This window comes from Dermochelys coriacea, chromosome 6 (assembly GCF_009764565.3).
Source record: "Dermochelys coriacea isolate rDerCor1 chromosome 6, rDerCor1.pri.v4, whole genome shotgun sequence".
Classification (NCBI taxonomy): domain Eukaryota; kingdom Metazoa; phylum Chordata; order Testudines; family Dermochelyidae; genus Dermochelys; species Dermochelys coriacea.
The window spans coordinates 64,935,816-65,004,612 of NC_050073.1; the positions used below are offsets into that span (position 1 = coordinate 64,935,816).

Below are 68,797 nucleotides of genomic sequence, written 5' to 3' on the forward strand. Positions count from 1 at the left end.
CGTCTGATTTGTGTCCATTTATTCTTTTATGTAGAGACTGTCCAGTTTGACCAATGTACATAGCAGAGGGACATTGCTGGCACATGATGGCATATATCACATTGGTAGATGCGCAGATGAACGAGCCTCTGATAGTGTGGCTGATGTGATTTGGCCCTATGATGGTGTCCCCTGAATAGATATGTGGACAGAGTTGGCAATGGGCTTTGTTGCAAGGATAGGTTCCTGGGTTGGTAGTTCTGTTGTGTGGTGTGTGGTTGCTGGTGAGTATTTGCTTCAGGTTGGGGGGCTGTCTGTATGCAAGGACTGGTCTGTCTCCCAAGATCTGTGAGAGTGATGGGTCGTCCTTCAGAATAGGTTGTAGATCCGTGATGATGCGTTGGAGAGGTTTTAGTTGGGGGCTGAAGGTGATGGCTAGTGGCGTTCTGTTATTTTCTTTGTTGGGCCTGTCCTGTAGTAGTAACTTCTGGGTACTCTTCTGGCTCTGTCAATCTGTTTCTTCACTTCAGCAGATGGGTATTGTAGTTGTAGGAATGCATGATAGAGATCTTGTAGGTGTTTGTCTCTGTCTGAAGAGTTGGAGCAAATGCGGTTATATTGTAGAGCTTGGCTGTAGACAATGGATCGTGTGGTATGATCTGGATGAAAGCTAGAGGCATGTAGGTAGAAAAAGTGGTCAGTAGGTTTCCGATATAGGGTGGTGTTTATGTGACCATCGCTTATTAGCACCGTAGTGTCCAGGAAGTGGATCTCTTGTGTGGACTGGTCCAGGCTGAGGTTGATGGTGGGATGGAAATTGTTGAAATCATGGTGGAATTCCTCAAGGGCTTCTTTTCCATGGCTCCAGATGATGAAGATGTCATCAATGTAGTGCAAGTAGAGTAGGGGCATTAGGAGATGAGAGCTGAGGAAGCGTTGTTCTAAGTCAGCCATAAAAATGTTGGCATACTGTGGGGCCATGCGGGTACCCATCGCAGTGCCGCTGACTTGAAGGTATACATTGCCCTCCACCCCCATGAAAATGATACAGTTCTGTGGTGACCTAGAATCCTATTTTCGACGTCTCAGACTCAAGGAATATTTCCAACACACCTCTGACCAACATATTAACCCACAGAGACCTTCCTACCAACACTACAAAAAGAAGGATTCTGGGTGGACTCCTCCTGAAGGTCGAAACAGCAGCCTGGACTTCTACATAGAGTGCTTCCGCCGACGTGCACGAGCTGAAATTGTGGAAAAGCAGCATCGCTTGCCCCATAACCTCAGCCATGCAGAACACAATGCCATCCACAGCCTCAGAAACAACTCTGACATCATAATCAAAAAGGCTGACAAAGGAGTTGTTGTCGTCATCATGAATAGGTTGGAGTATGAACAAAAGGCTACTAGGCAGCTCTCCAACACCACTTTCTACAAGCCATTACCCTCTGATCCCACTGAGAGTTACCAAAAGAAACTACAGCATTTGCTCAAGAAACTCCCTGAAAAAGCACAAGAACAAATCTGCACAGACACACCCCTAGAGAAACTTATGTGCAGGAGACAAATTTCTCATCCATTGGCCCATGAACGACCAAAGAGTATCAAATAGAAATATTTGCTTCCAAGGGAGTTTAGATCATCAGTATTGGAGGTGATAGCTGAGTGCATGCTAGTAGCTAGGCAAAGGTCATGGAAGGGTAGATCTAATGTATAGATTTAAAAAGAAAATTGACACTAGGACCATTCCAATTGCTTTCTGTAGATTGTCGAAGGAAATGGGCACTGAGGGATTGTGATCTGCAAGATGTGAGCCCATCTGACCTTCCTCTAGGGGTTAAAGAAATGAGTGTGGGTGGGAAGCCCAATGAGGCAGAAAAAAAGAGCCCTAGATAGAACTGAGGAAGACACTGGAGAATACGTGGAAAGTCAGAGTTGCCCAACATTTTTAAGCAGAGTAGAAGAGGTCAGTGAGTGGGGAGAAAAGAGGTGTCAGAGGTCTTGTTAATTCAGTCAGTGCCCTCCGTATTTAAAAGTGCAGAGTTAAGGAATAGTTAGTAAAGGGAAAAGGAGATATTGTTCCTCTTTGGTAATCTGGATTCATCAAATACTTAGCAACAACTTGAACTAACTCTGGTGTCAGAGGCAGGGCTGCACGCAAGGGTTATACCAAAATAAAAAATAAATATTACAACGTTTCAAGTTCATCTACTAATTTCCAGTCTGTGATGTACAAGATATTGCAGGATCTTGATCACATCATGGTTTTGTTGTGACATTTCAGTCAGGGATTTCTATGAAGAAACACCAACAGACTCCGGAGGAAATGCTTACTTGCATAGAACAGTATGAAGTCCAATTGAGGCAATTTTTATAACCAAATGTTGAATACCTAGGACATACACTGAATGCTGAAAGGTCACACAAATGTTAGAAATGTTGCATCCAAAACCGAGGAGGCACCTTAATAAAAAATTTTCTGAACTCTGATCGTGTTCAGGTTTGTTGAATTCTTGTAGACATTTTTTAGAATATCCTTCAGTTATGCTAAAGCCTTTATGTAATGTAAGTTACTTTACATAGTGTTTGAAGGAGAGTGATAGGAGAGTTTTAACGAGCAGCTATTAGACAACAATGCACTGATGCACCATGAGACTCCTAAACCACTCTATCTAGCCTCTGGTGCATCACTATATGGATTGGGTGTTGTGATATCTGAGAGGATGCATTATAACAAGAAGAGACTGATTACCTTTTACCAATAGTGAAAAGAATCAATCAATCTCTCTCTCTCTCTCTCTCTAAGATGCGCAACTTCAGCTACGCTATTCGCGTAGCTGAAGTCGAATTATCTTAGTTCAACTTACCTGGCCATCCTTATGGCGGCGAGTCAACCACGGCAGCTTCCCTGTCGACTCCACTTACTCCTCCTGCCGAGGTGGAGTACAGGCATCGATTCGGGATTGATTTATCACGTCTAGACGAGACGTGATAAATCGATCCCCAACAGATCGATCACTACCCGCCGATCCAGTGGGTAGTGAAGACGTACCCGATGTATTAGCTAGGACAATTCCTTACAGGTGTTTGTCTAACCTGCTCCTAAAAATCTCCAGTGATGGAGATTCCGGAACCTCCCTAGGCACTTTATTCCAGTGCTTAACCACCCTGACAGTTAGGAGTTTTTTCCTAATGTCCAACCTAAACCTCCCTTGCTGCAATTTAAGCCCATTGCTTCTTGTCCTATCCTCAGAGATTAAGAATAACAATTTTTCTCCCTCCTCCTTGTAACAACCTTTTATGTACTTGAAAACTGTTATCATGTCCCCACTCAGTTTTCTCTTTTCCAGACTAAACAAACCCAGTTTTTAAAATCTCCCTTCAGAGGTCATGTTTTCTAGACCTTTAATCATTTTTGTTGTTCTTCTCTGGACTTTCTACAATTTGTCCACATCTTTCCTGAAATGTGATGCCCAGAACTGAACACAATACTCCAGTTGAAGCCTAATCAGCGCGAAGTAGAGTGGAAGAATTACTTCTTGTGTCTAGCTTACAACACTCCTGCTAATACATCCCAGAATGATGTTCACTTTTTTGCAACAGAGTTACACTGTTGACTCATATTTAGCTTATTATCCCCTATGACCCCCAGATCCCTTTCTGCAGTACTCCTTCCTAGACAGTCATTTCCCATTTTGTATGTGTTGTGATGCAGCATGGCCAGAGGGCAGCAGGAGAGTGTTAGAAGGGAGCCTTATTCCCTGTAGAGGGAAGAAAGTTGGCTATAGATTAAATAAAGCACCTGAAGCCAATTAGAGCACCTGAAGCTAGTCACCCAATAAAACACCCCTGCTTCAATCAAGGGGAGGAGTTGAAGCAGAATGGTTTGGTGTTGGAGCAGAGAGCAGTTTGGAGGGAAGCAGAGGAGAGTTTGGAGAAGTGCTGTGCTGGGCTAAGAAGACCAAGATCCTAGATAAAGGACACCTGGTTTGTGCAGAGGGAGGGCAGGAAGACCCACAAGCTGAAGGGCAGGAGAGGGAAGTAGCCCAAGGGAAGGAACCGCTAGTTCAAGTGGTTTACCGCTATCTTTAGGGCCCCTGGGCTGGGACCTGAAGTAAGTAGCGGGCGTGCTCTGGTCCCTCCCTCTCCACTCCCCTCCTCTAGGACACTAGTGGGGCACTTAATACCCCCATTTAGGGGCAAGAAACAGTGCCCTGAACCCCCTCCCCCAAGAAGAGAAAGCGTGAGACCCATCATAGTAGTGCCGGCAATTTGCCACAGTGTGCAACTGATTGTTCCTTCCAAAATGGAGTACTTTGCATTCGTCCTTACTAAATTTTATCCTATTTACGTCAGAACGTTTCTCCAGTTTGCCCAGGCCATTTTGAATTTTAATCCTATCCTCCAAAGCATTTGCAACCCCTCCCAGCTTGGTATCACCCACAAACTTTATAAGTGTATGCTCTATATCATTATCTAAATCACTGATGAAGAGACTGAACAGAACTGGACCCAGATCTGATCCCTGTGTGACCCCGTTCACTATGCCCTTCCAGCATGACTATGAACCACTGATAACTACTGTCTGGGAATGGTTTTCCAACCAGTTTTGCCCCCACCTTATAGTAGCTCCATCTAGGTTGCATTTCCCTAGTTTATTTATAAGAAGGTCATGTGAGACAGTATCAAAAGTTTTACTAAAGTCAAGATATACCACGTCTACCGCTTCCCCCCATCCACAAGGCTTGTTACCCTGTGAAAGAAAGCTATAAGGTTGGTTTGACACAATTTGTTCTTGACGAATTCATGCTGACTGTTACTTATCTTATTAACTTCTAGATGTTTGCAAATTGATTGCTTAATTATTTGCTCCATTATCTTTCCAGGTATAGAAGTTAAGCTGACTGGTCTGTAATTCTCCGGGTTGTCCTTATTTCCCGTTTTATAGCTTGGCACTATATTTACCCTTTTCTAGTCTTCTGGAATCTCTCCCATCTTCCATGACTTTTCAAAGATAATCACTAATTACTCAGATATCTCCTTAGTCAGCTCCTTGAGTATTCTAGGATGCATTTCATCAGGCCCTGGTGACTTGAAGACATCTAACTTGTCTAAGTAATTTTTAACTTGTTCTTTTCCTATTTTAGCTTCTGATCCTCTCTAATTTTCACTGACATTCACTATGTTAGACGTCTAATCGCCACCAAGCTTCTTGGTGAAAACCAATACAAAGACATCATTAAGCACCTCTGCCATTTCCACATTTTCTGTTGCTATTCCCCCGCCCCATTGAGTAAAGGGCCTGCCCTGTTGTTGGTCTTCCTCTTGTGTCTAATGTATTTGTAGAATGTTTTCTTGTTACCCTCTATGTTTCTAGCTAGTCTGATCTCATTTTGTGCCTTGGCCTTTCTAATTTTCTCCCTACATACTTGTGTTGTTTATATTAATCCTTTGTAATTTAACTTATTTTCCGCTTTTTGTAGGATACTTTTTTTTTCATTTTTAGATCATTGAAGATCTCCTGGTTAAGTTAAATGTCTCTAGTGTCAAAAGCTCTCCATAGTTACTAATCACAAGCTTTTGGTGGCAGTCTGAGGTCTCAAGTCAGCCATATCTACATTGATTGCATTAGGGATGCAGTGGTAGGCATAGCTCTTTCTTGCTTGCAGTTACAATATTGAATACCAGAAATCAACAGACATTGATAATGCCAGTGGTTTATCAAGGTAACCACATGAAGTTCAGGAGAGTTCTGCTGAGGAAGGGAAACTTCCGTTTGTTCTGATACTAATGAACAATCTCTGGCCTCTAAAGATAGTGTTGGGCAGATTTAAGAGGGTGGGAGTACAGAGTAAATTTCAGGAGGGTCCATGGGGCAGCAGCTCTCTGTATGCACTGATCATGTGGCTCTGTTGGAGATGCACTGCCATGGAATAGGGTTGCAGGGTGGGTGCAAGGACTTCTGTGCAGACATCCCTGGCTCCCTGTTAATCTCCTGAGATCCGTGGGTTTTGTAGGCATGAACTGAAGCTTGTTCCCAGCCCCCTTCTCCTCCAAAGGAATAATTCAGAAGCAATTTTACCCCCCTTTAGCTCTATCTTGTATGCATCTCTGTGGGATGGGGTGATCAGGCTTGGTAGCACTTTTGATTGTATATATATCTCTCTGTATAGATTGCCATTGTATATAATACATTTGATTTCTTGGCTGTCTTTCCCACTTGACTTTGACTGGAAAGGCATAAACTGCATGTTAGGTTTGGAGATCAGATCATACCCTCTTGATATCATGCTGTAAGTACCTTGATCACTTCATATTATATTTATTATTTCTGGTAGTATCATCATTCTAAGTTTGGAACCGAAGTGGGGTTTTATAGCACTTGTATATATTTGGATATTTGACTACCTTCTGGTTATGTTTAAGCACAGAGGTGCTGCACTTGTTCCCTGCCCTAATACCATTGTTGGGAATCCCCATTAGTCATACATTTATGTAGCCCTGGATGATCACAAAGTGGCGTTGCCAAAACCTTGTAGTATCTAAAGTGGTATGTGCTGTAAAGGATGACTTTAACATGTGAGGCATTATTGCAATCAGTTTGGACTTATATATACTGCTGAGGTCATATGCTTTTAAACTCAACTGAAATATACTGATGAAAAGCACTATATAAGAGAGGCATTATTGTTATTACAAGTACCACATTAATTTATTGCCTCAAATGCAGCTGCATGTAGATAAATATAGACACATACAAATGCAACAACCCACATATGAAAACAAAAATATATAAATGCTCATCAGAGAAATATGAAATTTTCCTTACTGCCGTTCAGGACATAGAGGTAAATTAGGGCTGTCGAGCAATTAAAAAAATTAATACCCACCATTTTTTCCCCATGAGTGCTCCAGCCCCAGAGGATCCACAGAGTCGGCGCCTATGAAAAATCTCACATGTGTACACTATACCATAGTTTGGTTTTATCTTGTATACTTGAAAAATTTGAATATAAGCAGATCATAGTCCTGATTTATGGATCCTCAAATGTTAGGGAAATCAGCTCATGGATTTACTAAGTGTACCCCTGAGAATTGGTTTGGAAAGTCCTGGTGAACTGAGGAGGTCTTGTACAAGAAGACTTGAGAAAAACAAATGGAACATTTTCACTTTAAAAACAAGGGCATCCTATAAGTTATATCCCTAGAGACATAATGGAACAAACATAACAAAGTCACAAACCATTTGCAACTAGATGGTACAACCATTACTGACATCAGTGAGCACCTGCTCACAGAGTAAGTGTTCATCGTCAATATAAGAAAGGATTGCACAATCTAGCCCTTAGAAACAGTACGTAGCATGGGACCATGAGCTAAAAGTAGCATATGCCTTAATAAAGAAAAATGTTACCAGACAAACATGAGTGCTTATATATAGAATTATATTAGCAGATGAAGGGAAAGCTGCTTGTGTCATATTTTTGGATTTTCACAATTTGATACAGTATCTCTTGAAATCTTCCTCTCGGTTAATTTTAATTGACCTGGATAGGAACACTGTCATGTGTATTGAACATGGGCTTGAAAGACCATTCAAAGTTTAACAGCTTTGGGTTAGGTGTCTAGTAGGGTACTACATGTTTGTGTTAGATCTGGTTTTAATTACCATTTTCAATAGTGATTTGGAAATAAACAGTGTATTAGTGGAAGTTACAGGTGATGCCTGATTGGAAGAAGTTGTGAACACCATTTAGGACAGAAAGAACATGAAAAGATCTAGAGAAATTAAATACATGGGAAGAAAATTTCAAAATGAAAACAGAGTTTAGGAAAAACCCAAGTCTGGGAAATGTAATTTGGAAACACAGATATTCAATATATGGGAGAAACCTGGGAGCAGTAATACTGGAAGACACCTAGAAGCTATAAGAGGACACCAAAGCAGACACTAGTTTGCAATGCAATATGGCACCAAAATACGGCTAGACTAAATCTGGAGTGCATTGACTTGGACATCGCATCATGGGGTTGGTGATAATAGTCTTATTTCTCTTTCTCTCCATGGATCTAATATGACTTGTGCCTGAGCATTGCTTTTGGTTGTGGCCCACCTCTTCCAGACATTATTGATAAATTAGAGGGTATTGAGAGAAGAACTAATGAGAACAGGAGTTTAGAGGACTTGATTTTGTGATGGAAAAAGCTATATATATGTATAGCGTGGGTAAGCAATGATTAATGGGGGTACATAGGTCTACACTTAAAATACTGTAGCATTTCAGTGAAGATGTGAGTAGGCTGATGGGAGGGCTTTTCCCATTGGCATAGGTACTCCATCTCCGCGAGAAGCCCTCCCGTCAACATAGCGCTGTATACGCTGGGGGTTAGGTTGGTTTACCTGCGTTGCTCAGGGTGTGGATTTTTTTACATCCCTGAGTGACATAGTTATCCTGATGTAATTTCCTAGCACGGACCTGGCCAGAGTTGACAAATATTTGAAAAGAGTTATCACAAAGGGGTGACATTATTAGTTAGGAATGAGTAAAGGTTACATGAGTAATGGGCTTGAATTCAGAAAGTTTTCTTGACATTCAGCCTAAATTTTCCCTTTCTGAGAGTAAAATGGATGAGGTTGCTGAATAACCTCCCAGGAAAATGGTCAATGTACCATCTCATGGATCTTTAGAACTAGACTGAACAAAGTGCAGGAAAATGTAATGGAGGAAACTTTCCTGCATTGGCAGGGAAATAGGTGAGATGACATAAATGTTCATTGAATATCAGGGTTGGAAGGGATCTCAGAAGGCCATCTAGTCCAACCCCCTGCTCAAAGCAGGACCAATCCCTAATTTTTGCCCCAGATCCCTAAATGATCCCCTCAAGGATTGAACTCAGAACACTGGGTTTAGCAGGCCAATGCTCAAACCACTGAGCTATCCCTCCCCCTATTCTGTACCATCTCTGTTCTGAGTGTCAGAATGAAATAAATATGTTCTGTCTGTGCCATGGGCAGAAGGCTCATATCCCCTTTGGTCCAGGATAAATGGTTTGTCCAATGAGTCTGTTGGCATTTTTACTACCAACAAACTACCAGTGAAAGATCTGATGGTGACTTGAACTTCCTTTTGAGAAATATTCCTCATCCAAAGGCTAGAAAAACCAGTTTTACAAGATGCACAAGGAAAATGCACCTCAATTGTGGGTGCTCCACCCAAATTTATTCATAATCATTTAACATAGATTTGTTTCAGGGAGGTGTTGTGAAACAGGGATAAGGGGAGATTTTGATTCTCTTTGGGATGCAGATGCTCAGTTTCCTTTTAAAATACATTTCTAAGGAGTCCTTCAGAGGCTGAACATTCAGATTTTCATCCAGAATTTTTATACTTCAAATTGGGTCTGCACCAGATTATAGCTGTCTGTGTAGTGTATGACTGTGGAGTCAGGGACATTACTCTATTAGTAAGTACCGTGTGTGTGTGGGATGAGGTCTTATGAATAAGGCTAAGGTTCTGTGATAGTTATTTTTAGTAAAAGTCACAGACAGGTCATGGGCAATAAACAAAAATTCATGGAAGCCGTGACCTGTCTGTGACGTTTGCTGCTGCAGCTCCATGGTTTCCCCTGCCAACTTGGTGGCTGGGAGCTGTGGGATTTCTCCTCTGCCTGCGGCAGCTGGAAGCTGCTGGGTGACCATATTTCCCAAAGAGAAAATAGGACAGCCCCAGCTGCTTGCCCGAGGTGTCCTCCTCCCCCAGGTGTTAGGCTGTCACCGTCACTGGAACCCTGAGGAAGGCCCCCTCAGGAGTCTGTCACCTGTTTCTGGAACCTCACAGGGGCCCCCTGTTGCTGCTGTCACCGGAACCCTGCCAAGGCCCTGCTGGCTGCCAGCTCCAGAGTCCCGCAGCCGCTGGAGAAGAAGCAGAGAATGTCATGGAGGTCTCTGGAAGTCATGGATTCTGTGACTTCCATGACCTCCATGACATAAACGTAGCCTTATTTATGAACTGGGATTATGTGTGCACTACACAGATGCTAAAAATACACCAATGACTTTGGTAAGAATAGGGGTGGTCCTCGGACAAAATTGCCATTCCTAATCCCTTTCCAAGTGCTGTGGTGTTGGTTGCTAGCCTCCACCCTGCAGATGACTGCATTTTAGTGGTGGTGTATATAGTTTATGAAGTGATTTTCTTTGGTGCCCTCAAGAAGTGAGTTAACAATAACAGTCAGCATGATCTAGATTGTGACTTGGACTAACTACATGCCCCTGCAGGGAACTATAACTTACTTATATGGGCTTCCTAAGTCCTGGAGCAGGTGGGGAAGGAAGGGTGAACTAGGCAGAGTAGGGACATGAACCTGCATCTCCTACGTTGTAGGCAAGCATCCTAATGACTAGGCTGTTGCGGGTGGGGAGTGGGAGCTCCATTTGTCTTTGGTTTTGACCAGCAAATTCACCCTGGACCTGAGAAACCTTCCCTGACAAAAACTCTGTTGAAACTGGCACATTCCCATGGAAAATTTAGGTTTAGACAAATTGGCATTTTCCAACTGAAAAGCCATTTTGTTGAAAAATTCCTGAGTAGCTTTAGTTATTACACTCTGGTGCATGGAGGACGTAGGGAAGCCATTGTCCCCCAGAAGGGGTGTCTCAGGTATAGTGCTGGCAGGGACTATTCCTGGGCTGGATTATATTTATATATATATTAATTCCTTTGAACGGAACCAACGAGATGAGCAAATTCCTACTGTGAAACGATAGGTTCTTATTGCTGTAACCCTTTTCCTTCCTCACCCTGTCCCCTCCTTACTGTTTATCATCTCCACTGGTCATATCTAAAAATAGATTGTAAGTTTCAGGGCAGGGAATTTATAGTTGTACTGTAAAGTGTACAATATGCTTTTCAGTGCTGTAAAATTAATTGGCCATGTGTGTTAAAGGTGTTATCCTTTGGGGACTACAGGTGCTGTATAACTGTACTGCATTATTTATTATTGTTGTTTATTATTATTTGCTAGAAAGCTGTACTTGAGAGGATGAGGCCCCACTGATCTCAGTGTCCTCAGTAAGGTAAATCAAGGCAGCTGCAAAATCAATATTCCCATCTTCCATTAACTCAGTAGATTTGTCTTAATAGGCTGAGGAAAAGAAGAAGAGATTGCTTAATTTTTGGAAATGACAGAGGGGTGGGGCTCTGAGTCAGTTAATAAAATACCTACTTGTTCACTTCTGCCAGTGTAAAGACTGTACATCTTCACCAGGAATCACTGCTGGCTGTGCGGGACATAGTACTCAAGTGCCCTCGTTATCAGCGGACTTGTATGCAACAGGGACCGTGATGGGATCAAATTCAAGTTCCAATCAGGTAAGGAAAACTCCACCAAAGCTCAACAAAATTGTTTGAGGTTCCAAATCAGATGTTTCACATGAGAAGAAGTGGCTAGAGTTCTGCTTGAACTGTGGGGAGGATCTGGGAAGAGCAAGTCTGCTGTTCCTCAGGTATCCTCAGTTGCAAGGGTTGTCCTCCTACTGCATGTTGTTGTTGTAACTAAACTGTACGCCCAACAACATTACTAAAACAAGTGTATGCAGAATAACCTGCTGTTCAGTGCAGTGGGGAACTATCATCTCCGAGGGCTTATTGAGTATCTTTAAATTTGGTTTTAATGTGGGATTGTAAATGTGAAATTATAATAAATGCAGAAATGGAAGATTTTTTTAAAATGTAACCATTTCTGCTCTATTGATTTTTCAGGGCCTAAGCAGCATCCCAGGACAAAAAACGAGAGAGGTGGGTACTAAACAGGTGGAACATCACTAAATGCTGTCCAGTGCTGATTATAAGAAAATGTTAGGAACAAAATCTGGAGGTTTGGGGTGGGGGGGGGGAAGAGTAGTGACATATTTGCTAAGCACCATTCAATTTAACTTTAGGGGTGAGATACCTGTATGTATAACAGTTGGATCTAACCATTCTAATCTATCTATCTATGATATTTCTAATGTGTGCCTATCATTGTCATATTGCATCTTGGCACTAGTTCATCTATTCTGAGTTCATTTTAAAATGTCTTGCTCTCTCTGTGTTTTGATTTTGGTGCAGGAACATGCATTCTTTGCATCTCCAATCCTTCAGAGACAGGATTTGTTTAAGGGGAGCCTCTGTCATTTATTAATTTCAATTTATTTGATTTGCTTTTTGGAGTTGTTGTGCTATGCCATAGCACTTTAAGTGCACTACACAATACAACTTTTTAAAGCATACCCTACAAGGAACGTGTCAGAAATGTGTTTATTGGTGTAAGGTGTACCCATTTGTTCCCCTCTTGGAGAATTTTAGAGGCTAATGATAGGACAGAGAACACAGAGAAGAAATGCTTCAAATGAAAGAAGGCTCATAGAGGGATGGGGGCAGTGATGAGCTGCCAAAATCTTAACAACTGGTTCCCTCCTCATCCCACAAGGGGGTCATGGCCCGCCCCTGCCCCCCAGGACTTCTGCCCCATTCAATCACCCGTGTTCCTTGATGCCCCCCCGGAACCTCTGCCCCTCCACCCCCCTGTTCCCTGACTGCCCCTGGAACCGGGCAGGAGGGTCTCGTGGGCCACCATAGTGGGTGCCTGCCCTGCCCCGCCCCGGCCCTAAGAGCCAGAGGGACCTACCGGGGAGCGAGGTGGGGAATCTTGGTGGTGCTTACCTGGGGCGGCTCCTGGGAAGCATCCGGAAGGTCCCTCTGGCTCCTGGGTGGGGGTGGGTAGAGTAGCTGGGGGGGAGCGGGGGAGCAGCCATTCCCCCCCCACTGATCACATCAAAAGTGGGGCCTTAGGCGCTGACTCCGTGGGTGCTCTGGAGCTGGAGCACCCACAGGGAAAATTTGGTGGGTGCAGAGCACCCACTGGCAGCTCCATGCCCAGCCCCAGCTCACCTCCACTCTGCCTCCACCTCCGCTCCTGAACATGCCATCCCGCTCTGCTTCTCCAACCCCCGGTTTCCCGCGAATCAGCTGTTTGTGCAGGAAGCCTGGGAGGGCTGAGAAGCAGGCAGCGGCTTCGTGCTCAGGCCCAGGGAGGTGGAGGTGAGTTCCCCTGCGCCCCCAGGTTACCTGCTGCAGTGTGGGTGGCCCTCCTTGTGCCCCCCCCCCCGCCCCAGCTCGCCTCCGCCTCCCTGGGCCTGAGTGCGAAGCTGCCGCCTGCTTCTCAGCCCTCCCTGGCTTCCTGCATGAACAGCTGATTTGCGGGAAGCTGGGGGGACGGAGAGGCGGAGCGGAGGTGAGCTGGGGCCGGGAGCAGGGAGGGGAGCTGCTGGTGGGTGCTCTGCACCCACCAAATTTTCCCCGTGAGTCCTCCAACCCCCAGAGCACCCACGGAGTCAGGGCCTAAGGTGCCACTTTTGGCCGGTTGTTAAATTTAGACAACCGCGGGACAACTGGTTCTAAAAGGGCTTCTAAATTTAACAACCGGTTCCAGCTCACCAGTGGATGGGGGTGTAGTGATTGTAGCTGGAATGTTTCTCTAAATAAATGGGCTTTCCTGAACTTCTTAAGGGACAGATTGTGGACCCCTTACTCACACAGATAAGCCCTTACTCATGCAAGTAATTCCTTTGAAATGAATGATGCTAGTTGAGTAAGTGCCCACCACTGTGAATAAGGACTCCACAGTTCAGTCATAAAGTGTGCTGCTTCTCACAAAAGTGCCTGCGGGCTAGATTCTGGTGCTCTTAGTCACGCTAGGTAGCACCTTGCTCCACCAGTAGTTGCACTGACTTCAGTGGGACAACTCAGGAGGTAAGGTACTAGTCAGCAAAATCTGGCCCTCTGTAAAAACAACCACTTCCTGCTCCACCTGTATGTGGATTTCTTATATAGTTTTGAGGTATTTGGGGTATTGTTTCTAGAGAAGGTTTCTTCAGGTATAAATTGTAAATTTAAAGGTAAGAGATATATATTTGGGGATTTTATCTTGGTCTTCCTCTACACACAGCATGGGGCAGTATGGTTCACCAGCTGCTCTTTTCAGCATCTTTCACCTAATCAGTTCCCTGCCATTGACAAGGCCTCTGCCATCTTGGTCTCTCCTGTTCTCTGCCTGTGGCACACAGTTTAGTCTCCTGAGAATTGAAAAGTTCTGGTCTAACTAATGTCTTTTGGCTTAATATTTGGGTATCTAAGTAAAATTTAATTGCCTGTGATAGGAGGTCAGATGAGGTGATCTGATGGTCCCTTCTGGCCTTAAACTCTATGAAACTATTCCTGTGCTCATGTAGAGCCTCATTGATGTCAGGGGGGCTCCACATGGGTACCAGGGTCTGCCTGTGCAGTTCTCAGTGCAGACTCAGGGCCTAAAGAGTTATATATATATATATATATATATATATATATATATATATGAAACTTAATTTGATGGAGCCATTGTTAATGCAGACATTTTTAGGAGGCAATTCCATGCCAAAGTGGAGCACAGCAGGAACTTATCCAGCACCTAAAAGGGAGCTATAGCATGAACCAGTAGCATGTACCAAAAGTGCCATATCTCAGGGCAGAGGCCGTCTGCCTACTGAGAGAAACGGTGACCATCCAGCTCAAGTCAGGAATGCAATGCCAGATTATTATTACTACTACTTATTTATTATTACTTACTTTAAGTGCCACAAATGTACTTGGTACTGTTTGCAGCCAGTAACAGAAAAGCCTGCACTGGGCACCAAAAGAACGCTGACTGTAAATTTTGTTTTCTATCTCTGTCAGAGAATTTGTGAGGTGGTGGGAAAGTGAGATCATTTTTTGAATGAGTAGGGTTATTCTGATAGAAGGAGGAAAAACATGTTTATTTTAACTACCAGCCTGGACTCTCGGTGTCAAGCTGGGTTCCATGCACTTCATCACCTTGTTAATGGATCTGTAGTCCAAATATTTCCTCTCATGACACCCCTACAATCCCATATCTTTAAATTATGACTTCTGTCGTCAAGGGACTTGCACAGGTATAACTGATTTGAACTTAGTAAACGTTTCTGTTGATGTTGCACAAGATGGACTAGGATCCAGCTCCTTTTCTTTCAGATGTGTTGGCTGTTCAGTGCTGATAGGAATTAAAAGCAGTTCAAACCTTATTTTCGTCACTGAAGTTGGCAGATGTGACTGTGGATACACAAGGTAGATCTGTTACATAAGAAGGTGCCATTTTTACACAGTTTCCTTTTCAGAGAAGTGCCATACTTTAAAACTTGACTCTGAGGGCAATCTGCAGTTTTGCTTTAGTAAATGATACTTAAATCAGATCAGATGGCTGACATAAAACATATTTATTTGGTGGAAAGTTGTTGGTTGTGACCCAAAATAACATGGCACTCATGCTGAAAGGCAAAATAATTAATAATTATCTAGCTACTTAAAGCACTGCACCCTGTCAAAAGAATGTGAAGCATGCAGATTAGCACTGTATTGTCACATAGTCATCTGCATCATGGCAATGATTAGGTCAGTTTCTCTTTGCATTTTGAACCCTTCAGAATGAGAAACTCGGAGCATGGACCTAAGCAGATCAGAGCTGAAGAAAAGTTTCACAAGAACTCTTACAATCTGAAACCAGTGCAGTCTGCATAGCCTTACAAAAGAGACAGGTCCTGATTCATCACTGTGTTACTCCAATTTCATACTGGTGTAACTCCATTGAATTCTGTTGAATGCAGTTGAATGCAGTAGCGAATCAAACCCCATTAGGGGATACTTTGAAGGGAGAGAAATAAGTATGTTACAGCAGCAAATACAAGGGGAGGTGCTTTAAGTGCAGTTGAACCTACCTGACAGAGCTAAGAACTGAGCCTGTGGTCTGCACTTGAAGGGCTCCAGATTTCACAGAATCAACATTTTATGTATTTTACTCTACTATTTTAATAACATTTTAAATAAGAAGCACACATCCTAGCTCTCTTTCTCTCTCTCTTTTTTAAAAGATCTTGAAATACAGAAGAGAAGAAAAATAATTTTCTGTCATAAGTATTGTGTTTGGCAGGCTATTTTACTTTGGTATTTATCCTTTTCTCTTGATATAACAAATGTTTCCCACATTTCATTTTATTTTTCACATAAGACTTCGTATTTTCATAAGTGGTGACTTATTGGGATCGGAGATTGATTTCTCCTCTTTTTTTTGCATGTTATATTAGTCCATTGTCTAAGGATTCTTTTGCCACTGTTAAACTGAGTGTATGAAACCTATTTGGCCATTGTGTATGGTATATCTGACAGTACCGAACAGTCAGGGTACGTTGACTAAATGTCATTGGGATAAAGACAATCATAATGGTAGTTGTCAGTAGGATAATATCCCAGAATTTCTGGGTTCGTGGGGGACTCCAAAATACATGGGCCTGAGCCTGAAGTCATCAGTTAGCAAAACACTCCTAGGACCTACTTGTGCAACTCTTACATGAGTACTTATGCATGTGAGTAGTCCCATTGACTTTGGTGAAAATAAATGTGTAAGTAAGCATTGCACAATTATTGGAATAGCCTTCCAAGGGAAGCAGTGGGGGCAAAAGACCTATCTGGCTTTAAGATTAAACTCGATAAGTTTATGGAGGAGATGGTATGACGGGATAACATGATTTTGGTAATTAATTGATCTTTAAATATTCATGGTAAATAGGCCCAATGGCCTGTGATGGGATGTTAGATGGGGTGGGATCTGAGTTACTACAGAAAATTCTTTCCTGGGTATCTGGTGGGTGAATCTTGCCCACATGCTCAGGGTTTAGCTGATCGCCATATTTGGGGTCAGGAAAGAATTTTCCTCCAGGGCAGATTGGAAGAGGCCCTGGAGGTTTTTCGCCTTCCTCTGTAGCATGGGGCACGGGTCACTTGTTGGAGGATTCTCTGCTCCTTGAAGTCTTTAAACCACGATTTGAGGACTTCAATAGCTCAGACATAGGTGAAAGGTTTTTCACAGGAGTGGGTGGGTGAGATTCTGTGGCCTGCGTTGTGCAGGAGGTTGGACAAGATGATCATAATCGTCCCTTCTGACCTTACTATCTATGAATCTATGAATCAGGTTCATAGATGTTAATGGGACTTTTGCATGAGGTATGACTACATGATCAGGCCCTGTGTTTGTAACCTCCATTTTTTTTAGCAGTTTTGGCAGTAGTAATTATAGTGATTACACCATGCTTCCTGTTTATGAGGTAGTAAGCCATGTCCAAAATAAATACAGAGACTGAAAGCTGAGGTGTTTGTAACCCATGAACTCAGAGGCCTTTGGCCTCCAAACTTATTAGCCTATGATAGGGTTATTGTTGAGTTAACAGGGAAGACCGAAAAGTTGTTGATTATTGATAAAGAGAAGAAGGATTGTCTGTGGTTAGAGGATTAGTCTTGGACTTTGGAGACCTGCATTCAATAAACTGCTCCACCATAGACTTCCTATGTGTCCACGGGCAAGTCACTTAGCAACTCTATGCCTCAGTTCCCTATCTGTAAAAAGTACTAGTCAGTAAATACTTCCTTAGTAACTAGTACTTCCTTACCTCAAGTAATTTAGTTGAAAAATGTGGTAAAATTATTAACCCTGTACATTTTTTGCCCAATATTATTTGACCAGCTCACCTCAACTTTCTTATCCATCAACCAATCAGTGCCAATAATGAACAATGATGATGACAGAACACAGCCTTGCCAAACTCCTGTGGCGATAGAAAACCATGTCGTGTGTCTGCCATTGACTCAAACGCAGCTTTCCATTCTATCAACGATACTACCTTCCCAGGGATGCTGAGTCACCTCATCAGATCCCATGAACTTGCATGATGCTCTGAATCAAAGGCCTGATGGAAATCTGAAAAGTGCTGCACGGTGTTTATTAAACTCATCCATCTTCTCAGAAGCTGTCTCAAGGTACAGCTCTGGTTAACAGTGGAACAACCTGGTCTAAAACTGCACTGAGTATCCCAGCCTTTGCTACCAAGTCCAATATCGGCATTGAATGGCTGATGGATAAGCTTGAGGAAGGAGCTAACAGTGGCATCGTGGGCTGAATGTTGTTCTGCTTTGAGATCTCAAATATGCCAATGATGTTGTCTTGTTGGCTCAGTTTGGTGAATTGCTGCAGATGATGGCTGAATTAGTTAGGCAAACAGCAGCGCGCATTCGTCTGGTTAATAAGTTGGATAAAAAGAAGTCACTGGTCATTACCATCAAGCAGCCTCCAGTTCTAGATCACAACCAGTTCAGTATTAACTTGTCCAGGCATGACACTGAACAGGTGGCAACTGTCAAGTATTTGAGCAATGTCACAATCAGTGCTTGGAGGATGCTCGAAAATGTGGCTACTTGAATAGCAGCAGCTGCTGCCATGTTTCAGCCCCTTTAGAGGTCTCTGTGGAGATGTCATGTCATTAAACTTGCCAGTGAGCTGTGGATTTATAGAACCACAGTTATACTAACTGCAGTGTATGACAGTGAAACATGGGCTCTGAAGAAGGCTGGATAACAATGGATTCATGTTTTCAATTCTTATCTTCTTCAATGGCTCCATATCAAGAGGAAGGACAAGACTGGAAAATAGGATATTTGAAGCCTAACCCAGCAATTGTCTCCAACAGCAATGAATCAGTTTTGTTGGCTTTCTTGGTATAGATATATTATTTGAATGGAAGACCAAAAAATACAGAAGCATATGTACCAAGGAATGCTGCTACATGGCAAATGATCACATAGATGTCAAAACTTCAATGGCACCACAAGATTGTCAGTGAAGGACATAAATAGAATATGTAGCCAGACATCACCTGCAGCACTTTGCCAGAGTTGGATCTGGGAGGTGCTCAATTTGCACAGAGGCCATTTGATATTTGTTGAGCTCTGCAAGCAGAAAGTGATCTTGCCTTACCCCTTTTCATTTGCAGTTGTGAAAAATGTGGTGTTTTGTCAAACAAGTCTTTTTAAATTGTTTTCTGGCTCCAATTATCCCTAACTATGAGTAGCTTGTTTCCCTTTACTATCTCACAGATGTATATGCTTATGTGAGTATTTCCTTGTATGCATTTTTTCAGAGTATTTTCCTCCATGTTTTCCAAGTATGCATTAGAATAGAATAAGTATCATGTAAATAATAACTTGAGGAAATAAATAGTGTCCTGAATGTTTGGTATTAGTAATACATTGTTCAGTGTTTCCCAAGGGCATTCATGTTTGTTGATGTACTAAATACTTTAATTTTTGGGATATATGATAAGCTATTTGATGTATTTTTAAATTTGGCAGCTTGAACCCTGCATTGCATAGACCACTATGTCATTTGAATCATTTTAATTTGAGTTTGTAATTTGCTACAAAAAGACTGAAAGCATTCTTTCTGTGGCCATGAAGGACTTTGGAGATGTATATTTTCTCAATTCAATTTTGCTGCACTGGGGTATGGATGGTAGGATTTCTGGACCTCATGTAGGGTGTCTGTCTCCAGGCTGCCACAGAATCTTGCTCTCTATGGATAAAAGTGCAGTGGAGTGGAGTTTGGGCAGGCTGAGGAAATGTAGAGCTGATTTACCTGCTGGGGCAAAGGGACTGCTCTAAATTATGTACGTTTCCTAGCAACTGCTCTGCTGCCAGAGAATTGCTAGGGTGCATTGTGCTTCAACTCTGCCTCTTCATGCCTTCTTCCACATTCTGAGCACAGGAAAGGGGTGGGTGGACTATGCTGGCTTTACATACCTATGCTATGGGTAGTCCAAGCTGTGTTCATATGACAACTGTCTTTCTTCTTTGAAACAGAGTGGCTCAAAAAGGAGAAACTGGGGCCAGGGTCTGTTTCATTACTTATATTGTGTTGATGTCCAAAGCTAATGAGGTTGCGTCCCCATTATGCTAGGCCCTGTACAAACAGATAAGATTTGTTTCAAAGATATAGAGAGGGTATACAATTTAACATTTTTAGCTCTAGTAGATTTTAAAAAAATCTGTTAAATATACTGAGAAAATGATGGTAAAATACACAGGTTTTATTAGCACTTATTTCGGATGACCTAAGTATCAGTAACTCGCTTATGCCTTTTCCGCTCCTGAGTAATGTGGTTATTGCAAACTTGGGCCAATAAAGCCTTTGTACCATCTCCATACCATCATGTCTCCTTTCTCTATATTAGATGCGTGTCTATTGATGAATACACATCTTAATATATCTGTGTGTCTTGTTAATCATTCTTGTGCAGAGAGAAGTAACTTCTATCAACTTTCTCCATGTAAAAATAATAAGAATGAGAAATCTCCGGAAGGCTGACTTGTGTGAGTATTTCTATGTTCCTAGCTGTTTCTCATAGCTCTTGAAAGCAACGAGAATATATAATAAAAGTATTATTGTCATTGGGATGTACTCAGGCACCAAGAGCTCCTATAGCACACTGTTTGCAATCAGAGTACAAGTACCCCTATGGGTGTCCAAGTATAACTAGGATTTTAAAAAGCATAAGGTACCTGACACACTACAGTCTACATGGACTACCATACTTATCAACTGTAATGTCAGATTTCAATCCTAGATCCAGTTACCATAGTCTGTATTTATGATAGTGCTAGAAAACAGTACCTTGTACTACAGGATACCCACAGAAACGTCAGACTCCAGCATCTGAGAGCTAACTGGAGGAAAAAAGAGACAATCTTAGGGTAAATAATTCTAACATACAATAATTTTCTAGGGTGAAAGAAAAAGGAATAATCTTTATTTTATGTCTGTGCTAGCATTGTATTTTGTTGCTGCAAACTTGCAAGAATTATTTTTTTTGTGGTGTTAAAATAATATATTTTATTCTTGTTAGTCTTGTGGATTTATATTTGTAACAAGGAGGACAATAGATTACCCAAAATGGGTTAAAAGGGTGAAATGATTCAGTGGTTTTTAGGATTAAAAAAAATCTCACTATGCCAGATTTTCTTTCAAAAAATATCAGGCCTCATTCCCAATCAAAAAGACGTGTATGAAAGAGTGAAGAACTGATGGACATACTTTTCATTTAGAAACCTGAGTAAACTCTAAACAATCTCAAAGGGGGGAACCAGATAATACAAATTTTAATTCAATTTCCTTTAACATCAAAGCTCAAAAATAAACACAAAGAAAACCACACCCGAGTTCTTCATATAGAACATTTTGGAGACAAGTAACAAAAAAGAGAGAGCTACTTGCAGAAGATGTGGTAAAATCCAATATGCATGGAAAATGTTCACCACCCACAAAGCTGAATATTGTAAGAGTCAGGAAAAAGAACACTATATGCCACTGTGTGGACCTTAAAAATAGGTGGAAGTGATGCACAGTGAAGAAGAATCAGGGAAAGGGAGATGTCCACAGCAGAGGTAATTAAAGAACTGTCACTGTTTGATCACAGCACTAGCGATAATAGCATAGAGGAGACCTTCACAATAGAAATGGTAACAGAGCTCTACCTGTGTCTGATCATGGCAGTGCTGGGATTGGGAATGCAGTTCCATCTTCTCCTCTAATTCATTTTAGTGAGAAGTAGCTTACTGAAGATTGTGATAATAGATCAGTGATGGATTTAGATGCAAATTAAAGACTGTTAGCCTTAGAAAGCAGGGAACTTGTAGTAAGTGGAAAGTAAAATTAGCTCACTGAGTGGATACTAATTTGACTCTCCCAGCAAAGAATTTGGTCCCCCTCTGGGTTTAAAAATAACCTGCTCATGGGAGAGCTTGCAGATGGCTGATGCTCAAGTCAGGAGGAGTGAGCTTCTTTTCCACAGAGCAGGTCTTGTATGGCCCAAGTCCCAGGCTGCAATGAAACCTATTGAAATGCCATTGGTAAATGTGATGATGCAAAAGATAATGATCTGTGTGGTCACTTTGTTCCTGAATTTCTGAGTGGTGCATCAGGTTCTTCAGAGAATCCTGAGCTACAGAATGTGGAAAGGTAGAGAAAGAAAGAGGTAAAATAAAGAAAAGAAGAAAAAGGAAAATGTCAGATATAAAGAGAGATCCCAAAATCAAAGAGAGAGGAAAAAAAAATTGTTAGAGAGCCTGCTGAATATGACTTAGAATAATCTTGTTGGTAGGCTGGGAGGTTCAGATAGTTACCATGTTCTCATGTTAAAATTTATATTCAGCCTTATTGATATTAATATGTGTTATAAATTAAGATTATAAACAAGTATAAATAATCATGGTTTGGGAAGAATGTTTTTGGATTTGGCATGTGCTAGAAGGCACTCAGTTAATTTGAGAGTAATTAATACACCCAGAAGTAGGGCTGACTAGCTTGGTCACTTCCTGATTATTGCTAGCCTTTGCTGCAATCACATGTGACTGTGCTTCCTGCTCCTACCTGACACACAGTATGACATTGGTAAAGTAGTATGCAGGGTGTTGTAGCTGTGTTGGGCCCAGCATGTTAGAGACACAAGGTCGATGAGGTCATATCTTTTATTGCAAGGGTTCTGAACCTTTTTCTTTCTGAGGCCCGCCAACATGCTATAAAAACTCCATGGCCCAGCTGTGCCACAAGTGATTTTCTGCATATAAAAACCAGGGCTGGCATTAGTGGGCAGCAAGCAGGGCAATTGCCCAGGGCCCCACGTCACAGGGGCCCCCGTGAAGCTAAGTTCCTCAGGCTTTGGCTTCATCCCCGAGTGGCAGGGCTCAGGGACCTGGGCTTCAGCCCCATGTGGCAAGGCTTCAGATTTCTGCCCTGGTTCCCAGTGAGTCTAACGCTGGCCCTATTTGGCAGCCCCCCTGAAACCTGCTCCTGGTTCCCAGGTGGTCTTAGAGCCCTGGTTGAGAACCACTGTTTTATTGGACCAATTTTTGTTGGTAAAAGAGACAAGTTTTCAAAATTACACAGAGCTCTTTTTCAGGTCTGGAAAATATACTGAGAATGTTGCAGCTAAATACAAGGTGGAACAGATTGTTTAGCATAAGTAGTTAAAACAACCACTAGACATTAAAAAGTCATGGACTTAAGCCATAAATCCAGTGTCTCTGTTGCAATGATCTATAACGCACTATGACTGCAGAGGTGTTAATTAGCCACTTCACATTGAATGGTCCCTTGAAATATGTATTAACTAATTATGCTAAACAATCTGTTTCATCTTTTATTTAGCTGTGTACATTTCCCAGACCTGAAGAAGAGCTCAGTATAAGCTTAAAAGCTTGTCTCTTTCACCCACAGTTGGTCCAATAAAAGATATCGCCTTATCCACTTTGCCTCATTTAGGGTGCCCAGCTGTCCCGATTTTATAGGGACAGTCCCAATTGTGGATTTTTTTTCTTATAGAGCAGGGGTGGGCAAACTTTTTGGCCCAAGGGCCACATCTGGGTGGGGAAATTGCATGCAGGGCCATGAATGTAGGGCTGGGGCAGGGGGTTGGGGTGCAGGAGGGAGTGTGGCATGTGGAGGGGGTGCGGTGTGCAGGAAGGGGGCTCAGGTCAAGGAGTTGGGTCAGAGGAGGGGTGTGGGGTGTACAAGGGGGTTCAGGGAAGGGGGTTGGGGTGCAGGAGGGGGTGCACAGTGTGTGAGGGGGCTCAGGGCAGAGGTGCAGGGAGGGGTGTGGAGTGTGGGAGGGAGCTCAGGGCAGGGGGTTGGGGTGCAGGAGGGAGTGCGGGGTGTGGCAGGGGGTTGGGGTGCAGGCAGGGGGCTGAGGGCAGGGAGTTGGGGAGCAGGGTGCAGGAGGTGTTTGGGCTCTGGCCCGGCGCCACTTACCTGGAGCGTCTCTGGGGTGGCAGTGGTGCACACTAGGGTCAGGGCAGGCTCCCTGCCTGCCGGCCCTGGTGCCGCTCCGGGAAGCGGCCGGCACCACATCCCTGCAGCCCCTAGGGGTGGGGGCAGAGGGCTCTGCGCGCTGCACTTGCCTGTGGGTACCTCCCCCGAAGCTCCCATTGGCTGCAGATCCCCATTCCTGGCGCGCGGAGCCCTCTGCATCCCCTTCCCAGGGGCCTTAAGGACGTCGTGCTGGCCGCTTCCTTCAGCGGGGCCCACTGCGCCATGGGGGTGGCAATCCTGTGGCCGGTTCCAAAGCCCTGAGGGGCCGGATCCGGCCCACGGGCTGTAGTTTGCCCACCCCTGTTTCTAGGCATCTATTACCCCCTACCCCGTCCCGATTTTTCACACTTGCCCTCGGGTCACCCTAGCCTCATTGGTAATGTAACTGTCAAACTACTGTCAGGCACCTCTTATTCTCAGGTTTTAAAGGTGGAATAATCTAAAGTTTTAGCATCTTGTAAAGGACAAAGAAGGGAAATACCCCGAGCTTGGGCACAAAAAGAATTGTGTGTAATACCAGCAACAAAGTGTTACAAGATGAGAGCATGATACAGGGGTTAACCCTGTGTTCACTAGCTTGGCCTCTTCTGACTTATGTGGTCTTGTGCAGAGATCAAGATGACTGATTATTAAGTGTTGTTAAGGTGAGAGAGTGATAACAGTGGCGCTGGAACACTTTTAATAGTGGGGGGTGAGCCCCCTTACCCCTGTCTGCCTCCCCCCTGACCCCGAGCTGGGGCCAGGAGCAGGCCGTGTCTCCCAGAGGGGGCGACCCAGACAGGGTAAGGGGGCTGAGGTGGGGCCAAAAACAGAGTTCCAGGTGCAGGACTAGCAGCTGGGACCCCGTGTGTGTGTGTGTGTGTGTGTGGCGCAGCGGGGGCCCTACATAAAACCTGGGGGTGCTGCAGCACTCCCTGCACCCTTAGTTCCCACACCTGAGTGATAATTATGTTATATGTTACTCTAGAGGATTCATAGATTATAGGGCCAAAAGGGACCACTGTGATGATATCTTTACAGATGGGTTAATTATTGACCTTTAGTTTCTATTCGCTGAAGATATCTTGCAGGATTCTCCCACATCCCTCCTAGAGTTTACACGAGTTTCCATTGCAGGTGATTCTGTTCAGATCTGTGCAGAAGTGATGGTAGGAGGGAAGTGTGGTTTGCATATCGTGGTTTTGGTGGTGAGTACAGCTGGTCAGGAAATGCATTTTATTTCCCAGAAAACTTTTTGAAGAAAACAATATATTTCCATTTTTGTGAAAATTTATCACTCAATTTTGTTTTTGCTGAAAAATTGACAATTTTCTTGGTTTTTAACAAATGAAAACCAAGCATTTTTTATTTTTGTTTGTTGAAAATTTCCATTTTTTATCTAAAACAATTTTTGGTGAAAAATTTTCAGTCAGGTGTGGTGCTGAGTTGGGGAAGGGAGTGCTGGAAGGCTAGCATCCCCACTGGTGCAGAGTTAGCCATGTGATATGTGTTGCCAGTGGTATATGATGGTAGTTCCAGTGGTGGAGTCTCTCTCTCTCTCTGGGACGAGGAGGAGGAGGAGTAGAAAATATATACTGTTAGATCCCTTCACTTTTCATTTCCTTGCTTTTATAGTTTTGGGTTAGATATGTTATGCACAAAGCAACTTTTAACACATACACAGTTTAGTGGTTTGCGTAAATATGAATGCATGTGTATGTAGGTGTGTTTGCACAAATTATTTTTCTGATAAAAATGTTTTTTAAAAAAAAGTAGTTAGATGTATAGAAGCAGGAAAAGGGCCTTGAGGTGTCTTTTGTGGATTGTAAAATGGTTAGGCGACTTATCTTATAGCACCTGCCTCTTACCAGACCAGGCTTTGCTCTTGAGTCAGCTCACTCCCTGGGTTAACTCTGTCTGAGCTCTCTGAAGGAATCTAGGGAAGCAGTTTCCAGCAGGGTTAGCTGTTTTATTTAAGCCTACTTAACAAAGAAATCAAAACCTTGCAGACTCTTCCCTCAAAAGTCTGTGCAGGCTGAGTAGTCCCTCCCTCAGTTCTCCCCCTCATGCCAGCAACTTCAGTAACCAATATTTCCTGGCTCGTACCTCAGAGCCTCAGCAATGAAGGACTCCACACCCTCCCTTCTGTCCTTTTGATTTCTGGAGCAATACCTCCGTGTAGTGCATATCTCGAGTAGCAGTCCATTGAGAGATGGCCCCTGGTCTCTCAGCTTTCTGGAAGGTGTTGCAGTCCACCCTCTATTTCTTGCTGTCCTTTTTTTTATAAGGTTCAGCTAATTAAGTTCCAGATCTTTTTCAGGTGCAGCAGGTGGGCCTAATCAGCCAGCCAGCTACAGGCTGCTGACTCCGGAGGAATGGTATCCCTTATGCCTTCACAAGGATGTTTCTCCTTTTTGGGGATATACTGCTTTATTGTACTATCTGTTCCTCTTTCTGGGCTGCATGTCTCAAAGACTTGGGAAGAAATCAGCTACTACACTCTCTCTCTTTACATGTCAACAAAGTTTTAAATGAGTCTGATGCACTAATTCCTTCAGTGATACTGCACATGGGGTAGACTCTTCACTTATAATTTACTTCCTTTTATACAGTAAGCCAGTCCGATTGCTATGTGGAACTGTGGCTGCCGACTGCCTCAACTCAAAGGGTCCGGACCAAAACAATCAAAAACTGTAAAAATCCAATCTGGAATGAAACCTTCTGCTACAGGATTGACAATCGTGTTAAGGTATGATACACGAGAGCTCCCCACTCCTGTCAGGGAAGCTTTCCAAATAGGTCCTGCAGATCTAAACTGAGCCAGAATTTCTTTAGACTTAACCCTGCAATTAATACCCACTCATTTACTGGAACTCTTTGAAGGACCCTTAACAGGATATGTGCATATCTCACCTGTCCTCTGCCCAATAATTCATCTCCCCAAGGACATATTCTAACATTCCCAACTCCTGGACACTTTCAAGGAGCAGTCATCTTATTTTTCAGTCAGCCTATCTGAAAAATGCTTCCTCCTTCTTCCCCCAGAAAATTACCTGCCTCTGAGGTCTAGGACAGGCAAAATTCAATCCTGGGCCAGTGACTGCTTTCCTAGCCATAACATTGTTATGAATATGTAAAGTCCTATATCTTTGAATTCTGCAGGATTAAATATGAACATCCTACGCCATTGGAAGGGAAAGTTTCTAAGTCTTCTACTGGGGCCCATAACTTACTTCTAGTCCTACAAGGTACCATGATAATAGACTTAAAAACAGAGACATTTTAAAGCATGGAAATACTATTTTAGGTCATTTTTAGACATTTTATTCTCATTCAGAGCCCTATAGGTACATAGGCCCAGAATCAGCCTCTAGAGAGATATACATATGGCATGAGGGGACAATCCTCCCCCCTTATTACTCAGTTTATTTCTTTAAAACAGAATAAGCGTAACATGTCCTGACCCATTCTGTCTTACTCTCTCATTTCTCCCAGTCCTTCTTTTACTACTTGCGCTATGTGCACAGACTAAACATGCATAGCCTCAATGATTTCCTACTAACAGGGTTCTTTGAAATTATATAATTTATAAAATCCTTTACTTCTGTTCCCAGAACATGCTGGAGCTGAAAGTCTGTGATGAAGACAGATTCAGCAAAGATGATGAACTCTGCACAGTTCTTTTTGACATAGCTAAACTTCAAGTTGGCTATAAAGTTCGTGTGAAGTTTGTGTTGAATCCCCAGGTGAGCAATGAAATCATAGAGAGAACTGAAGGAAGAGACACTTGTGTGGGTTTTCCTTCTAAATATTTTCTTGTATTGTGTTTTATTGGTCCTTCCTGTGGATTGGATTGCCCCCCTCTGTCTATCAATCTTTCTTAGATTGTTACAGGAAAAATCTGCTTGAAAATTTATTCTGCCATGATTATAATGAAGAGTTTGGCCAGGATTTCAACATTCTTGACCAGTGGAAGTTGAGGGTGGTTTGATACAGTTGGTCAGGTTTGTTTTTTTTCTAGGAACAAATCTCTCCACTGACTTGCAGAGATTGAATTTTGCAGAGATTATGAGCACCTGAAAGCACTATTCAGAATTACTCTGTTGTAACTTGTTTGCCATGAGTTAGTTTGCTCTGACTTTCCAATCAATTTGGATTAAACTGATATAAAAACAGCTGATAATTTTTACCTGGGTAGTTCAATGTTCAAACATGAGCAGCCTAAGTAGAATAGCCAAATACCACCTCTGGATATTCACATTGGCACCAAGGCACCTACATGTTGATTCAAGCAATCCAGGGCATGATTTCGGCATACAGATTAGGTGCTTTGTTTTGGAAATTGGGCCCAGTATTTCAAAGAATTTTCCTAACTGATAATTTACAAAGTATATATAGCTGGGAAAGACTATTCTGAAGAGCTGTACAACATGCTGAACACAGGTGATGAAATGGTGCTGGGGAAGCTTCCCGGCACGAATAAGGAAGAGCAGATGCCAGAATTCTGAAAAGATTTTGATAGAAAGCTGAAAACAAAAGGGTGCCAGGAAGTGACAATATAATTGCAGAGCTGCTGCAAGTAGGTGAGGAACACATAGTAAAGATGATGCACCAACTATTCAACAAGATTCACAGACAAGACTGTGCTGGGAAAAGCATTCACCAAGATTTGCAGAAGAGAATGAAGAGCTATGTGGAATTGATGCTTGCAGGTGAACAGGTTGTGGATTTAGATTGGGACAGAGTACAGTAATAATAAATAAGTATTGGAGAAATAGAATATTCTATGGGAACCAAACCTGTTACAACAACTTTATAAACTTCGAACTTGCATTTGTCAGAAAGGGTTATGGGAATGTCTGGCATCTCTGAAAAGTTGATCAAGGTGATAGAAAACGTCTGCAGCAGGGGTAGTCAATTATTTTTTGGCAAGGTCCAAATTTCTTGGTCAAGGTATAATCAAGATCCAGACTCCAAAGAAAATAATAATGAAAAAAGATAAGTAAATACAAAGATTTCGGGGCCCATTCAAAAGAGTCTAGCAGTCCGGATTTGGCCTGTGGTCCTCCTATTGATTACCCTGGACTACAGTATGGAGATGAGTGCAGTGAGAGTAGATAAGAAGCTGATAGAATGATTCAAGATGGCCATAGGAGTGAGACTTGCTATCACCAGATTTGTTCAACTTGATATGGAAGCAACAATGGCTGTAGAACTGAGAGATGAAATGGGATAAGTCATGTTATATTGGAGGACAGTGAATAATCTTAGAATCCCAGGTGATATTGACCTCATAGCATTGATCAAGGAGAATTTACAGAGAAAAACTGACAAGGTAGATCAGGAAAGCAGAAAATTTGGACTGAAGAGCAGCACAGAGAAGATAAATGTTATGGCAACTGGAAGACAAGAGGAAAAGATCAAAGTCTGAGACAAAGAACTAGAACAAGTGAAAAAAGGTGTGTACATTGGAAGACTAGTATCAAAGGATGGGAATTGTGAAGATGACTGAAGAAGCAGCATCAGTCTAACTACTACTGCATTTGGAAAACTCTAAGATCTGGAAAGCTAAACACATTTCCATAAAAATGAAAATCAGCATATATGAGAGAATATGTCATTACTGCTGCATGGGTCAGAATGCTGGCGTATGAGGAAAGCTGATGAACAAAAGTCATTGACTGAAGATATGAACTGGTGGAAGCTGAGTGGCAGACCAAGAATTTCAAGACCACAGAAAATAAAAAGTGGAGTGATAAGAAAATGGCAAGGGCAAAAAATAATGCTATTACAGAAAATTCAAGAAAGATGACTGCGATGGTTTGAACACATATCAAGAATGGACTTGGAAAGGATACCATACATGGTGATACGTACCAAAGTGCAAGGAATGAAACTAGAATATGTGTTGGATAGACATGGAACAAAAAGGTTTAAAGATGAAGAAAGCCATTAAGTTGGTACAAGACAGAAAGTGGTGGAAAGTCTTCATTTGGCTTAATCATTGTGGTTTAGCTGATGGATGGGAATCATAGAAGAAGAAGAAGAATATAGTGGGGGTGGTGTATGTTGGCAGGAAACAGATCTGCCCAATGTCTTATGTCCAATTAACAATGATGGCATTTGTGGTAAGGTGCTAGATATGTTAGCTAGGAGAGTTAAGAATGTCTCTTCCTCATTCAGTGATGTTCCTCTCCACTGGAGCGCAAGGAGCTTTTTCAAAGTAACCTTTGCTAATTTTTTCCTGCAGTACAGTCTCCTTGTACACCTGTGGATCCAAGCTCATACAATCCACAAAGTTACCCTTATGGGGAAGGGTTATTGCATATTGACTTCATTCACTTCTTTTTGATTTTCAGGAACAGGAGGAGCTGGAGGTGGAGTTCATATTGCAGAACATGTGAGTAAAACCTTGAATGTTATAGACTCTCTAACTGGTAGAAAAAAAACAATTTGTAAAGTAATAAATTGGCAATGGGGAATGTGTTCCATGTGCCTGCTGCCTCCTAACGAATACTCAGACCCAACAGAATTTTGTCTTTTTCCAAATTCTCATGGATTCTTGAGTGGAATGATGTACACAACTTATTTCCATAGCTGAGTATGGTAGCTTGTCATGTAATGTAATCATCATCAAGATTAAGTTTTTGTCCCGGATATTTTTAGTAAAAGTCAGGGACAGGTCACGGGCAATAAATAAAAATTCACGGAAGCCCATGACCTGTCCCTGACTTTCACTAAAAATATCCCTGACAAAAGGGGTAGGTGGGTTCAGCACCCACTGCTGCTAGGGCTCCCCGTTGCTCCACTTCTGCGGTGCTAGGCAGCTGTGGGGTCCCCAAGCTGCTGGCCATGGCTGGGCAGCTGCAGGGGGTCCCCCACCCCAGCTGCTGCTGCTGGACAGTTACAGGGTGTGCTGGCTGGCCGCCGGAGCTCAGTAGCTGCGGTGAGTCCCCCTGCCATCTGTTGCAGGACCACCAGCCCCCCGCCGCGGCTGGACAGCTCCAGGGTCTGCCACCCCCCTGCTGCCTGCCGTGTCTGGGCAGCTGCGAGGTCCCCCCACCAGGGTGGGAGCTGGGAGCTCCAGCCCCTGGGCAGAAAACGTCATGGAGGTCAGTGGAAGTCATGGATTCTGTGACCTCCGGGACATAATCGTAGCCTTCATGTAAAGAAATTTTGCCTGATGTGGTTATTGCCTGTTGTCTCCCCAGCTTAAATCAAGGTCTTGTTGATTTCTATTAAGAAAAGCTTATTTGTATGGGTCTGTTACTTTCTTACAAGATCTTCAAATAATAATTTTATTTAGAAAGTATAATCACAGGCCCAGAAAGGTGGTTGCAGCACATTACAGTGATCCTTTAACATTTTCCTTTCTTGATTTCACAAGTCTGGCCTGCTGTCTGACATCAGTGGGAAAGATATGCCTTTTCACTTTTAAAAAAATGTTTATATTGAATTTTCCATACTATTTCATCACCAGACAGCAGCATGAAGTTCATTTTATGCATTCATTCCAATTAATTTTGATTTAAAGGGAAGAAAGCATTTTGGTTGTTTGGTTTCTGTGACTGTGATGAAAACCCTCACTAGCCTTCTGCCTCCACTCCTTACACCACTGCCTGCAGAGTGACAGGTACACCTGTCACAAGAGAGCCCCACTTTTTAGTAACAATAACAATAGTACGGTCCAAGAACCAGATACTTTGGTTCTGACCAGCCCAAGTAGCTGTGCATGTGCCTACCTGCAGACTGTCTTTGCACCAACAGCTGAGCCAAGCCATGGCAGACACATTGCCCAACTGCCTGTGGGCCCATAGCCCAGGCCTGTGTGTGGGTGACAACTGCTTGCCCCTGGGTAGCAGTGACTGAGGAGGTAAGTCATTTTTATTTAGGTGGTTCTTTTGTGTTGATTTTTGTTGTGTATTAAACTTTGTGTTTAATCAATACTCATGTTTCCTTTCTCTTTCATGTTTCCACTGGCAGGATCCAGAAACAGGGCAACCCTGTGCGAGGTGCTGAAGGGATAGGATCCAGGCTGGCTGGGTGGCTTGGCTTGGGCAATATTCCCTTTCTCCGTGATCTAATATAACCTAGGCCCTGATACCAGGGGGCAGGCAAGGACTTGTGGCAGATCCTGTCAAACCAAAAGGTACTGTCAGCGTATAAAGAGGTTGCAGGGACCTTGAGGGCCCAATGGGTTGTTGACTCTTGACATTTTTCTTTCTTTTGTCTGTCTTTCAGATATCCCAACTTGAAGAGATGCTTCTGCTGCAGTTCCTAGAAGACTGAAGGCCCTTCAGCCCCCCTCCAAAGGCTTTCATGTCATACACACACACCCTCCCTTGTTTGGAAATGTGAAGGAAAATATTTTTTAAAAACATGTAAAATAGAAGAAATAAATGTAAATAGATGTACAAAAAGTTGTTTAAAATGTGAATGTTAAAAGATAATTATCACAAAAGATGAAAGCATGTTTTTTGCAGTTTTTAGTGAATAAACAGTCCTTAGTTGCTTTAACTCTGGTATATTATTTCTAGAAGTTTCCCCTATGGTGCTAAGAATAGCTGATTATATTAGTTAGCTGTTTTGGGTCCTGCAGAAGGAAATCAGAGCAACAGGCACAGAGGATGGTGGCTTCTGAAGCTTTATGTATATTGTTTCTTTAAATCTGAAGCAGGAAGTCAGGCATGATGTGGGTCTGAGGAAGGTTCTGGGTAGAAGCTTGAAAGTGAAGGAGAGGGACAGACAAAGTAGTTTTGGGGCTCATAATTATTTCTTTATTCCAATAAAGTGTTAGAAACGATGCTTTCTGTGATTCTTTACCATGTTCACAGGACGGTGGAATTTTCAGGAGATGAGAGGCAGGTGACATGAAAACCCAGACTTATAGCCTGATCCTGAGCTCACCCAGGTTTTATACCATTGTAACTTCATGGTCTTCACTACATGTACTCCAGATTTATAGTAGCATATCTGAGAACAGAATCAGGTCCAGAGCGGCCTCATGAATCAAGAGGCCACTGAGCTGTGTGTGACAGCTATTGAAAAATGGGGAGGCCAGGTCTTCCTATGAAACAGTTCAAAAAGTACATATTTATCTAGCTAGGAATCCATCTTATCTTGTATTTATTAAACACAACATAATTGCACACCCCTGCCTGAAACAAGAACTGTAATGACAGTATCCGTCTAACTACAACTTTAACTACTAACACAGGAACTAAATATCAGGAGCTTTGGTGTCCATTTCCTGGAATAGGCTTTGTGTAACTGTGAATGTATAGGGCGCAGGTTGTGGCATTTCCACACACCTTTCAGAATAACATACCATCCATCTCTGATTTTATTTGCTCATATTCCCTATATAACTCCATATAACAGTTAGCCTGTTAAAGGAAAGAATATTGGGTAGCATATTTACATATTTAATACTTAAGGGCCAGATTCTCAACTGGTGGAAGTCATTTAAATCAATGGAGCAACAGTGTACATGAACTTGAGGATCTGACTCTAAATTATTATGACTATGTTCCACACCTCACTAATAACATGAGTTACATGGCTGCAATGTGAGTTTGCAACTGTAATATCAAAGAATGATGCATTATATGATATCTTGAATAGACCGATTTAATGATCTCAAACTCTTCAGAGGTTTAGTATGGAGTATGTAAGAAACCATTGCATGCTCTGACACAGCGCACGGCATCTGCTTGGCACAGTTCCAGGGCTGGAATATCAGGGGCTTTAAAGGTCAACTTCTCTTTTCCACTGTTAAAGAAGTACGTGGAAACTTGCACAATACCCATATGCTAGAACTGGCTTCGCGTGCTAGTCCCTCTTCTGGGACATCTATAAGTTAAAATAAATAAATAAATAAATTTAAATGAGCAATATAAATGTTGAGGGGGAAAGTCTGTGTCTGATATACTTAGTCATTTAGATAATACTAATCATGACATTTGTATTTTTAATTTTGTTTTTTAGTCTGGACTGTCCTGAAAACATCATTACTAATGGAGTACTAGTGGTAATCCTTTTATTTCCTGTGGTCTTTCCTGTCCCACACAAGTACTGGTATTACTGATAGCACTGGGAAAACGGGCTGTCCAGTGCTCGAAGCACACGCTCCTATGGAGAGACAGCCTGGAACTGGCATAGCTGGGATCTCTCTGCTACTCTAGCAGAGTGTCACCTTCTGCCAAAGACTGAAAGTGGGGCAGCTGTGAGCACCCAGTGTTTCCACCTTCTAATGTAGGCATGAGAATTTCCCTAGTTACTACTCTTATGCAGTTCCCTAAAGTGGTTAGTGCTTAATTATTAAAAGTGATACAACACACACAAACAGCTTCCCTCAAGCTATTCTCTCTTAAAAAAAAACTCCTATCTGAATAGTTTTCCATTCCATTATTCCCCCTCCCTTGAGGAGTACATTACTTTTCTGCTCATAGTTGTAAGATGCTCCTATTTTCTCCTCCTTTATACTCCCCAACATGGAAACAATATGTCACTGTCACTGTCTGACATCTAAGGACTAGATATGATTCCCTTTGTTGTCACTGCTTAATCACCCAGAGGAGTTAATGGAGAACACGGTGACTCACTTAGAACCCCATCTGTGTCACTCTTTGTCATTTATTTGGTCATCTCTATTACAGTTACGCGAAGTTTCCTGTTTGGAAGTTAATGGGCAGGCAAAGAAGCTAAAGCAACAATCCACAAGTGAGGTTATTGCTTCATTTACTGGCTGTTTATATGTTATGATTCAGTAGTTATAATCAAAGTTAGAAAATGAATAATCCATTATTAAGGGCTGTTATAAAGAGGACTGTGTTCATTTGTTCTCCCTGTTCACTGATAGAAGAACAAGAAGTAATGGGCTTAATCTGCACCTTGGGAGATTTAGATTAGATATTAGGAGCCACTTGCCAACTATAAGGGTAGTTAAGCACTGGACTAGGCTTCCAAGGGAGGTTGTGGAATCCCCATCATTGGAGGTTATGATGAACAGATTGGACAAACACCTGTCAGGGATGGTCCTGCCTCAATGCAGGGCACTGGACTTAATGACCTCTTGAGGTCCCTTCCAATCCTACATTTACATTTCTATGATTATGGAAGTGATACTGACTGTCATATGATACTTTAATGGCCCCAAAACCCCTCACACTATAATAACATTACATTTGAGACTCAAACAACAGTCAGAAAATTTAAAAATTTGGCTCTCACAACAACCTTTTCTTTATTCAAAGAATACTGTTTATGATGAAATTTTAACAAAACATTGTGGAAAAATTTCTGTTGTTTTTAGGTTTTGTGAACCTTTTATGTACAGAATGTAAATTTGGGGCTAGACTTGACCTGACATTGACCTTTTAAATATTATTTCATAACTAAATTTCTGCAAATAAGGCCTAATCTGTAGATTTCATTTAGGCTTGTGCACATACCAATTCAAAGGTTTTTAAAGATTTTTTTTTTAGTTGTTTGAGCAAAAATAAAGTGTCTCAAGGATTTAAATATGAGATTACACATGGATGTGGGGGTCTGCACAAACAGATCTTATTGCAGGAATGGGGCCTATGTTTATAAAATCAGTCTTGTTTAATGTAGCAGGGATCTCTGATACTCCTTGCATACACATTTCAATAGGTGGGTTCCTTCCCAAGATTTACACATTGAACAAATTTTGAAAAATCATTACCTGTTATTAGACAGTTCATGAATAGGAGCAGAAGGGTGGGGGAGGAAAGCCAAATGCTTTGATTAGCTATTGTTGAGCCCTGGAATTGGAAGTTTGTGTCTGAAAGGTAATTTCTGGGGAAAAGTACAAGTGACAAGAAATATAGAGGCTTAGGTCTTGATCCTATAGGAGAACAGCGACAGGATCTCTGTGTGGATGCAAGCATCTGTGCAAGGTTTTTCTCTTGCTCAAAATTCCATAGGCTGTGAAGCGAGGGAGGTCATGGCTCAAGCAGTGGTCCTGTACTAAATCAGAAGGGCTGCTGTGAAGCAATCCAGATCACTGCTGTGGCTGCAACGCCACTGAAATTTGATCCGGCCACCCCTCTATAGAGATAGAGGGGTGGCCAGGCCAAATTTCAGTGAGTGATGTTGTGACCTGTCACATGGGTTCATAATGCTGCTTAAATTTCACCTGCCCACTCCTCGATGCAGATTGAGGGGCAGACAGGCCAAAGGGTGTTGCGGTCCGGTGTGTGGGAAGTCTGTTTCTGTACTGAAAAGTGCAGGGGAGTCGGCAGAGAAGTCGACTTCTGGCAGCACTGGCTCATGCGCTGGGTGGATAAGAGACAGGGTACTTTCTGGATGAGGAGACCTAGGGTCTCTGTGAAAGTGGGGACCAGAATGGGATCCCTGCCAGGGGAGGAGGGAGTGGAATTTGCTCCCACCCCATCTCCAAGAAATATCTGAATTAGCACCACTGAATGGAAGCATCATTTCAGCTATAACAACACCATTGCTGCTGCTTCTTCCTGTATGCGTAACATGCCTCAGGTGGCACATGACCAGGATTCTTTACTGAATTTGGTCCGCTGGTTGGATCATTAGCTTCCCTGGGCTGGGCCAGGTATTGACAGGGAGTGCGACATGAGTGCTGATCCATGTCCCCCACCATTGCTACTGAGCTGTTATCACAGAAAGACACTGATAAATCACTCTATTTGATTTGCAATTAGGACCTTTGGCTTTTATAAGGAGTATGACATAAAGTACAATGGATATCAGAATAGAATGGCAGTGAATAAATGGTTCCCATATCCAGTTTGAATCGTATTTAACCAAAAATCCCTTTAATCTGTAATTCCTTCTAATCTAAATCTTGGTTAGAGTCCTCCAATTAAAGCACTTACTCAGTGACTCACTGAATTATTTGAATCCTCATTTACCTGAATATTTGTTATGGGATTTTAGATAGATGGGATTTTAGTATCTTTTGGGGGCAGTCTCTAGATTTACTAAGCAACCACTATTATGAGGACAATGCAAAGAACTTCTCAGTGAATGCAGTGTTTAAGTCATGCAAAGTTTGTTTCTGAGCAACTACAGTTAAGGTTCTCCTTGTTCACTGTCTCTTGTCTTTAGAGGAAGAGCTCACACTTACAGTCAAAGGATCCTATGAAGAAACCCAGAAGATTTCATTGGACGCTGACTCCAGCCTCAGGAATAGAGATTCCATTGTGTTCCACTATGTCAAGAATAAACTAACAAAACTGGATGTTACACTGCCAAAGAAGATGCATTACGGTGTTGTATGTTATTATTAGCCTTAATGAAAATATCATTTGGAGTAGAATATAAACAACAACATCAATCTAATTCATGTGTTTTGGGGAGGGTTAGCCCTTTTCTCTTTGTGATAAATCACCACCATCTCCACTTTTCTTTTAATTGAGCAGACTTCAGATAAAGAAGAATCCCTGCCTCTGCCTCTGAATTCACTCCCTTTGCAAAAGAAAATAACAATAGCAAGGGTGAGTGCTGTTGGAATAAATATTTTAACTATGTTTAAGTTTTTACAAATGTGAGAAAGTTATTAACATCATAATTGTTGTGCAAAGTATAGCTCATTATGTAGGTTTATAAAAATTGCTCAAAAATCATCATACTTATTATTAAAGTACCAAATAGCAACAATAATTTTTTTTGTCCTGATAACCATTTGAAACCTGCAACCTTAAGATTCTGAACTTAAATAATCTATAAGACTACAAATCCCTCTGTCACACACGTATCAGAATGCATTTATAAAAATGGGGGTAATGGCATTTCATTATTGTTGGTGATAAAATGAAATTTCGGTACACATTCTTTAATTACAGTCAGATGTTCCTTTGGTGTTGATTTTCTTCATTATATTGAAGACAATCATAATTTATTGATAGAATATAAAGGGAGAAGTAATATCTAACACATGCTATTTTATTAAATTAACAATTAATATTGCATTCTGTTACTAACATCCTGCCACAATAAACCTCCAAATAGAACATGAGACTATTTCACTTATTACTGTATCCATTGTACAATTGCATTTTTCCATTATCTTTAAATACATTTGCAGTTATTTGAGCATATGCTATAATTAGGCATTTCAGATATTGCTAATTGGAGAGTAGGCAAAACTCACTTTAAGACAAAGGAAGGTTTAAAAATATGATGGTAATTTATCTACTTTCTTAATTTCCAGGAAAAAACATTTGACTTGCATGTGAAGGCAAAAGACTGGTAAGATATCTTATCTTGGTTCTTAGGCATTATCTACACTGGCAAGTGAAAGACAAAACTTTTATCCTTCAGAGGTGTTAAAAAACACACACCTCTGAAAGACAAAAGTTTTGTGGATGACAAGCGCTGGTATGAACAGTGCTTTGTCTTCTGCCGACAACGCTAACACTGCTCGTTGGAAGTGGAAGTTTTTGTCGGCAGTGTCGCTAAAAGTTGCATAGTGTAGACATAAACTTAGAGTGCTAATGACTGACAGCTTAACTCTCTGCCCTCGTCTTCTGTGTGTGTGTTTTATTTTGTTTTTTGTTTTGGGAAAAATATACTTGCAGTATGTCAAGAGCTTCTGCAAACATTTAAAGTATGATTCGGTGTTGAAAGTGATTGTGTACAATTGGCACATTTTTATTTGTCAAGTCTGTTCCCTGTTTGTTGTCAGAGTCAGATCTGCTGACTTTTGAGACTAAAATAATGTGTACTCCTCTTTGGTTTTGCTAACTTGACAGAATCAATTATGTATTGTATTGTATAGTATTATCGTAGTGTCTAGGAGCCTTAATCATGGTCAAATACCCCACTGAGCTAGGTGCCGTACAAACTTAGGACAAAGACAATCCCTGCCCCAAGGAGCTTACAACCTCTGTCGAAGACAAGAGATGACGGATGGATACGACAGATAGGAGATCACAAGGAAACAATAAGAAATATTGTCTGAATAGACAAGACAGAGACAGAGTGGGTGAAGGGGTATCACACACAAATGGAGTGAACAATGTGATGGCAGCAAACATCATGTCAGTTCCATTATTTTTTTAATGGGTTTTCTTAGGAGGGGATCAGCTAAATGGAAATAAAAAGGGATGGGAAAGGGATGAGGAGGAGAGACAAAGTAGGAGAGGGTCAGGTGGGAGTGATACTTATGTGAAGAGTTTGCAAGGAGGGAGGTGGAGCAAGAGCAAACAGCCAGTGAAAGTTTTGACTGGAATGGGTAGTGTTTCAAAGCTGACTGCTTCTGTGCCTACCAGCTGGAGTCTCTGGCTGGCAGCTGTCTACAGTTGTCCCCCAAGGTTGCCTGGTTGGGGGTGGAAAGGGAGGCACTGCCTATGTCCTAGCACTCCCAGAGTATGGGTGATCTTTCCTACACCGTTTTCGGTCCAGGGGGGCACTGGAGGGGAGGGGCACCATTTTACCCCCAAAATAGTCAAGAGAGAGTGAGACAGGTTCCATTGCTTCTCATGCATCATCAAAGGAAATGTTAACTGAGATTCAACCAGTTGTATTGCACAGGCATCACTGAAAGCATAATGTGAAGATAATGAGGTTGCACTGATGTAACTGAGGCACAATTTGGCTGACAGAACCTGTATTACTGGGTCTGATGCACAAGAAAAAAAAGAACGCAGCTTGACTTTCAGGAGGAATTTGTAGGGTCAGAAGCCAGGGGAAAAACTTTTTACTTGTAAACTTAGCACATTTGATATGGAATCACTGAAACAGTAAACATGGAATCCCATGCTGCCATAGCTGCAGTTGCTTTTTGGAGAATAATTGCATTTTAAAAACCAACCAAACATAAAAGAGCACACATTGTTTGTATTGTAACACACAATTGGCCAGATTCTGGAGTCCAGGTGAAGGTCTTCCAGCACAAGGTGTGGGCAGGGTGGAAAGGTGACTAAGTCACCTATGTGGTTTCCCAATGCTGGTGCTGCTCTAAGCTAGGTCAGACCCAGGTGTCAATGGCCTGAAGGAGCTGTTGTGGCTGCTGGGAATCACTGGGATGCAAGGATTCTTGGTGATCCCCCATTTCCCCTTTCCATGCCCTCTGTTCTAGACAAGGGGAGAGAGTGGCTTAGGCACTGCCAGGATGGCTCTATGCCACTGGAGAAGCCTCCTATCTTGGAGAAATCTTTCTGTGGCTGGTTAAGCAAAGATTCCCTCTGCATGAGCGAGTCTGGGCCAGTATGGTCATTATTTTCATGGGGCTCATAAAACACAGGTTAGCCCGCAATCTGAAATTTAAACACACGCTGACTGATGCTTCCCTTCTCCTCAGATGAACTGATAATCTTGCAAGATAAAACTAATATTATATGTAATATTGTAATTAGAGCTGGTTGGGAATTTTTGACGAAACATTGTTTCACTGGAAAATGTCAATTAATTGAAATGGGCCCTTTCTCATGAAAAGTAACTTCTCAAGCAAACTTCTTGACTTGAAATTTTTTTAAAAAGGTTTGAAATTATTGAAATGTTTCATTTCAACATTTTCTTAATGAAAAATTCATTTTCCAGGTTGAAATGTATTTTTGTTTAAAAATTCAAGCTAATTATAGTACTGTAAAAATGTTTTTTAAAAGGTCAAAAATCTAAACAAAACGTTTCAGAATTATCAAAACAAAGTACCTCAACTGAAATTTTTTCAGATTTTGTTTTTTGAAAATTTTTGAGATTCTGACTCTTCATCCTGATTCAAGATGGGAAAATTTTTTCAAAATCTTGAATTTTTTTGCAGAATGGAAAAGAGTTTCCTATCTGGCTATAACTGAAATATCTCATAGAATATTATTCAGTCAGACTTGATCAGAGGAGACAAGGTAGAGCATATGTCACTGCAGTCTTAAAAATGTTTTTCAGATCTTGACAGTACTGTAGTTCACAAAGAAAAAGGACCACATGAACTATACTCTTCCACTTTCTAGAAAGGAGGAAGAGCTGTGTGCTTAATCTCAACCAAGAAGTGAACTTTATTAGAAAGTCTGAAGAAAATAGATACAGCTGTTTGGGACTTTTTTTGCATCTGAGGGTTTTTTCCCTACCATTCTGAAAACATTCAGACACATTTTTACATTCAGAAAATGATTGAAATGACTTTGTTTTTAAAGATTAAACTTGGTAAGTGAATGATGTGTGCTTTGCAAAAGTGGCTGGGAATGGAAAATTATAGTAGTCACCCATGAAACATCCATGCTCATGAACTATCATTTCAGCTAATATCCTGTGTATCATAGAATCATAGAATCATAGAATATCAGGGTTGGAAGGGACCCCAGAAGGTCATCTAGTCCAACCCCCTGCTCAAAGCAGGACCAAGTCCCAGTTAAATCATCCCAGCCAGGGCTTTGTCAAGCCTGACCTTAAAAACCTCTAAGGAAGGAGATTCTACCACCTCCCTAGGTAACGCATTCCAGTGTTTCACCACCCTCTTAGTGAAAAAGTTTTTCCTAATATCCAATCTAAACCTCCCCCATTGCAACTTGAGACCATTACTCCTCGTTCTGTCATCTGCTACCATTGAGAACAGTCTAGAGCCATCCTCTTTGAAACCCCCTTTCAGGTAGTTGAAAGCAGCTATCAAATCCCCTCTCATTCTTCTCTTCTGCAGACTAAACAATCCCAGCTCCCTCAGCCTCTCCTCATAAGTCATGTGCTCTAGACCCCTAATCATTTTCGTTGCCCTTCGTTGTACTCTTTCCAATTTATCCACATCCTTCCTGTAGTGTGGGGCCCAAAACTGGACACAGTACTCCAGATGAGGCCTCACCAGTGTCGAATAGAGGGGAACGATCACGTCCCTCGATCTGCTCGCTATGCCCCTACTTATACATCCCAAAATGCCATTGGCCTTCTTGGCAACAAGGGCACACTGCTGACTCATATCCAGCTTCTCGTCCACTGTCACCCCTAGGTCCTTTTCCGCAGAACTGCTGCCGAGCCATTCGGTCCCTAGTCTGTGTAGTTTGCACCCACCGGAGGGTAATGTGACCAAAGACTTTTGGGAAATTCTGACATTATATCCTGTAGCAATTTTTGAAGACAAACACACAGATATGAATCACCATCTGTGTTTTTGTCTTTTAAGTCCCAATTCTGCAAACACTTAAGCACATACTTAATTTTACTCATTTGAGGAAATTCATTGGACTTGTCCATGGGCTTAAGTGTTTGCAAGGACAGACACTTGTATTAGCCCGAATGGCCATGGAGGCCTACTTGGGAGGGGAGGTCTTGCAGGACCTGTGCCTTAGATTGCAAGCTCTCCATGCGTATATTGAGGCAACACCTACCACATTTTGGGTGATAATGTAATATAAACAAATTACAATAGAAGATTGACCTTGCATAGCGTACTCGTTCATTATCAATGTAAGAAGTGCACACAGAGTGAGGTTATTCAGCTGTTTTCTACTAGAAGTAGATTATACACAGTACTACACCTGTACAACTGCAGACAAGTCAGTGAGGTTTCATGAGTTAACTGAGGGCAGAATTTGACCATGTGGTGCAGTGGTAGCTGTATCAGTTAAGGTGGTGTTGCAGAATTCAGTTTAACAGGAACACTAAACCTTTATTTTGTAAACAACCTCATTGCAAGGGCAAAAAACACAAGATGAAACTGTAAACTCGGAGTGCTATTTGAATTTTTCATGGTGGTTTGATGAGAAATAGATTGACACAGAAAGAATACTAAGAGTTCAAAAATGACCCTGCAGATGAAAAATTCCCAAATTATCTCAATTTTCTTTGTGACTTTTGCAAGAAACCTGAAACAGGCTGAAACCTATCCTTTGTCCACATTGTTGTTCCTCATGTGCCGGTAATAGAAATATCACCCTCTTTCTTACATTGCTCAGTCTATATACAGGTGTGGAAATAGCCTGTCGTGTAAGTCTGATGATGGAGTTAATTGATGTCTGCTCTATATAGGTCCTAAGTAATAATATATGTGCATACACTTTTTGTCATTGCTGAGTTGATGGATGGGAATCAAAGATGACGACATTTGACGACATTTGCTGTAGTTTGTGTTTCAGGCCAAAAGACATGGACGTGCGCTTTGGGTTTGACTTGTGCATAGAGGAGCAGGTTTTCCTGTGTAAAAGGAAGAAGTATGTTGCTGCTGCTATGAAGAAGGTGCTCCAGCTAGAGGAGGACCTGCAGGACCATGAAGTATGTGGAACTGAATTGTGGGTGTCCCCCTCTTTCCAATGGTAGTGCTGGTTCTTCCGAGTAGTCAGGAAGCCTTAGAAGCAAGCAATGGATTATTTGCTTTCAAGGAGTGCAATGAGTGGCTCCAGGATTAATCAGTTACATTAGGCTTCATTTATTGGTATCTTTGAACAGAGATGATACTCTCTGGATAGATGCTGACCACTGGCGGGAGAAATGAGTCTAGGAGTTGTACACCTTACCAGTACCTTCTTCCTCCCACACATCCCCAGGCAAAAGTTTGAGGATGTCCAGGGTACTGGATCTCAGCCACCCACCTCCACCCCCAGCACCATGCAGGGCAGGAGTCCTCTCCCTCCTGTTACCTCCCAAGGGCAGGTCCAGATCTCTGGAAGGAGAGACTGGGAGCGTAGGAACTGCCATAGCAGTATGGTGGCTGAAGTGGGGCAGAGCAGGCCAGGTGACGTGTGCCTTTACAGCCCTAGTAGTCTCTCTACAGTTCCTTGATGTCATGAGTTACAGGTTCCTTTTGTACACTGCTCATTTGTATCAAGGAAATGCTTGTCAGGCAGGAGGTTTGCAGTAGACACTAGAGGAGTGTCTGCGGTTGCTGAGTGGAGGTAGTTTGTATGATGGAGGCAGGGTGGGAATATTGTATTGTACAATATTGTACAAATATCTGTTGTAAGGGGGATATTTGGCTGACAACCTTTTTTAGTTCAAAATGACTTATCATTTTGAACTTTTAGGCAAGTTACACTAAAAAAAATTAACGATTTTTTTGCAAAGGTCAAAATCAAAACAAAACCAACATTGTTGAAACTAAATGTTTCTATTGATGCAATATGATTTTTGGGTGGGAGGTGGGGTATGGATTTGCAAAAAATTTTGCCTTCTCAAAAATTCTTGGGGGATGGAAAAACTGTTTCCCACAAAGCTCTACTCATTTACTCTTTTCCATGACAAAAGAACAGGAGAGCACATGATGAAATTAAAGGGTTACAAATTTAAATAGGCAGATGAACATACCTTTCTATGCAACATATAATTAGCCATGCAACTCACTGTCACAGGATGTTATTGAAGTAAATGGCTTAGTAAATTAAGAAGGACATCAAGTAATGATCAGGTTGGGGTCAGGAAGCACCTCCATGGTATTGTACTGCACAGTTCCACTTATAAGGTGTTGTGCATTTTTCTGAAGCACTGACCAGTGTCAGAGACAGAAACATGGATTAATGAAATGTTCTGGTAGGGCAATGCCTATATTTTTATGCTGACTTCCAGGTGATGCACGTTAGGAGAATTCTAATATAGTGAGTTGGTCAACAATTGTATAATAAAAACAAACAAACAAATCTAAAGCAACAGAATATGAGCCTTCAGTTAGGAGATAGAAATGGAAGTAGTTAACATGAATTATGTAATTGCTCACAAACTGACATAATTTTTATTGGTATTATCCATGTCTTTACCATTTCCATCCTTCATACAAATCATTTCTTATTTCTGATGTTCAGTTGTTTTTCACCTGTCTTCTCCTCTGTGTGTTGAGCAGGTGCCAGTGGTGGCCATCACGACAACAGGGGGTGGGACAAGATCATTAACAGCAATGTATGGCAGCCTGTTGGGTCTTCAGAAATTGAATATCTTGGACAGTGTTTCTTACATCACTGGTTTATCGGGCACTACATGGTAAGCTGGATATGAGCAACGATTTTATTTGATCTTTCTGCATGCCACTATTATTTATTTATTATTTATATAACCCTGTTGGTTTGCGTGGCACTTTACAGATAAAAAATAAACCCCCATATTTCCCTATGTATACACCTAGAACAAAAATACTATAAGCTAAATGGTGGGCAGTCACCCTGACCAACTGCTTGTGCCACCTAGTGGATACTGTACATGTCTTCGATCTCAGAAGTAGAGTTCAAATAATTGTTAAGAATGTATATTTATTTAAACATCTATTACCTTTCTGTATTATGTCAATTATACTCTTGATCCATCATACTGAATCTTGTCTTTCAGTGAGGATTGGAGATAGGAAGATGAAGGGGTAGGATTTTACATCCTGGCCATACACACTGACCGTTCCTTCCTACAGTGGAGTTGGAGGTGTAATTTCCAGGTTGGGTAGACATACCTGTTCTAGGTTTTGCATAGTAAAATTACCAGTGTAGCCATGGCTGCACAGACAGCAGGATGGGCTAGCCACCATGAGAACAATCCCATCTGAAACCCTAGGTGTGTACCCAGGGCAGCTATCCCATCCCACTGTCCATGCAGCCTCAGCTACACTACTATTTTTAGCAGGCTGTCTCACTAAAAGTTTGTGGTAGTATGTCTGCCCAAGCTGGAAATTGTACCTCCATCTCCCTGTAGGCCTACCCTTATTGTTTAACATCCTAACTCCCTTCTTCAGGACTATGGCAAACTTGTACGAAGATGCTAATTGGTCACAGAAGTATCTGGAGGAAGCAATCAATAAAGCTCGGAAGCATGTGACCAAATGCAAGATTAAGGGTTTTACCTTGGACCGTCTGAAGTACTATTACAATGAGCTAAAAGAACGGTGCCAACAAGGATACAACACGTCGTTTATAGACTTGTGGGGGCTCATGGTTGAATACATGCTACATGATGAGGTATTGACTACACCATTTTTTTCAGAGCCCTGATGAACTTCTATCTCTAAGAATGAGCAGAAAATAAACTTGGAAAGGGAGGCCCATCCAACAATACTCTAGGGTTACTGATGCAAAGAATTTGTTAGGATCTTTTGTTGTAGATAGATATAACTATATATTCAAATACAAACACTGTTCTCACTTTAAAAATGTGGCAGACCTATGGGTACCATGGAAACTTAAACAGCTCGAGCCAAGAAATTCCAACATGCCAGCCTTAGGCTGACACTTTTTGTTTTTAAAAATCTGAATCCCTGGGATTCATTTTGTAATTCAGATGCCTATTTGGACATTGCATATGTTCAAACATTCATTGTTGGTTGAAAATTAAATTGACACTGTAAAATTGGTTTCAAGAAGGTGACATAAATCCTAGTTACATCACAGACCACTTGTTTCGTATGTGTTTGTAATACTGTCTTATTTATATTCTTTCAGTGTTGTTTTTAGAGCTGGTTGAATTGCAGAAAAGAATATTCCTTGAATGTATTATTGTATGGATTTCACTTGTACTCATTGAGGAATGTATTTGCCAAATGGTATTTGATCAGCTATGCAGCTAGTTGAATCTGTTTTTAAAAAAGTATTTGGGAAATGCCTTTTTTTGGATGGAAAATGGTGTAATTTGTCAAACATATTCACCAAATATTGGCCAGATCTTATTGTTTTATATGCATAGCTAAAGAATTTTAGAACAGTTAAGGAAGTAAAGCATGGATTTATTAAATCATTTGGGGCTGGAATAACTCCAAAATGTTTTAAAAATTTAAGGCAATGTCACCTTATGATGAGTGCCATTAACAAGGTTGATAATTTTTTGTTTAGAAATAATAGTATTTGAAAACCTACTAAAATAGGTTATTTCCTAATAATTTCTTTTCACAAGCAAAGACATTTAATGCATCAGATCCACTATAATGCCATACCTGAGCACATATATATCTCTGGAATATTGCAGCATAACCTGCCTACGATGATCATAATGTAGACAGCTCCAGTCCCTGCTGCACTCTAGTCACCTGTCTCTTCCCATGAATTTCCCTTTCTGTGCTTGTTTGAATCCACAATCAAACTGACCACATTTCTTAATAACATGTAAGCATCAAAGAATAGCTGCTGTTCCTGGAACTTTGGGCAAGTTTGGAATAGCCTAGACAAACATTTGTACACAGCCTAATGAGTTGAGAACATAAAAGAAAACCTGGCTGAAGTTCAGACGTTACATTATAAAAGTTCAAATGCAGATCCATTTTTTCCTGTTAATTATTTTTCTTCAAAAACAGAAAGATAACCATAAACTCTCGGATCAGCAACAGGCAATGAATGAGGGCCAGAATCCGCTGCCCATTTACATGGCTATCAACCTTAAAAACAGCTACAGTGCTCAAGATTTTAGAGGTAATGGTGATATTTTAGAGTATGTGATTTATATTTTAAGAAATCTTCATTCATTTTGTGTGATATACCAGTTCCACTAACATTATAACCCTTTGTTCCTAGCCCCAAACTAACCCTTTTTAACATTAAAAAAACTCTGGATACAGTTTTAAAAAATGTTAAATGTTTTTGTTTGATGCCTTTAGTCTTTTGAATTCTGACTTGGGACCGGAAATGAAAGTTCATTTGTAGCACAGGATATGTCAAGTTCAGAGTTTATCCTCACTACAAAAAGTACCAGAAATCTTTTGACAGATTTCTAGACATGTTTAGTAGAATCAGGAAGGCCCGAGATGCATCAGATAAACCTGTAAACCTATGGATGCAATGCCAATCAAATATACATCTCATTTATCATTGATTTAACTATGCTTGCTTACTATGAATAGTCAAGAGGAGAGAAAGCAAATAGAAGTACTGGGCTTCTTATCAGTGGAGGAAATAACTTTTACCTCAGCTATAATGTATGTCTGTTGTATCTGACGATGACATAACAGCATCATGTGTGTTGTCACATGGCTGTATAGTTCTGATCTGTGAGGAGCATGAACAGGTGTCACACAGGAATGCACAGGTTCTCACTAAGACTTGATATGATGCTTGGTCTTTTAAAATATTTTTTTCATCTGTCTTCCTTAAAGTATTTACAACCTTTACTGATAGTTGCTCTCCATTCAGGTCTCTCCTTGGCTATGTCTTCAAAGTTGTAACAATTTATGCTGCATAAGGTCAGTTTCTGCCTAAGGATGTCTTTGAAGTGTTTTTGTTGACCACTCTTCCTGCATTTTCCAAGTGTCAGCTCACCACAGAGAACTTTTTTTTTGGGGGGGGGAGCAGAGACTGTCATTACCCATTCTGATAACATGACCTATCCCACTAGAATTTTCCAGAGACCATTTCTATTCATCTTGTCAAAAAAAAATTTTTAGATCAACAAAGACAGCATACAGTTCAATGTTTTGCTCAGTGCATTTTTCCTAAATCTGCCTTTCAACAAATATCAGGCCTGAGGTGCTCCAAATTCATACTGGGTCTCTGGTAGAAACTTCTGTGATACTGTTTCCACAAGCTGACTGAGAAAAATGCAAGCAAGGATTTTGCTATCTATAGATTGCAGGGAGATATCCTTGTAGTTACCACAGTCAGATTTGTAGCCTTTATTGTTGTATAGATTAACTAGGATTGTATCTTTGAAGTCCTGAGGCATTTCCTTGGCTTCCCAGATATTCTTAATGATTTTGTGTAGATAGCTGACAGTTTTGGGGCCTGCAAGTTCAACGATTTCAGATGGGATGCTGTCTTAACATGGTGATTTACCTGACTTAATTTATTCAACAGCTTTTTTCACTTCCTCAGTGATAGATGGCTGGTCAGTTTCTTCATATATGGGGTTGGTTCCTCTAGCACCTGTTGGTTGCCCATAGAGGGATGATTGAGTAGCTCAGTGAAGTTCTGCACTTATTTTTCAGAGATGCCTCTTGTCCTTGATTTAAGGTAGATCCATCTGAACTCTTTAAAGGAGCTAGTCTGGATTTCAGTGGGCCATAAATGGTCTTCAGGGACTCATAAAACGACTTTGTGGTCTTAGTACTGGCATATTGCTGTATTTTTTCTGCTTTCTTTTCACACCAGTTATCCTGTAGAACATAAAGCTGTCTTTGATCCTTGGCTTGCAGATATTTGAAAGTATCTTTCTTTGATGTTGATTCTTTGTCTTTGTGCCAAGACATAAACACACCTTTTCTTTTCCTTGAGGATCTTTTTGATTTCATCATTGGTTTAATATAACCAATCCTGGTGCTATCTTTGATTTTTGCTTAGTTTCTTCTGAGGCTTGAAGAATGGCTGATTTGAATATATTCCACTTTTTGAGTAGATTATTGGGTGATGATGTAATGCTATTACATTTTTTCTCTAAGTTTTCCCTTAGTTTTTGTTGATGAAATGGATGTCTCAGCTTTGCTTTGTTCACTTTTGATTTAATCTTGTTCAGCATTGTTCCGCTGAACAACATGTACATTAAAAATGGCTCTGATCAGCCTGTGGTCAGTTCAACAATTTGTCCCTTGCACTGTTCTGGTGATCTTGATGACCCGAATGCCTCTTTGCCATATCATGGCATAATTAATCAGGTGACAGTGCTTTGATCTCGGATGCATCCAACAGGTTTTATGTCTGTTGGCTTGCCTGAAGACTGTGTTGATAATAACAAACTTATGCTCAGCATACTTGCTGAGTAGGAAGAGACCATTGCTGTTTATTTTTCTGACTCCATTATTCTTTATTACACCATTCCAAACCTCACTATCTTTTCCAACTCTGGCATTCTAGTCTCCCAGAAGTATAAGCTTGTCTTCACAGGGTATAGATTTAATTATGTCATCCAAATCATAATAGGACTGTTCCTTTGTTGGTCTGTACTATTCATTGTTGGAGCATAGGCACTTAAAAGACTCTTATAGCATGATTTTCCAATGGGAAGTTGAGCTATATAAAACTTTATAGATGAACAACTATAGCTGAGTACTTATGGCTTTGTTCACTCCAAGGCTCCTCCCACCCCCAAATTGCTATATTAATGGACCTCAGTCCATACATGGAGGGACCATCCCCTGCTGATATGAGGAAAATTTGCTTTCTAGCTCATCGGCATTGCAACCAGTATTGAATAGAAATATAGCTAGTAACAAAATTATATGATTTTTAAACTATAATTATTCACAAAGAAATTGATGCTGGAAGATGTATTCCACTTGATTTTTTTCTAGTCATCTGATATATATATCTTTTCCCACGGTCTGGACACTGCAGTAAAAACCTTTTTTGTTGCTCTCACTATAGAATGGTTGGAGTTCACTCCCTACGAGGTGGGATTCTGGAAATATGGAGCATTTATTCGCTCAGAAGATTTTGGAAGTGAATTTTTCATGGGAAGACTGATGAAGAAGTTCCCAGAAAGCCGGATTTGCTACATGGAAGGTGATGATTATCTAGAGCAAATGTTAATCTAATAAGAATACAGCAGGATGTATAACTAGGCATTGGTGAGCAAATGATCTATCACTGATGACACTGGTGTGGAATCACCTGCCTGAAATCTATGTATGGTACCACCTATGTCACTAGCAGATAATGATTTTCCATGGGAATTTAAATTGTCCTAGTGTAACTAAACCTGTTGTATGTTTGGTTTAACTGTGAACTTTAACTTTAACTTTAGCTATGAAACCAGGCAACTCACAAACATAGGGGAGCTGCTAGATTCTATAGAACTTTACTTGAGTTGATTTGTCCAACATTGGCATTTGCTACTTTTTATATCACAATTATCTGGAATTCAGCCCTTTTCAGTTTTAAAGCCTGACTTGAAACTGACCAGACTACAACAAATTTGAACCTGACCCAAGCTTGAGATCGTTGCGTTGTTTTCATACCTGACCTGAACCAACTCTTGTAGTTAGGTCCTGTTGGATTTGGGTCGGGTTGCAAGGGTCTTATGTGTAATGGGGGTGGAGAAGGTGTGGGAGAGAATGGGAGGGGGGCAAGTGGTGCCATTGCCTGCAGAGCCAACAGCTTGTGCAACCCTTGTGGCTGTGGCCAGGGGGAGAATGGTGGTAGTAGCTGGAGCTGCAGGGGTGCTGCACTGCAGCACAGGCTGGGTGTGTCAGTAGCTGAGCAGCAGTCAGACGGGCGGGGGGGGGGGGAGGAGGAGGTGGCTGCTGCTCTCACTTGCCCTGTTGGCTCCTTTGTTCTCACGAAGCACACATGGTCTTGTAGGGCTGGCCCTGGTCACTCAACAGCATCTCTAGATCCTCAGGCTGGTAGGTGGGGTGGTGGTCAGGTGAAACCGGGGAGTAATGGCTGGTAGGGCTGGGCTTTGCAGTCCCTGCTGCCTTGCAATCACTGGCACTTCCCCCCCCCCAATTCAGCTTTTATAGTGCTGAGCATCTCCACTGGAGCCCAGGATCTCTCAGTGCATGTGGGGGACACTGTGTCCATTGCAGGACCTTGAAAGTTTCTCTGTCTGGAGCAGACATGGCTTATCCCCCTTCAGCATTAGTTCTAGCTTCCCTGAGCCTGGTCCAGTTCCTGTTTGTCTCTTAGTGGCTGCCAGGCTCCCTGGCATTGTGTCCCATCTGTGACGGCTCCACGCTTTGGCTTCCCTGCCCAGGGCCGCAGCAGTACTGAGTGAGCCCCCTGCTCCCTGCACCACCTCCTGCAGGTGCCGCCACACAGACAATGGGGAGCCTGAGCAGGTGAGCCAAGTGTGGGACTGCCTACAGGGCGGAAGGGAAGAGTTTTGCTTCCTGAAGCTGCTGCAAAATCCCCGGGAGGGAAGGATGAAAGGAGACACAGTGGCAGCAGGGTTGGGTTCAGGAGGCGTGGCACGGTAATGTGAAGCAGGGTCTCTTCTCATTACAGCGTTGTCCTCTGCAGACTCAGGTCTACTTGGGCCTAATTTTAAAGCCTAATCTGAACATAACCTGAGCCTGAGCGTTTTGACTTGTTTTGACTTGTTTTCGTATCGGACCTGACCCACACCCGACCCTTGTAGTCAGGTTCGGGTGGGGCTGCCAGGGTGTACTTTGCAGCATAGTCCAATTGCTAACTTTTAACTGTAGCTTGTGAGAAAATGTTCATCAAAACAAGATTTTGACTAAAAATTAAACAGAATCTTTTGACTTATTCTATTCTTTTCCACTTGGCTCTTATTTGAATCATGATGAATATAGCAATATAGCATTGAAACATAGCCTAATAAACTTCAACATAATTAAACAGAACAGTAATGTTCTGAAACGGTAGAATACAAAAAAGCTTTTTAATGGAATCTTCAGAGAGCTAATATTGTTATTCAACTAAATAATAATAGCAAAGGGAGAGAGAAATTGAGATATTAAAAAAGGAACAAAGTACGTATGTTTGCTGATGAAATATGAAGAAGCTGCAAAGCTGAGTTGGGAAGATAACTTGAAAACTGCTACCTTATGGAGTTAGTTTAATAATTTAACATTTTCTGTGTCTGACTTTACTTGGAACTAGTTAGCATTTAAAGTTCCTACAGCTGAAGTAGTTATAACAGTAGCTCAGATAGGCCCCAGTCTTGCAAACACTTGATTTCAATGGGAATACTCCTGCAAATAAGGTAAGCATATGTGTAAGTGTTTGAAGTATTGGAACTATGCCCACAAAGATGTCTATAAAATTTGGAAGGAAATGTTCAAGGGGTAGGACAAAAGGCAGTTTTCAGTTAAAATGCTTCCAAGACTTCATCAAATTAGTTTCAATTGAATCTCTTCCACTTTACAGGCATGTGGAGCGGTATATTTTCCTTCGACGTGATGTATTTCTGGAATTTGGCCTTTGATTCAGAGGACTTCTGGTACAGATGGACTAGAGACCGAGTAAAAGACATTGGTGGGTGGTTTGTCTTTTTTATCTCATTCGCTTGTTTTTGTTTTTCCATACGTGGTACTCCACACTTGTCTGATGTATAAATAATACACACTCATTTTGAAGGGATTTTTAAGCCTTACTGCACAGGTAGCATGGTCAGAGGGGGAAGGGCAGGAAAGGGATTAACAGGATCTTCTCTTGTTGTAAAGCAATCTCTTTGCTTGATTGAGGATCTGCTTTGCCTTGAGCAAGGGAGATACAAAGCACGTAGGAAAAATATTCAAGGATAATCTCCAAGTTACCTCCTCAAAAGTTCAGGGAGCAGTGATGTCTTCACAGAGGGCCCTTGACTCTGCATGCTATTCCCTGCACCATACACCAAATCACAGGTGCCAACTCCATGGGGACTGCGGGGCTGGAGCACCCACAGGAAAAAAAATTGTGGGTGTTCAGCACTCACCGATGGGCCCCACTGATCAGTTCCTCCCCCTTCCCCCAGTGTCTCCTAAACATAGATCAGCTGTTCAGCAGTGGGCAGAAGGTGCTGGGAGCGGGGATACCAGAGTGGGGGCAGGAAGAGGTGGAGCAAGGGTGGGAAATGCTCAGTGGAGGGGGTGGAACGGGGTGGGAAAAGGCAGGGTGGGGCGGGGAGGGGTGGGGCCTTAGGGGAAGGGATGAAGAGGGGGTGGGGTCAGGGGCAGTGCTCGGGTTGAGCACCCCCTGAGAAATCAGAAAGTTGGCGCCTCTGCACCAAATTACAAATGGGTCACCATTCTAGTTAGGTCTAAAATATTCGGTTTTAATTGTAGACTTAATGTTATATTTGTGGGTAGTAGTTAATTTAATTTACTAGGTTTTTGTGGGGTTTCTTTATCATTTTGCTCCCGCTCTGGATTTTATTTGGACTCGAGGCCTTAGCTTATTACAGTTCTCCTTTTTATGGATTTGCCAGAAATTCAGTTTATGAATGATCGCATTATTATTATTATTTATTTATTGCTGCAGAGAACCCTCTCCCTCAAATTAATCTAGGCAAACTAAGAATTTTAGATTTTTTTCCCTCCTTTCTGCAGAGGAAGATCCTGTTCTGCACATAAAGCCTCATGAGACAGCGACTCGCCTGTCGACTCCTGCAGGCGCCCTTTCTACTGCTTTCCGAGATGTCTTAACAGGGCGCCCAACAATTGCAGAATTCCCCAATTTCCTAAGGGGCTTCCAGTTTCACAATGAGTACCTGGAGAATGAGCATTTTTCTACATGGAAAGGCACAGTAATAAAGCATGATTTGCAGTGGTATATTTTGAGATGGTTTGGAACGCAGCAAGGAGAGCTGCATGCTGTGGAAAATACGTAGATTTCATGTTTAAATTCCACCTCTCCTTCCTCAAGCTCTGAAGTTTGAACTAAAGTTCAGTCTGTTGGCTTATGCAGGGCTGAATGTTCATAATGAAATTGCATTGGTGGGTCTTAGTTAATTTTTTGTTGGGTTGCATGTCATCAGGCACAGTGACTGCAAAGTTAGGGAGGGGGCAAAATAGATAGACAAAAAGGCTGAAAACAATGTGAGGAGTCTAAGAAGGGAATGAACAACAGGAGACTTGTTCTTCTAAGTCAAGGCTGAACTGCTGTGGTACAACAATGTGTCAACACCCAAAGAAAGCAACGGGGTAGGGGCAGAATTCTCCTTTCTTCTCTTTGACCCATTTATTATCATCATCAGGGAAGCAGCTCATCTATTCTTATGGTAATTATAACCTGTCATGTTTGTATTTCAGACACTGTGATAGACACTTGCCCTAACAAACTAATTGAAACAGCACAGCACCCTCTATCCCTGGCAGATACTGGATTTTTTATCAATACCAGTTACCCACCACTCTTGGTACCTCAGAGGAAAGTGGACGTCATCCTGCATTTAAATTACAGTGGAGGATCACAGACATTGGTGAGAAGAGTCAAACTATCCTTTGGTTTTTCCATTATGGCCATTTGCCTCAAAGCTTTTAGCATTTAGTAGCCAAAATCATAGGCACCTTCTGTGGGTGCTCCAGGGCAGAAGTACCCACGAAGAAAAATTAGCTGGTGCCTAGCATCCAGTGGCAGCCAAGCTCCCCCTTCCTGCCCACTCCCACCCGCTGATGGCCCCTGCCAATCAGCTCCTCCCCTCCCTCCCAGCACCTCCTGCACATGGCGGAACAGCTGTTCTGTGATGTGTAGGAGGCACTGGGAGGGAAGAGAAGGAGCAGGTGTGGGGTGCACTCGGGGGAGGATGGAAAGAGGTGGGTAAGAGGCAGGGTGGGGGTGGAGCGGGGGAGGGAAGAGGTGGGGTGGGGCCTTGAGGAAAGGGGTGCAGTGGGCCCCATCATCACCTGGGTCTGAGCATGGGTTGAGCACCCCTGGGGAAAATTAGAAGCTGGCACCTCTGGCCAAAATTACTAACTTTCCAATAGTAGAAGAGGAAATTGATTCCAGAAGAATGAAACTTCATTTAGTTTGCACTACTATTTCGACAATGGCACACCTCCTTGTTTCAGAAATTGTGGCCTAAATTCTCTATTTAATTGAATCTATCTGTGCTTCTAATTCTCTGTTTTAATTCCGAAGTCTGGTTGATCTGATAGGGAGAACTCTATGGCCATCAGAATTAAGGACAATAAGGAGGAGTTTTTAAAGTATATTGGAAAGACAAGGAATCCTAACAATGCATTGGTCCATTACTAGTTCAAAATTGTAGCATTGTTAATAATAATGCTGAACAATAGAGGTGTTTGATAAATATTTCTATTCTGTGTATTGTACTTTTGAAGCAGGATTTAATTCAGGGAAGTCCTACAGCCTGTGTTATGCAGGAGGTCAGATAATAGTTTATGACAATTGTCCTTAAAATCTATGAATCTGTACTATTCCAACAAATTCACGGAAGATAATTTATGCAGATATTCTCAGTGTTCCTCAGTAATTTTCTAGGAAAAGTAGTTGGCAGGCACACACAGTAAGAAAAAGTAGTTATTAAGGCTGATAAAAATTTCTTGTGAAGAAAATATACCTACCAAAAAGTGCAGTTTTGTTGAAATTGAATTTTTTGTGGGGGGAAATGTCAATTCCAACAAAAATTAGATTTTCCTAAATTAAATCTCCAATGACAAATCAACATTTTGAAATGAAACTCATTTTTTCATTTTATTTCAACTTACCTAGTTGTGTCATTTCAACTTTTTGATTTATAAAAAACCATAACAAAACAACATTTTATTTCAAAATGGTGACTTGAAATGACAGTTTTAATTTTGGACTTAAAATGTTTCATTTTGGGTTTCTGAAACTCAAAAACTTGAAACAAAATAACATTTTAAGTTCTATTCTGTATAGGTTTTCATACTGTGCTCATCACCATAGTATCTGAGTGCCTTCCAGTATTGCATTAAGCAATGTGACTACACATCTGTCACATGCTGTTTGTTCTCTCATTTTCTCCCCAGAGGGAGAAGTGAATGGTGTGTCTTGTTTGGTAGGTGGTGGTGGTTAAATAAATGTACCTGTTGATTTGTATTCATATTAGAGAAGGCAAGATCAAAGAAATTCCTCTTGCACTTGGAGCAGAAAGTGGTGAGGTTTCCATACTGTTTGTGGAGGGTCCTCTGTTTGTGGGGGAGTTCATTTCACTGTCTCGGATCACCCCGGAGAAGGTTGTATCTCCTGCACAGAGAAGCTTTGCTCTTATTGTGGAGAGTTCCATTGTGACATAGGAGTGAAGTTGTCTAAATGAAATGAAAAATGTTGTTTCATTTTGAAATGTTGATTTGAAACAAAAAAAACCCCACTTTTAATCAGTTCAAACATTTCTATATAGAAAACTGAATTTTTTTTTACTAAAACATTTCAGATGAAGATTTTTTTTTTGTCACTCAAAATTGCTTACAGGAAAAAATTCTGTTTTCTGACTAGTTCTGATAACGAGAGTGTTCATCACAAAATTGCATGTAATTATATGGCTATTACTTGCTTTTTGATTAGATGATTTGAGGTTTTCTGGCAGCTGACTCCGTGGTAGATGGCACAATTCAATACCTTTGGACTCAAATTTCTACAAGGTCTTTCAGTAACTAATTTTTCATGTTACAAATTATCCTGATGAAGGATGGACTGGTAGTTGGAGCACTAGCCCAGGCTTTGGGAAGTCCAGGTTCAATTCCCTGCTTCCCCACAGACTTTGTGAGACATTGGGCAGGTCACTTAGCTTTTCTGTGCTTCATCCTGTGATCTGTGAAGATGGGAATAACTGTACTTACCTACCTCGGAGGGGTGATGTGAAGCTAAATACATTAAAGCTTGTGAGGTGCTCAGATACTTTGGTGATGGGGCCCATATTAGTATCTTAGAAAGATACATACACTCTTTGTACTTTCCTCTCTGATGTTCCATTTCAAAATCTATTTATGGAATCTTCTTACTCAGCAGTAGATTTAAATTAATATTTTAGTTTTCAGCTGCCTGTGGAATCTATACTTCTGTAACTGCTTTCTCATTTTGTTTAAAGTGCTACAAGGAGCAAAATAAACTGCAACATCAGTATTCTATGATGTAGTCTTTCTCCAACCTCATGTGTTCCCATAGGAATTCCTATGGGAACCCCTTAGATATTGAAAGGCAATTTAACATTAGTTACTGTGTTTCAGGAAATCCTGGTCTTTGTCCCTTCTTTGAGTTCTAAAATCTTTGTTCTGTGATGATTCAGCCTCTGGATCTAATTGAGAAGTACTGCTCGGAGCAGGGAATCCCATTCCCCAGAATCGAGATGAATGAGGAAGACAGGAAAAATCTAAAGGAGTGCTATCTGTATGAAGATGCTGAGAGTCCAAGAGCTCCTATAGTGCTTTTTTTCCCATTAGTAAATGACACCTTCAAAAAATACAAAGCTCCTGGTAAGTTATCAGCAGACAGTAATGTTATCTCCTTGATCAGCCTGTCCTGCTCATTTCATAACTGATGACTCTCTGTTGGCTGTATCCTCCTTTCTCATTTCAATACGATCAACCTTTCCACAGACAAGAATTACCATTTTCACTCTGAGTCAATGCCGCTCAACCATCCATCATTATAAGGCACAGTGCTCATTTTAGCCACACAATTATTTTGATCTCTCACACACGGTGTTGTCTCACTGTGTATAAGTGTAAATTAACTGAATTAAAAATGCAAATCCTTAAAAAGGAGGGTATGAGAAACATTATATTGTTGAAGTAAAGCCCAGCACCACTACAAGCTTCATTGACATCTACTGTTTTGTGGTTTTTTTACACACACATTTAAAGGCCTGTGTCACACACTTGGGTCTTGACGGGTTGAGAACTTTGCTTTCAGCATTGTTGAAAAATTGTATAGTCGGTTGCTTGACCACTCTCTGGTTTATTATGAAATATACTCAAAAGACGAAATAACCAATGTCAGTCAGGTTTATTGCTATAACTCAATAATAATAATATAGTACAGGAAATAGTTTCTATGTGATACCACTCTCAGAGAAGCCATCTTGTGCAATAGTGTTACATTCACCTTATGCAGAAGGTGTGCTCCCAAAGTTACATCCCATGAGCCGAATTTTTATACCCTGACGGTTTACAAGTAAAAGATACTGTGTACATCATCTGAAACTAGATTTAACCAATCAGCTTTCTACCTTGTTTTTCTGGTACTATGATGTACCCCTTCTCTCTTTGTTCTGAACACCTGCATTTCAGGCACCAACAGGCATGAAGGCACCTCCTAGGTTTGTACTAGGGTAGACAAATCATATGTCTTCTCCTCTTTCCTTTGGGACATTCCAGTACAGGCCTGTGAGAGAACTCCTTTTCTGTTGCTGTGGTAAAGCAGTCATCTGTCCTGATCTTGACAGCTTTCTTAATTGCTCAAACCAAAACTTACTTCAGGGGATGCAATGTGTTATGAGATACTTAGCATAAGTGAGCAGCGTTATATAAAAATCATAGGCCAATTTAGGCCATATAACTGCTATAATATTTGTGCTTAATGCTATTTGTGCTGAACACTTACTAATACCTATTATTAATAGATGTATATATGCTAGCCAGCATATATTAGTCAACAGTATCAACAATCTGCTCACTGAATGGGTCATCATTTTTCCTTCAGTATGGCCAGACTGTGTTGGCTGGGTCATTGATTCACTGATTATATTCATTTTTGAGTGGCCACCTGTCTTTTATGTTCTCTCCTGCTCTCAGTATTCCATTCGTTTTTGCTCACTACTATTGAGACATCTTCCTTTCTAGATTGGGGAAGCAGATATGCAGATAATGTAAGTCCCCTGTAAATGATACTCATAGGGCTGACCTGTAGTAAGTGTTGTTACAACGGGTTCTTCCCCATCCTGACCCTATCAGCAATCTGGTTTTCGTCAGTTCTGGAGAATGATGATGTAGAGATTGAAAAACTTGATTTTGCTAGAGATACTTGCACATCCCTATGGCAATTAACTTTGCAAACTATCTCGCTAGAGAGAAATCTCCCTCCCTGGCCAATTATTGCCTTGTTAATTGATATAAGCTCCAAACTGCAGTAATGTTTCACTGGTAAAACTTGCAACATTTTTTTCTTAGGTGTGGAACGCAGCCCCGCAGAGATGGAGGAGGGGAAAGTTGATGTCTCTAGTCCCCTTTCCCCATATACTACAAAGGAGCTCTCATTCAGTGAAGAGAATTTTGACAATCTGGTGAAAATGACTGACTACAATATCCTGAATAATGAGAACTTGATTGTTCAGGCCTTGCGCACAGCCGTGGAACGGAGGAAACAACAAGCTTCCATATACTACAAGGGAGCTCTCATTCAGCAAAGAAAATTTTGACAATCTGGTGAAAATGATTGACTACAATATCCTGAATAAGGAAAACTTGGTTATTCGGGCCTTGCGCACAGTAGTGGACTGGAGGAAACGGCAAATAAGATAGTCGCTATCCAATAGACTTAATCTCCTGGGATTCTATTTCTTGTGTCTTCTACTATGTAGAGAGACCAAAGCCTTCTGATGGCTTGCTAATGCTACATATCTAGTTGTAGCCTCATTGTGATGCCTCAGTGGACTCCAGTTCATCCCAGTTAAGTGACAGTTCAAATAAACAGAGTTTGCTAAATCATGTCATTGACCAAGACTTTACAGATGGTTCAACTGCAACCAAATTTCACACCATCAAGGTTAAATTTTAGGTTTTCTTACCTTATCAGTTTATCCACAGAGATACATTCATTTAAAGTTAAAGAAGTCCACTTCGTCATGTTAATAAAATACATAACCCATTAAAAAGTATTTTAACATGCTCACACAAAAATACAACAGTATCTAAATCATCCTTTTAAAAAGTCAGTAATTCTGCTTTGTTTTATGTCAGAAATGCTGCTTTGTGAATTGGAGTCTTTATAGCACATAGCTAATCCTTTTTTTCTGGTACTATTTCATAGTCGTGGACACACAGGAGAAGAGTCTGTCGTCATTGATCTGATTGTTTGTCTCTTGATTCTGTTTTTTTCAGTTGGCTCTCTCTGCTGCACTTAGTACTTCAGTTTGAATACTCTTTGGCATTCTTTAAATAAAATCTGTAAAATCGTCACTGTCCATAAACAACACCACTGGGTTCAGTAATTTATGTTTCAACTCATTTTCACTGCCACACAAATTATTAAATAACACATTATTAAAGGAGTACTTCAAGGATATATCTTTTCATAGGGTGCCATGCATAAGGTAGCATGCAGATTGTTAGGAATGTCCAACTTTGATAGTGATTTTCAAGATATGTTGTTTGTGTGACCAAATGTTGACTAGAAATATGTGGGTCCCAAGTGTTCATCTTGCCCAGCCGTCAGGTAGAAATACCTTCCTTCCCCTTCCCCAAGTGGCCTAAAATACCCCTCCCCACCAGTCTAACCTCTTTTGGAGCTGGATGGCCCCTCAACTTCTTCCTGATTTTCAGGAGGTGGTAAGTAGCCACAACCCTTGATATAAATGGTCTTCTAGGGGCCGGTCTGGGTGGTTCCTCTCCCTCACCTATCCTAGAAACATTTTGTGGGTTGACAGTTGCTTTTGTCGACCTTCCCACAATCCTGCAGCGGCTAGATCTTGAATTATTCCTGCAGCCAGTGCTAGCACTAGACAACAGGGCTGAGGTGCCCATAAGGCCGTGCCGGAGCCTCTAAGGAAACCAGAGGCATTTTCTAGCTGCAGCTAACGGGCTCACACTCTTGCTATATATTTCCAACCCAGAGCCGGTGAGTCAGAACTGACAGTGAGAATGGGAGTGTGTTTTGCTCATGCTCAGGCAGGATGGACAGGTTACTTCTAGCTCATCCAGAAGACTTTTCTGGACATGACAAAAACAAGTCTGTTTGCTCAGAGAAACAGTGTTAGGGGGACAGTCAATTGGAACTACTTGAATATTGAATGAGGAGAAGTGGGCCATAATATTTACATATTGTAGTGGTTATGCTGTAGGTATGGATTTCAAAGGGTATGATGTAATCCTGTTTTTTTGTGTTCTGCACCTTTAAACGTAGGGGAGTCTCCCTGCCTGTGACAGGGATGGTTGTGAGACAGCCATAATTGTGTGTTTCAGGTCATACTCGGTACGTAACAGAGTCAGCAACAGTTGCTCACTCTCTCATGGAAATCTATGTACTTTTGTTGTTTATTTCTTAATTGGAAATAAAACACATTCAGACTGAAGGTACATGTTTTACTCTTTGCATATGGGGGAATACAGACTGCAAAAAGATTCAGGTTGAAGTTATTTCAATGGCATAGGCAGAATGCTCTTCATTTATTATTATATAATTTTGCCAGCTACCTTTCAATACTTAGTTACATCTATGAATAGAGATTTGAAAGATTAGCACTGTTTCTAATTTAGAGAGCAGATGAATAAGAGAACACATCATAGAGGAATATAAATTAATAAATAGTACAATATAGAGATCAGTTGGGTGCTCCTATTTATCCTTTTCATAACACCAGAGCAAGGGGAACCTTACAAAACTCACAAATAACCTGTGGCGCCCATTCCGATAGATGTTGTTGAGACAAAATGCTTATTATGAGTTAGAAAGGGATTGGACATTTATGTGAATACTAAGAATGTCATCCATTGTTATACTAGATAGGATAAACATATGCGGATAGCAGTCCTCATGCTTCAGGGCACAAGCCAATATCTCACTGCCTGGAATTAGGAAGGATCTTTTCCCACAAGCGTACTATTGCAAAATTGTATTATATGGGGGGTTTACACAGGGAAAATTTTGCTACAATATTTTTTGTCTGAATTTGTTGATTCAGCAAAAGTGAATCATTTTGTGGAGAAGGTTCAATTTGGCTGAATTTCCGATGGGTCTATTGGCCATTTTCCTAGATGCTCACCTGTCCAGCTCCTTGGGAGCTTGGACCACCAGGGTCCATGGCTTTGTGGCAGCTCAGCTCTCCATCCAGACTGCCTCGGGGTCATGAATCCCAGTGCTTGCAGGGTCTATGGCCCTAAGATAGTCCACCAGGAGACTGCCACAGACAGGGCAACCTTAGTGCTTCCAGTGTGACTCTAGGGCAGCCCCACAGGAGGACAGCCCTGGGGCTGTATTCTCTTTTGTGGAGAATGATTAAATTTTTGGTTTTCATTCAGAATGAATCCAAATTTTGAAATATCAAACTATTCCACAAAAGAGAACCTCTTTCCTCACCCAGTTCGATTTTACAATGCCCCCATAAACTTCAGGTACTGGCCACTGTTGAAAATAGAATCCAGTGTGGCATTTCCTATAGTGCTATGTTTCCTTGTGAAAGGGTGAAGATTTCACTTCTGGAAGAAAGAATCTCTGTACCATTCAGTCCCTGCTGCCTCTGAGGGGACTCCGACAAGACAAAGTTGCTGCTGAGGAATGTTGTATCCGCCACGGCTTTCAGAATTCATCCTTGTACCAGCGCGAGTGCAAGCACATGGACACAGGAGCTATTCAGGAGCTGCTGAGGGCTAGCTTGAGGAGTGCTTCAGTTTGGACCCTGGTTCCAATAGCCACTATGGTGGCAAACAATTGTAGTTCATGTGCAGAGGGCAGGGGGACTACCATTTCCTTCCCCTTGACAGTGAGGGTGTTGCTGCTGAGGCAGAGAGCAGTGATTCCAGATGGTGTGTGTGGGAGGGTCAAGCTGTCAGAAGCAAGACTCAAAGGAAGAGCTCTGGTGGCTGGCAGCCTACAAGCTTGGCAGGTGGGAATGAAAGTGGGAAGAATCATGATTTTTTCAGAAAATTCACTGAGACAAATTTAAAGGCAAAAGGAGACAAAAATCAAAGATGTAGAAGAGCTTGTAACATTCACCAGACCTCTTGTGGAAGTTCTAATACATTTAGAGACCCCTCCACTTTAATAAGATTATACTAAATTGGTGTGCAAAAAGTTAACAGTCCTGTCCGCTAACCCTGATGAAGTGTAGTATGTAGAATAAGTCTGACATTTTTGGATTTATTTAATTTTGAGTTATGAGTGGACCATCCCTCCTCCCAGAACAAAAGATAACACAACCCCAACCAGTCCAATTCTCCAAAAGTGCTTAATAAATGTGGTAATTTTCTGGTTAGGAAGTTTTCTAATTGCTGCTTAGAGTGGCTTTTTGTGTTTATATCCTTAGCTACATGGTGTTAGGAGTGAGTGAATGCTTTTCTCTAAAGGAATAAAGGAAAGAAAAAAGACCCCTCCACCCAGATTTGCAGAGTGGTGAGAGAGTGGGGAAAGTGGAAAATAATAATAATAATATGTAATACAAGGACAAAAACAACTCCTTTACTAGGATTGCCAGCAATACAAGGACGATACCTAGCAGAGAAACTGGAAAGCATTAATGGCAAAAAACAAAAGAAACAAACAAAAAACAACCCAAAACCCACATCCAACAACAACCACAACAACATAAGTTGTACTGAAGTTGTAGCCACACCTTTTCACAGGCCTAGGAAAGCCACCAGGAGAGTACAGAATAAAACTGGTTCCATCATTGACTCCCTTTGCTCTCACAGCCCATGCCACATCCCTATATCTTTGCTAGGGAAAGTCAAAGAAAAATTAAAGAGAATGGAAGATATGGGGATTATTTCCCAGATAGGAGACTGGTGTGCAGGGATGGTTGTAATACGAAAGCACAATGGCAAAATCCAAATGTGGATCTTGCACCTCTTAATAAAAGCTTGTACAGAGAAAGACATGCTTCCTACATTTGACCAGACATTAACTCAGTTATCAGAAGCCAAAATCTTCTCAAAGTTAGATGCTATAGCATGCTTCTGGCAAATTCCTCTGGCTAAAGAATCTATACCATTAACTACATTCATCACCCCATTTGGAAGGTACTGTTTTAATCATCTTCCATTTGGCATGTCTTCAACACCAGAACATTTCCAAAAGAGAATCACTCAGATCATGCCAGGTTTCCCTGGCATCCTTTGCTATGTAGATGATGTGTTGGTATATAGGAGAGAGAAAAATGATTACATGCAGTTTTGACATGCGTCCAACAAGCTGGCCTCGCTCTGAATGAGAAATGTGAATTTGGAAAGGAGGAGATAAAATTTTCAGACACATAATTAGCAAACAGGTACTTCAGCTGGATTCAGGCATACGGAGTCCAAAAATGTTTCTAGGCATGAGAAATCATTTTGCAAGATTCTTTCCAAGAAATCTTAAGATATTTCTTTAATGGTTACAATATGTGGATCTGGGCTAGCCCACAACAAAACACATTTAATAAAATAAAAGAACTACTGACATCTCCATCTATTTTTGGACAATATTTGGTAAACTATTCAACAGTGATAGCAGTGGATGTATTTTGACATGGCTCAGGAGCAGTACTTGCACAAAAGCAGACCTGTTGCGTTCATATTGAGAAGCCTCACAGAAACCAGGTAGCTATATTCCTGAGTGGAAAAGAAAGTTGTAGCAGTCACTTGCACCTGTGAATGGTTCACGGCATGTCTGTCTGACTGGAATTTTCATAGAGGAACAAGCCCTTAGTGGCATTATTGGATTCAAAAGCTGGATGATCTAGCTAGGATTCAAAGATTTCAGCTGCAATTAAATGTCCTTCAACACTGAGTGTATTAAGGAGAGCACTCAAAGCAGCAGACACTCTATCTAGACCCCCAATAGTTCAGCCACGAATAGAAGAAGAAAAGGCTTTAGAGAAAGATGTCCATCTATGTTTACTTTGTTGCAGCAATTCCAGCATGAATTAACAGCTGACTTCAGCAAATTAGAAATGAGCAACTAAAGGATGACACTTGCCAGAAACTGACTCAACTCTGCCAAAGAGGGTGGGGTTGAAGGAGTCAACTTCCAAGAAACCTATTGGTAGGACCAAAATGACATTCAAATGGGTGATGGCCTGCTTCTGAAAGGACCGCACATTCTTGGCAGTGTAAAACCACAGATTTGTTTTTCTGAAAAGGACACACATACATTATTGTAGTTAGTTACTGCTCCAGATGTATTGAATTGGCTTTACTTACACAGACTTAATCAGCACAAGTCATACAGAAACTAAATAAAATATTTGCAAGACATGGAGTTCCTGTAGTTGTTATATCTGATAATAAACCTCAATTTACCTCTGAAATATTCCTAGCATTTTCATAGGACTTTGATTTTGAACATTGTACTAGTAGACCACATTACCTACAGAGCAACAGGGAGGCGGAGACAGCAGTGAAAACTTTAAAAAGACTTCTACAAAAATCAGTGGACCCCGATAAAGTACCCCTGGCATATCAGTCAATTCTGCTTGTGTCCAGACCATGTCCAGCAGAATTCTGACAGGAAGATGACTAAGGACACTTTGATATGTGGTGCCAATACAGCTTAAACCTAAATGGCCTGATCTGAAGGAATTTTGAAAACAGGATGCTGAAATAAAAATCCTTCCACAACAAAACTTTAGTGTTCTACACAGAACAAAGCACTGCCTGAACTGAGACCAGGGAACAAAGTTTGGCTCAAGAGCTCCCAGACATTTGGAACTGTTCAGAAGTTGGTGGAAACTCCCAGATCCTACCTAGTGGAGATTCCAAGAGGATTTCTTTGGAGGAATTGGGTTCATCTTCAATATTTTCCAAACACAATGAAGAGAGGATCTGGGACCTGCAGGTACTCTATCAGGAAGTGAGCCCCCTCTGTGGGGAACTCCATGCACAAACTCAAGAGAAGTGATAACATGGTGTCGAAGATAGATCAGATTCCCCTCAAAGACTTGGTCTTTAGAATGCTGTTCAAGACTATTTAAATGCAATTGATAAAGGAACATAGTAGTGTAAATAATGTTAAAGAATTTAAAGTTTATTTTGAATTGTTGTGTGTATATCCATTGGTGTACAATTAAGTTTTAATCTTTTAATATAAAGAAAGGGAGGTGTGGAGTGGTTATTGAGTTCCGAGTCCTTCGCAATTACCAGAGAAGAGACAGATGTGTTGCAGTGAGGAGCTTAATAAAAATAGGAAGGCCTTAGTTAGGAAGTGCTCTAGTTGCTGCTTACAGCATGCCTTTTTGTGTTTCTGTCCTCACACTACATACTGGACCCAGGACAGACCCCTGTAGAACCCCGCCAGATAAGCCCTCCCAGTTTGACAGAGAACCACTGATAGCTACTCTTTGAGATAGTCTTCCAACCTGTTTTATACTCACCTTATAGTTATTTCACCTTGACCATATTTCCCTATTTTGGTTATGAGAAAATTACATGGGACTGTGTCAAAAGCCTTACTAAAATCAAGATACATCATGGCTGCAACTTCCTCCCTATTCATTAGCCCAGTAACCTTATCAAAGAAGGAAATTAGATAGGTTTGCCATGATTTGTTCTTGACAAATCCATGGGGACTATTATTTACAACCCTATTAAGCTCTAAGTGCTTACAAATTAATTGTTTAATAATTTGTTCCAATATCTTTCTAGATCTGGAAGTGAGATCGACTGGCCTATAGTTCCCTGGTTCCTTTTAGTTCCCTGTTTTAGAGGTAGGTACTATGTTTGCCCTTCTCCAGTCCTCTGGGACCTCACCCATAAGTTCACAAAGATAATCACTAGCAGTTCTGAGATTGCTTCAGCGAGTTCCTTTTGTACCTTAGAGTGAATTTCATCAGGTCCTGCTGACTTGCCTACATCTGACTTATATAAATATTCTTTAACCTGTTCCTTCTCTATTTTGGCTTGTATTCTTTCCCTCTTGTTGCTGTTAATAATTGTGTTAAGTATCTGGTCACAATTTACTTTTTTAGGGAAGACTAAAGCAAAATAAGCATTAAATACAGCAGCCTTCTTAATGTCATCAGTTATTAGCTCTCCTTTCCCTCTAAGTAGAGGACCTACATTTTTCTTTGAATAGAACTTCTCCTTATTTCCTTTCATGTCCCTTGCCAGATGTAACTCCTTTTGTGCCTTAGCCTTTCTGATTTTGTCCCTACATGCTTGTTATATTCTTTTGTATTCTTCCTTAGCATTTTGTCTATGTTTCTACTTTATGTGGGATCGTTTGCTGTTGTGCCTTTAATATTGTCTCCTTGAGAAGCTGCCAGCTCTTCTGAACTCCTTTATCCCATAGATTTTTTTCTCATTGGACCTTACCTACCAGTTCCCTGAGTTCCTGCTTTTTTGAAGTCCATTGTCTTTGTTCTGGTTCTTTCCCTCCTTCTTTTCTTTAGGATCAAGAATTTTATCATTTCATGATTACTTTCACCCAAATTGCCTTCAACCTTCAGATTCTCAGTGTATTCCTTTCTATTAGTCAGAATCAAGTGTAAAATGGCAGTCCTTCTGGTTACCTCCTGCATCTACTGAAACAAGAAGTTGTTCCCAGTACATTATCAGAACTTATTGGGCATTTTGTGTTTTGTCATATTATTTTTCCTACAGATACTTGTGTAGTTAGAGTCCCCCATTACTACCAGGTATTGTGTTTTGGTTATTTTTGTTTTCTCTTCTAGAAATGCCTCATCCTCCATCCCCTCCTGTTTTGGTGGTCTTTAGTAGCCCACTACCATGACATTGCACCTTCCCCCATCACACACACTTTTTACTTTGAAAAGCATTCTGGCATCATTTATAATGAAACGGGTTGTATAAATATAAAATCTTATTCATTATTTATATGTCATGCACCCATAATTGGAAGGATAGGGTCCCTTTTGCTGTATTGTCCCTTCCCTGCCAATCACTAAACCTACAAAGGAAATCTTTCCAGTTCCCACACCTAATGAGAGAAAGGAGATGGGAATTACTTAATTTTTGGAAGTCGTGGAAGGGTGGGGCTCTGAGTCAGTTTATAAAACAGCTGCTCATTCACTTCTACCTGTTTAAAGAGTATAAACCTGCTTTGGGAGTCACTGTCAGCTCTGCGACCTATGCTCAAGGGCCACCTTTAGCCTCTGACTTGAATGCATCAAAGATCACAATGGGGTCATCTACCAGTTCGTACCAGGTAAGAAAGAACAAAATAAGAGTATTTGAGATTCAGATGTGCAGGTAACTTCTGCAGTTTGTGCTGCTTTCAGAGTTTTGCTTTAACTACAGAAGCAATCTATGGTAGGCAGACCTGCTATTCTCTAGCTACAGCTGTGAGAAACCTTTGTTCTACCACACCATCTTTCATAGCAATGAAGGCACTTGGATGGGTTTTGTGTTTGCTGTGTATACCTCCAGCTTGATCAATTAATACAGTAGCTCTATGTCAAATAGGTAGTCAGATGACGTGGTGATGGGAACAGTTTAAGAAATTACGTAATCAAAAATGACCCGGTTTTTCATGCATCTGCGGTGATATACAGGGGGAACTGTGGGAAAAGGTAAAACACTTAAGGGGTTAATGAACGCCTCTAAATTTGGGGGTCCACATGTGACCCTGCAATAATGATTTATACCAACAACTGAAACTGAAAAGATGTTTCCTTTTAAATGTTGCCACTGCCTCCTCTTGCTTCCTTTAAAAAGGAAGCATGCAAAGAAATCCATTGTGAAAGGCAAATAGAAATCAGATGAATCAGTGCACAGTACAATGCAAAAAATTGATCTTATGTAAAAAGTCCCAGGAGAACAAACCAGGTTAGGTTTTTGTGTGTTTTTAGTGGGGGTGGAGGGTGGGATTGAATTGCTCATCGCCAAAAAGTTGAACAATTAATTAGTGATAGCAGCATTCCCTGCTTCATAGGTGAAATGTCCTTTTGTTTCTGCTTTGAATCCCTTCCTCTATCCTTTTTTCATTTTGAAGTTCCTCTTCTTTTTGTATGTGTG

General features: G+C 41.4%; 1 protein-coding gene across 1 annotated transcript; it reads left to right on the forward strand.

The window, feature by feature from the left end:
- Window positions 1–20,198: 20,198 nt before the first annotated feature.
- Window positions 20,199–59,396, forward strand: LOC119857319 (cytosolic phospholipase A2 epsilon-like). The gene is made up of 19 exons (XM_043516297.1): window positions 20,199–20,267; window positions 26,352–26,488; window positions 27,354–27,485; window positions 30,099–30,139; window positions 33,727–33,769; window positions 34,398–34,461; window positions 36,847–37,010; window positions 37,158–37,235; window positions 37,952–37,989; window positions 42,801–42,936; window positions 44,495–44,631; window positions 45,368–45,590; window positions 46,916–47,030; window positions 49,911–50,048; window positions 52,380–52,487; window positions 53,540–53,731; window positions 54,242–54,411; window positions 57,202–57,388; window positions 59,084–59,396. The coding sequence occupies exons 1-19, from the start codon at window positions 20,240–20,242 to the stop codon at window positions 59,329–59,331; spliced, it is 2,379 nt and encodes a 792-aa protein (XP_043372232.1). The 5' UTR covers window positions 20,199–20,239; the 3' UTR covers window positions 59,332–59,396.
- Window positions 59,397–68,797: the final 9,401 nt, after the last annotated feature.

Coding starts and splice junctions, on each gene's coding strand:
- LOC119857319 (XM_043516297.1), top strand. CDS start 20,240: ATGAGAAATCTCCGGAAGGCTGACTTGT. Junction 20,268..26,351: donor TCTCCGGAAGGCTGACTTGT/GTGAGTATTTCT, acceptor CCTTTTATACAG/TAAGCCAGTCCGATTGCTAT. Junction 34,462..36,846: donor GCTAAAGCAACAATCCACAA/GTGAGGTTATTG, acceptor TCTTGTCTTTAG/AGGAAGAGCTCACACTTACA.